Source organism: Microcaecilia unicolor, chromosome 1 (assembly GCF_901765095.1).
Source record: "Microcaecilia unicolor chromosome 1, aMicUni1.1, whole genome shotgun sequence".
Taxonomy (NCBI): Eukaryota; Metazoa; Chordata; class Amphibia; order Gymnophiona; family Siphonopidae; genus Microcaecilia; species Microcaecilia unicolor.
In genome coordinates, this window is record NC_044031.1 from 28,846,569 (window position 1) to 28,908,047 (window position 61,479).

Below are 61,479 nucleotides of genomic sequence, written 5' to 3' on the forward strand. Positions count from 1 at the left end.
CACAAGTGGCATGACATATGGCAGTTTTTTGTTAATGCAGCAGGCAATGTTTAGAGCAGGCACATACGAGAAGTGTGAGTGGCACATAGTTGTGTAGGGCGGGGAAATAGGTGGGGTGGGCGGGATTGGGCAGGATTTAGCAATAGAGGGGGGCTGTTGATAAGATGGGGGATAGGGGAAAAAAATTTTTTCAATAAAAAGTTGAAGTTTCTACAGTTTATATTTAATTGTTGTATTGTGGCAGTAAATTGCACTACCTGCTGTAGGAGGTGGAAGGCCTCCAATTATTTAATATACAGAATAAATTCCTCATATTTGGACAGGGAGAGATGGAGGTTTTTCTCTTTCCAAAAACAGGGGAAAGCTTGCTGGATTAGCAATTCACTCCCCACCCCCTCTCTCTCCTCTTGCATAAGTCAGGTGAATTGTAAACCTGATTTACCCATAGTTTCTCCCACTAAGTGTGAATGGCCTAAGGGAATTCCTGAGACAGAGTTTCTTTCCCAAGTCCTTTGAGGAAAGACCACTTCAAAGACTCTTTTTTGTTGTAACTGAAAGAGGACATAACACATAACACTTGCAGAAGACATCTTTCTGTCTAACACAAAAGATCCATACTGTATCTCACAAAGGAGAGGCAGATCGAACTCCTTTAAGAAAAGGATCTCTGCAGCCAAATGGCAATAGTTTTATGACAGGCAACAATAGTTCTCTCTGAACACAAAGAAAACCCATGTTATGATATCAACACAGGATCTGAGCAGGCAAGAGAGAAATCTAACACCTATCTGTAGGGAAACAGCTTTGGTCTTTAGAACCTCCAAAAAAGGAAAGTAATTAACTCTTGCCTCCTCTTCTTAGAATTAGAATAATAAATAAGAATAAAGGAAAATATACTAAAACAAAAAGATCAAAAGACCTGAAATATATTCTTTTGAAGGTATGACCAGAAGAGAGATATTAATCTAAAAACACCCTGTCACTTCATGACAATAGACCAAAATGTAACTTCTAAAAGAAATGTAAACACATGCCATGCACATCCTTTGTCATAAAGATCCTGACTGTATCCTGACTGTATTTACAAGATGCTAATTAAGGAGGGAAAAGTCCCTCCCTCTCTCTTGTTCTTTTGTACTGTAAGAGAAAGAAAGTTCTATATATTATGTCTTTGCCAGATAAGAAGTTGGTCAGTGTATAGTGCACTCTGCCCCATGCCAGGGGATAGAGAGCCAGACGTGACCACTTTCCATTGTCAATACATGTTTTTCTCCTCTATTCTATACTAGACTATACTTGACTATTTTCTTATTTTTTTATCCTAATCTCTGGATAATTAAATAAACCAGTGTTAACCCCAGGAAGCGCTTCCTTGGTCTCTTTTTGTCATTGTTGCAGTCTAAATAGTGCTACCAGTTGTCTGGTTCTTTTAAGGTACCGGTCGAGGGGATTGTATTGTGTGAGTAATGCCCAGCCGTGATTAGAGACTCTGGAGGCGTGGCACGAAAAGCACAAACACTGGTTTTCATCTTGTCTGGACTACATTGTAAACATGCCAGTGTAGAGTGATAAATATTGTATGTTGTCTAATGAGAATTTTCAATAAAAGACTTCTTACAAATAAAAAAAAATTTGCAAGAGGAGGACGTTGTTCCCAAATGATATTTCATTTTTAAATTTAGATATTAAGGTGAGTAATACCGTTTCTGTGCTGTGGGCTGGTCGAAATCCCGATTGCGACTCATGAAGGATGGAGAATTTTTATATGAATCCGTTGAGTTGGGAGGTGACTCTATTTTCCAACAGTTTGATCAATAGAGGGATAGAAGCCACAGGATGGTAATTGGTGATGTCATCTGCTGGTTTCTTAGTGTTTTTAGGAATAGGTGTAAGTATGCCATCATGCTCGGAGGGGAAGGATTCCTGTTGAAGGAGGAAGTTAAAGTGATTGGTGAGGTTTGAAATAAAGCGTGCAGGTGCGTTTTCCATTAGATAGTTGGGGCATGGGTCAAGGTGGCAATGTGATTTAGAGAGTTTGGATATTGTTGTGGAAAGTTCTTCAGTGGTAAGAAGGGTGAAGGTTGTCCAGGAGTGGTCAGCAGGAATTTTGTCCATGTCTGAGTCCAATTTGTCAAAAAAGCTATCAATGCTGGAATCGTTTTGGGGGTTTATGTTGCACAGGTTGATGATTTTGTCTTTAAAGTATTTGGCTAGTTGATCAACAGATGGGCAGCTTGAGGATGATGTTGTGACTGGGTCGGTGTTGAGGAGATTCTTTATTAGTTGGCATTGTTTTCTAATGTCTGTTCCAGTAGTTGTAATTTTCTTTGTGTAATAAGATCTTTTGGCTTGCTTGATGGCCTTATAGTTTCTTTGTGACTGTTTCCACGTATTGAAGGTGATGTTGTTTCTTGATTTACACCAGATTTTTTCAAGTTTCCTGGTTTGTGACTTGAGGTTTTTAAAAATGCCGTTAAACCGTGGAGAAGGGTTGCTTCTATGTAAAGTTTTCGAATGTAAAGGGGCAATTTCATCCAAAATTATCTTGCACCTATTGTCCCATTCTGTAAGGAAGTGATTTGAATAGAGAGTTGTTGACCAGTCATTGTAATAGATTTGGTGCCAAAAAGTTTCTTTGCCGATCCGTCCTCTGGTGTTGATTGTTGAGGGTTCACACGCTATAGTCTGGTTATTTTTATGCCAGTATAAAGAAAAAGTTGCTTTATAATGGTCAGACCAAGGTGAAGCAGACCAGCAAATAACTGATAGGATGAATTTTTGATCTGAAGTATGTTTGTGGGAGATGATATCAAGTGAGTGACCTTTGATGTGAGTAGTTTGCATTGGAAGTAGATCAAAGTCACATAATTGGAGGAAGTCAATACACTTTCGAGTATGGACAGAATTGGAGTCTTCTAAATGCAGATTCAAATCCCCAACTAATAATATATTGGAACTATTAACACATGCGTTTGAAATAAAGGCCATAAATATAGTTTGGCTATTGTTCCAGTTGTTGGGAGGTCTGTAAAACAATATGCAGGTTAGGTGGTCACATAGTATAGCGTTATGAAGTTTAATTGAAGCAATTTCAATTTGAGGTGAGATGGACTCTGAGATAGGTTCTGCAAGGAAGTTAGATCTATGGATAAGTGCTATGCCTCCACCTCTTTTATCTTTTCTAGGCCAATGAGATATTTTATAGTCTGGGGGGCATAAGTCAAGTATAATGGGATCTTTTGGATCACGGATCCAGGTTTCTGTGATGAAGAGTAGATCGAGGTTGTCAGATGTAATCCAGTCTGTGATGGTTTCAGTTTTATTAACTACTGATCTAGCGTTGATGTATCCTATTCGTATGGGCAGATGTGGTTCAGTAGTTGAGAAAGAGGGGCAGATTTCGATAAGTTGTCTTGTATTAGGTGATTTAGCTTTAGATGAAAAAGTTCCTGATTTTGAGGATGATTGTCTGGATGTTGTTGGGTTTCTGTGGTTGTTGTTGGTCCGTGGGGATAATAATGATTTGGGAGTTCTTATGTGATGCTGAAGAACTGGTATAATGTTGAATTTTGATGGGGGAATACTACTACTACTATTTAGCATTTCTATAGCGCTACAAGGCGTATGCAGCGCTGCACAAACATAGAAGAAGGACAGTCCCTGCTCAAAGAGCTTACAATCTAATAGACAAGAAATAAAGTAAGCAAATCAAATCAATTAATGTGTACAGGATAGGTGGAGGCGAGTGGTTACAAATGGTTACGAGTCAAAAGCAATGTTAAAGAGGTGGGCTTTCAGTCTAGATTTAAAGGTGGCCAAGGATGGGGCAAGACGTAGGGGCTCAGGAAGTTTATTCCAGGCGTAGGGTACAGCGAGACAAGGCACGAAGTCTAGAGTTGGCAGTAGTGGAGAAGGGAACAGATAAGAAGGATTTATCCATGGAACGGGGTGTAGGGAAGGACGAGTGTGGAGAGATACTGGGGAGCAGCAGAGTGAGTACATTTATAGGTTAGTAGAAGAAGCTTGAACAGGATGCGAAAACGGATAGGGAGCCAGTGAAGCGACTTGAGGAGAGGGGTAGTATGAGTAAAGCGACCCTAGCGGAAGACGAGACGGGCAGCAGAGTTTTGAACCAATTGGAGAAGGAAAGTTGAGTGTTGCATGTATGATAGCAAGAGAGCGAATGATGATGAATATTTTTATGAAGATCATGTTGGCAGATGTATCAGGATTAATGTTAAGTATATTAAGATTAGGTTAGAAGAATGGCTAAAGGTGGGATAGAGAGGGTGGCTAGGTAGGGGAGGATATTTAGGTAAATTGATGGGGGTGGGGATACAGAATAGAAATTACAGGGGACGAAAGACCCTGAGTCCTTTCAAGTGAGATGAGGATGGTATGGTCTTGTTAGTCTGGATGTGATGGAGGTATAAGAGGAACAAAGGACTGGGAGAATGGAATAGCGAATAGACAAAGCTAGTACATAAGTATATAATATATATACAGATCAGTACAGACAGTATCAGTATACAAATGGACAAATCAGTTGTCAACAGCAGGGCAAATCAGTTGTTAGCAGTGCAGGGTAAATCAGTTGTCAGTAGTGCAGGGCAAAACAGTTGTCAATAGTGCAGGGCAAAACAGTCGTCAGCAGTGCAGGTAAATTAGTTAACAGCAGGGCAAATCAGTTGTCAGCTGTGCACGGCTGAACAGTTAGCAGTGGAAGGAAAATCAGTTGACAGCACTGCAGGGCAAAACAGATATCAGCAGTGCAGAACAAATCGATTGTTGGTAGAGCAGGGCAAATCGGTTGTCAGCAATGCAGGGCAATTCAGTTGTCACCAGTGCAGGGCAAATCAAATGTCAGCAGTGCAGGGCAAAATGGTTAGCAACAGTGCAGGCAAATCGGTTGTCAGCTATGCAGGGCAATTCAGTTGGCAGCAGTGCAGAGCAATTCAGTTTTCAGCAATGCAGGGCAAATCAGTTATCACCAGTGCAGGACAAATCAGTTGTCAGCAGTATAGGGCAAATCAGTTGACAGCAGTGCAGGGCAGAACAGATGTCAGCAGTGCAGGGCAAATCGATTGTTGGTAGAGCAGGGCAATTCAGTTGTCAGCAGTGCAGGGCAATTCAGTTGTCAGCAGTGCAGAGCAATTCAGTTTTCAGCAATGCAGGGCAAATCAGTTATCACCAGTGCAGGACAAATCAATTGTCAGCAGTATAGGGCAAATCAGTTGACAGCAGTGCAGGGCAAATCGATTGTTGGTAGAGCAGGGCAATTCAGTTGTCAGCAGTGCAGGGCAATTCAGTTTTCAGCAATGCAGGGCAAATCAAATGTCAGCAGTGCAGGGCAAAATGGTTAGCAACAGTGCAGGCAAATCGTTTGTCAGCAATGCAGGGCAATTCAGTTGTCAGCAGTGCAGGGCAATTCAGTTGTCAGCAGCGCAGAGCAATTCAGTTTTCAGCAATGCAGGGCAAATCAGTTATCACCAGTGCAGGACAAATCAATTGTCAGCAGTATAGGGCAAATCAGTTGTCAACAGTGCAGGGCAAATCAGTTGTCAACAGTGTAGGCAAAATTTGTTGTCAGCAGTGTAGGGTAAATTAGTTGTCCACAGTACAGGGAAGATCAGTTGTCAACAATGCAGAGATAGCCAATTAACATCAGATCATGCAAATCGATGGTCAGCAGTGTAGTACAGGTCGGTGGTCAACAGCTCAGGTAAATCGGATGTCAGTTGCACAATGGAAAATCGGTTGTCAGCAGAAGTGTGCCTAATTAGCTCAATGAGAGCAGGGAAGCACTTGGTTGGTCTCTATTTCCACTGCGCCCATACAGCCGTCATCGGTTGTCAGTAGTGCAGGGCAAGATGATGGTTAGTAGTGCAGGACAGATTGTTGTAAGTAATAAAGGGCCAAATGGTGGCTATAAGATCAGGCCCACTTCTATAAAAGTACTTAGCCACCACGTAGTGACCTTCAGAGGCCGTTATCCACCACTTCTTCTGGTCTCGTCACGATCCCAGCTTCCCGTCAGTTCACCACAATTGCTGCTCCTGACTGTCACCCTGATCTTTTTCCCTTGCCTCACAATTGTGGTGTCCGGCTGCCAGGTCCCTCGAACTGATGCGTCCACCATTTGTAGGTATGGGCCCGCTCAAGGTTGCGTTCGGGATCCGCCGATCCGATACTACAGTATGGGGAAATATTTTTGGTGGGAGTAACGCTGTATCCCGGACATCGGGGCTATTGCCTAGAGGCGAGGTCAGGAATTTGTTATAGCCCATAAGCTGGATCCAACTAATGAATAACAATTGGATCAGGTGAGATACATCAATAGTTAAAATTGGCGAAAGAGTAGGCACTAGAGAATCTTGGCAATGTCAGAGGCAGTGGAGTCGGGTAACCGTCGGGTGGCTGCTAAACAGCGTGGTTGAGATCAAAGCACTCACGTGTTAAAGGCCCGAGAAGGATTCCACAACGATCTTTTACAAGACAATCAGATGAGAGCAAAGTAGAGTGTATAATCAGTCGCTTCTGAAGAAGAACTTCTCGATGAGATCAGAATAAAATCTGGTTGAATTATTACTAATTAGGGTCGATTTTAGTCGATTTTTGTAGTAGGCCCGTGGAGCTAGCTAAGCCGTGGATCTCCCTACGTTGGCCATCTTATATGGAAATACTTTAAAAACAAATAGGAGGAAATATATTTTCACTCAACGAATAGTTAAGCTTTGGAACTCTTTGCCAGAGGATGTGGTAACAGCGGTTAGCATATCTGGGTTTAAAAAAGGTTTGGACAAATTCCTGGAGGAAAAGTCCATAGTCTGCTATTGAGACAGACATGAGAAGCAACTGCTTGCCCTGGGATTTGTAGTATGGAGTGTTGCCATGACTTGGGTTTCTGCCAGGTACTTGTGACCTGGCTTGACCACTGTTCCGAAAAGAGGATACTGGGCTAGGTGGACCATTGGTCTAACTCAATGTGGCTACTCTTATGTTCTTATTTGCTCAACTTAAAACTGAATACAACCATCCAGATGCAGAATTCCTCCGCTTTCTACAATTGGAACATTCTATAAACCATCTCCTCAATTCCCACAAATCTTTCCTTAAAGAACGTACAATGCTCTCTTATTGCGCTTCGATCTACTACAAGACATTCCAATTATATAAAATAAACTATTGTCTAGCCACTCAACAAGTATGGGAGAAGGATTTGAGCACCCAAATACCAGAGGAATTATGGAACTCATTTTGGATCCATGGCCCTAGAGTGTCTGTCCGCTTCAATCACACAATCCTTCTATTTCATTTATCATCGTTCACTTTGGATTCCGTCAGATCAATGTTGGTCGTGTTCCAAAGCAATTGATACACTTTCACATATGTTATTTGAAAGTAACAATCTCCAAATTTTTTGGTCTGAAGTTTGGAGTAAAATATCTGATATCCTTCATTTGTCAACTACTATCTCCTTGAAATGTATTATCTGGAAATCAGTTATCCTACCTGAAATATCTGCTGAATCAGACAAATTTCTATTTGAATTTCTAATATCTGTTGCCTTTAAACTCATTAATCATTGGAAGGATAACTCACCTCTTTCTTTCCAAATGTGGTGGAATTGGGTTATGTATAAGAACTATGAAAATAATTTAAGATGTACTTTCCAGAAATCCAGTAAGTTGTTAAAATGGAAAACTCAGCGCCTGAGAACTCCAGGAGTTGTAGCAGGTGGGTCAGTGGCCCGTGGTTGTCTGGGACTGACATGGACAGCGCTTGGGAGCTCCAGGGGTGCTCAGACTAGTCTGGGGATGTTTCTTGTCATGAGCTCTTCCGTTTGCTCCCCCTCCATCCTTTGAAACTGGCTCTTTTGGAGGGGGTGGAGGTTAAGCAGCTATTTGTGATGACAGTACACATGGCTTTCATACACACAGCTGATATGCATGTACGACAAACATGCATAGTGGGACTGTCTGAGCATGCACATAGCAGCCACACTTTCTGTACCCAAGCTGCACGATAAAAGTCCATGCAGCTCATTTGCATGCAGTTTCTTTTGTGAATCGCTCACTATTTCCACCTCAGTAATTTTTACTGCGCTGGAAATAGGAAGCGTCTCTTTCCAGGGACTTTTGTGCATCAGGCCCTAAATCATTTCCCTGATCTGTTCTCCCTGTGTAGGACCCACTGCCTGTTATCTACTTTCTACACAGATCCACTTTACGGAGGTGGGAAATCTCAGAATTTCCTCACCCAAAGCGATTTGATGGAGTGTGCATGACCCATTATCTGACATTGTTTTGGGTGTACCAAGATGGCAGTGGCTGCATTTGGGAGGATGAATACCTCCTTGGGTGAAGTGGCTTCAGCCTTGTGACATCATGCCATCTCCTGTTAATCAAACCAAAAGAAGTTTAATAGGAGATGGTGACCTCAGAACGCTGAAACCAACTAGGTCAGTCTAAGTTTCCCCTTCCCAGCGCAGCTGTCATCCCCATTCACTCAAAACCAAGCAAGCAAATCTATGAGCTGCTGCATTCACCTTGTCGTTTTTATTGTTTGTAGCATTTTTATTTAATCTCACTTATATTTTCAAGCATGCCAGCTTGTGCAGCATACGGATGTACACAGAGGAAGTATAATAACGGAATAACTTTTCATAGGTAGAGTAGTAATTTGTTATAAATCTTAATCAGTGGTCAGTTGGAGGGGCTTTTTACAGGGGCACCCTAGCACACAGTGGCGTAGCCATAGGTGGGCCAGGGCCCACCCATTTAGTGCTCAGGCCCACCCAACAGTAGCAGACATTTAGCGGTAGCCGATGGGGATCTGAAGCTCAGCCAGCTGAAGACCTCCCCCTCATGGTAACAAAAATGCTACTGTCCACAATACTGACACCTGCACACGCTCAGTTTTCTGCGCTTGCTTGCTGCATACTGCCAAGGTGGAAAGAAGCACTTTCCCGCCAGTTGAAATATTTTTTTTGGTGGTGGTTAGGAGGGGGGAGAACACTTGGTGCCCACCCACTTCTTGCCTAGGCCCACCCAAAATTTGTTGTCTGGCTACACCCCTGCTAGCACGTACAGTGGTGGAAATAAGTATTTGATCCCTTGCTGATTTTGTAAGTTTGCCCACTGACAAAGACATGAGCAGCCCATAATTGAAGGGTAGGTTATTGGTAACAGTGAGAGATAGCACATCACAAATTAAATCCGGAAAATCACATTGTGGAAAGTATATGAATTTATTTGCATTCTGCAGAGGGAAATAAGTATTTAATCCCTCTGGCAAACAAGACCTAATACTTGGTGGCAAAACCCTTGTTGGCAAGCACAGCGGTCAGACGTCTTCTGTAGTTGATGATGAGGTTTGCACACATGTCAGGAGGAATTTTGGTCCACTCCTCTTTGCAGATCATCTCTAAATCATTAAGAGTTCTGGGCTGTCGCTTGGCAACTCGCAGCTTCAGCTCCCTCCATAAGTTTTCAATGGGATTAAGGTCTGGTGACTGGCTAGGCCACTCCATGACCCTAATGTGCTTCTTCCTGAGCCACTCCTTTGTTGCCTTGGCTGTATGTTTTGGGTCATTGTCGTGCTGGAAGACCCAGCCACGACCCATTTTTAAGGCCCTGGCGGAGGGAAGGAGGTTGTCACTCAGAATTGTACGGTACATGGCCCCATCCATTCTCCCATTGATGCGGTGAAGTAGTCCTGTGCCCTTAGCAGAGAAACACCCCCAAAACATAACATTTCCACCTCCATGCTTGACAGTGGGGACGGTGTTCTTTGGGTCATAGGCAGCATTTCTCTTCCTCCAAACACGGCGAGTTGAGTTCATGCCAAAGAGCTCAATTTTTGTCTCATCTGACCACAGCACCTTCTCCCAATCACTCTCGGCATCATCCAGGTGTTCACTGGCAAACTTCAGACGGGCCGTCACATGTGCCTTCCGGAGCAGGGGGACCTTGTGGGCACTGCAGGATTGCAATCCGTTATGTCGTAATGTGTTACCAATGGTTTTCGTGGTGACAGTGGTCCCAGCTGCCTTGAGATCATTGACAAGTTCCCCCCTTGTAGTTGTAGGCTGATTTCTAACCTTCCTCATGATCAAGGATACCCCACGAGGTGAGATTTTGCGTGGAGCCCCAGATCTTTGTCGATTGACAGTCATTTTGTACTTCTTCCATTTTCTTACTATGGCACCAACAGTTGTCTCCTTCTCGCCCAGCGTCTTACTGATGGTTTTGTAGCCCATTCCAGCCTTGTGCAGGTGTATGATCTTGTCCCTGACATCCTTAGACAGCTCCTTGCTCTTGGCCATTTTGTAGAGGTTAGAGTCTGACTGATTCACTGAGTCTGTGGACAGGTGTCTTTCATACAGGTGACCATTGCCGACAGCTGTCTGTCATGCAGGTAACGAGTTGATTTGGAGCATCTACCTGGTCTGTAGGGGCCAGATCTCTTACTGGTTGGTGGGGGATCAAATACTTATTTCCCTCTGCAGAATGCAAATAAATTCATATACTTTCCACAATGTGATTTTCCGGATTTAATTTGTGATGTGCTATCTCTCACTGTTACCAATAACCTACCCTTCAATTATGGGCTGCTCATGTCTTTGTCAGTGGACAAACTTACAAAATCAGCAAGGGATCAAATACTTATTTCCACCACTGTATTATATTCGTGCAGTCATTTTTTTCTCCTGGTAATGGGCCACTAAAACAGACATCATGTTATGAGAATTAGGTGCTCAAAATTCAGAGTTTGTATTTATTTATTTATGACATTCATATCCCACATTTAACATGTATTAGGTTGAAACCAGGGAGCATTTGAAAGCTTTTTTTTCCCTCTGTGCCTAGATCAAAAGAGAAAGATGGTTTGTGGGAACTTGCTCCTTCTGTTTTGAAGAATGCAGTGGTACCTTATAAAAATGCACTTAATATTGTTTATTACTATTATTTACTACTATACAGCAGAAGTTAACCAAGTCACCTTCATGCTTCGTAATATAATTTTTAATAGCAGAGAGTGGTGGTAAATGGAATCCGCTCAGAAGAAAGGAAGGTGAGCAGTGGAGTTCCTCAGGGGTCGGTGCTGGGGTCTATTCTGTTTAATATATTTGTGGGAGATATTGCTGAAGGGTTAGAAGGAAAGGTGTGCATTTTTGTGGATGACACGAAAATGGCCAATAGTGTGGATACCCTGGAGGGAGTAGAAATGATGAGAAGGGATCTCCGAACCTTAGAAGAATGGTCGAGGGTCTGACACTCAGTTATTAGCCAAATACAAATAAAATTGTAATGTTAATTATATGACCCTGTCTGCCTCTTATGGTAGATAGGATAACCTGGTGGTTCCCGAACCTGATCCTGGAGTTACCCGAAGTCAGGTTTGTCAGGATATTGACAATGAGTATTCTTGAGAGAGATTTGCATACAGTGGAGGCAGTGCTTGTTATGAAATGCTTTGAGTCCTACTGATCTGTACATTTGTTGTATTAATTTGGCGGGTGGAAACAATCAGGTGGGCTTATAGGGAGGGAGGGGAGAACAGGAGGGGAAGGGTTCTTGGAGTATGTTCTCTGTAAAAGTTTTTATTGTGCCATGTTGGATGGTTTACTGTTTTTTCTTGTTCTGTATGAAGCTTATCAACAAACATGTTTTGATTTTAATAAAGATGATTAACACATTAAAAAAATACGTTTTGAATGTTACTGAATTCTATTTTGTCTCACTGTATTTCCAGTTTTGGCACAGTATGAGCTATCACAAGAAAAAAAATATAAGAAAACAAATGGGCTGCATTAGGGGCTTATAGCCCATTTAGTTATGTTTTCAACAAATGAGAGATCTGTTTGACAGAAAATATATTATTTTGACTTATAAACTACTTGTCCCTGAAACATGCTCAAACAACAGAATAATCCATTTGTGTATCTAAAAGGTAAAGTTCTACAAAACAGATGAAGGTGTGATTCCATGTGCCGCAATGAGAGGAGAGTTTAATTCTACTTCCATTTAATTTCAATATATATTCCATCATCTTTATAACACCAGGCTTCCCAAGAAAGATTACAACAACATTTAAGATGAACCCATCAGGAAACAAGATATCCTCACTAAAATGTGACCATCTGTATTGTATACAGTGTATTTATTTAGTTTGTAGTGTAGAAAAAATACAGAGTTTAAAATTGCTGTTTCTACCAGCTATAATAATTTTGTAAGCTGTTTTAGTGATATTCAGTTACTATTTCATGATATTCATATCTACAGATGGGCAGCTTTCAAATAAATTAAAAAGCTGTCCAATAAGAAACAAAAAAACAAAAACCTTTTGTCATCCACCTTTTAAGGCACTGCCTATCCAATTGTTACAGATGGACCAACAATAAAAAACGACAATGTGGATATAGCAGCTCCTAGGTTTGCTTGCTTTGTTTTGAGTGAATGGGGATGACGGGTGCGCTGGGGAGGAGAAACTTAAATAATCCTAACTGGCTTCCGTGGGTACAATGGACTAGATAGGCTCACTTCCACTGCTGTTTATTAAACCTCCTTGTTCTACACAGATGCACTTTAAGGAGGTAGGAAATCCCAGAAACACCTCACCCAAGGAGTATGCATGGGACATTATGTGACCTGAAATCAATAGGTAGAGCTTATCATCCTGTCAAGTACATTGTTTTGGGTGTACCAAGATGGCAGTGGCTGCATTTGGGAGAATGAAAACCTCCTTGGGTGAAGTGGCTTCAGCCTTGTGACATCATATCTCCTGTTAATCAAACTTCCTTGACCACACCAGGGGGAGGAGCTCTGAACATGATATGCTCTTTCTTCAGAGCTGTAAAGAGGGAACAGGAAAAAAAGACACAAGAGCAGAAACTTTCTGCCTTTGGGGTCCTGGAAATCCCTGCAAGACCCAGTCTCAGATCTGCAGAGGGAATTTATCTGAGTCCTGGAATCAGCTCAACCTCCTCCTGTTTTATTCATCTGTCCAGGAAAAGGGAAATCTCCAGCCTGAATCCATCCCAGTAGCTGCAGAATTCAGAGGGGAAACAGCAGGGAAATGTCTGCCCTGGTTTCTGATCAGGTAAGAAATTATTTGCTCTCCTTTTGTACCCAGGGTTCCAGCACTAAAAGGAAAATATTTCTGTACAGTTTTTCCAGCCTTTCTCTTCTCTCTCCTTATTTGTCTGTGTTGAGTGAAGCAGCAGGTCTAGTTTATGTTTATTAAAACAATATACTGCAAAGGTAAACAAAACATCAAAGCTGTTTACAGCCAGCCCCAGGGTCCTTCCCTCTGTTGCCGTGTGGGAAGGAGCAGAAGCAGCAGAGGGAAAGCTTCAGGCCAGCTGGAGAGAGCAAGACTGCCCACCCTACCTGCCAGTGCTGCAAATCGAGAGAAGAGGGGGGCAGTGGGTGGGTAGGAAGGCATGTGGGACCCCTAGGGGGGTAACAGGGGAGGACGAGAAACTGCACATGGATGGAAGGGAAGTGGGGGGGGGGGGATCAGGGGGAAATTCACTACTACTACTACTACCACTACTTATTTCTATAGCGCTACAAGGCATACGCACTACTACTATTTAACATTTCTAAAGTGCTACCAGGGTTGCACAGCGCTGTACAATTAACAAAGAAGGACAGTCCCTGCTCAGAGGAGCTTACAATCTAAAGGACAAAAAGTGCAGTCAATCAAGATTGAGGCAGTCTAGATTTCCTGGATAGAGGTACAACGGTTAGGTGCCGAAAGCGACATTGAAGAGGTGAGCTTTGAGCAAGGATTTGAAGATGGGTAGGGAGGGGGCTTGGCGTATGGGCTCAGGGAGTTTATTCCACGCATAGGGTGAGGCGAGGCAGAAAGGGCGGAGTCTGGAGTTGGCGGTGGTGGAGAAGGGTACTGAGAGGAGGGATTTGTCCTGTGAGTGGAGGTTACGGGTAGGAGCGTAAGGGGAGATGAGGGTAGAGAGGTAGTGAGGGGCTGCAGATTGAGTGCATTTGTAGGTTAGTAGGAGAAGCTTGAACTGTATGCGGTACCTGATCGGAAGCCAGTGAAGTGACTTGAGGAGAGGGGTGATATGAGCATATTGGTCTAGGCGGAAGATAAGACGTGCAGCAGAGTTCTGAACGGATTGAAGGGGGGATAGATGGTTAAGTGGGAGGCCAGTGAGGAGTAGGTTGCAGTAGTCAAGGCAAGAAGTAATGAGAGAGTAGACGAGAGTTCGGGTGGTGTGCTCAGAGAGGAAAGGGCGAATTTTGCTGATGTTATAGAGAAAGAAGCGACAGGTCTTCGCTGTCTGCTGGATATGGGCAGAGAAGGAGAGGGAGGAGTCGAAGATGACTCCGAGGTTGCGGGCAAATGAGACGGGGAGGATGAGGGTGTTATCGACTGAAATAGAGAGGAGAGGAAGAGGAGAAGTGAGTTTGGGTGGAAAGACAATAAGCTCTGTCTTGGCCATGTTCAGTTTCAGGTGGCGGTTGGACATCCAGGCAGCAATGTCGGATAAGCAGGCCGATACTTTGACCTGGGTTTCCGCTGTGATGTCTGGTGTGGAGAGATAAAGCTGGGTGTCGTCAGCATAAAGATGATATTGGAAACCATGAGATGAGATCAGCGAGCCCAGGGAAGAGGTGTAGATTGAAAAAAAAAGGGGTCCAAGGACAGATCCCTGAGGAACTCCAACAGAGAGCGGGATGGGGGTGGAGGAAGATCCATGAGAATGTACTCTGAAGGTACGGTGGGAGAGATAAGAGAAGAACCAGGAGAGGACAGAGCCCTGGAACCCAAATGAGGATAGTGTAGCAAGAAGTAAATTATGATTGACAGTGTCAAAAGCGGCGGATAGGTCGAGAAGGATGAGGATTTATTTTATTTATTAATTTTATTTTTATTGATTTGTATCCTACATTTTCCCACCTATTTGCAGGCTCAATGTAGCTTACATAGTTTTGTTATGACATTGACATTCCAGGATATCAGATACAATAAGTGATGTGCAGAGATTAAGTAAGGGAAGAAAGAAGGAAGTGATTAGGGGTGGAGTATAGAAGGTGGACTTTCAATGCTGGGTGGGTTGATGAAGTGGATTTATGAGGTTATAGGTTCTCTTTGTAGGCCTTGTTGAAGAAATATGTCTTCAGAGATTTGCGAAAATTAGTTATTTCGTCGATTGTTTTCAGGTCTGTAGGTAGTGTGTTCCATAGCTGCGTGCTCATGTATGAGAAGGTAGTGGCATGCATCAGCTTGTATTTTAGTCCTTTACAGCTGGGGAAGTGCAGATTGAGAAATTTGCGAGATGATCTTGTGGCATTTCTGGGAGGTAGGTCCACGAGGTTTAGCATGTAGATTGGGGCGTCTGCGTGAATGATTTTGTGTACGATTGTGCAGATCTTGAACACAATGCGTTCCTTAAGTGGGAGCCAGTGAAGTTTTGCTCTTAGTGGTTTTGCATTTTCATATTTAGTTGTTCCAAATATGAGTCTGGCAGCAGTATTCTGGGCTGTTTGGAGTTTTTTGATAGTCTGTTCTTTGCAGCCAGCGTACAGTGTGTTGCAGTAATCCAGATGGCTTATTACTAATGACTGTACCAGGGTGCGGAAGATGTATCTCGGGAAGAAGGGTTTTACTCATTTGAGTTTCTACATGGCATGGAACATCTTTTTCGTCGTATTCTTCACGTGGGCGTCAAGAGTGAGGTCGTCGTATTCTTCACGTGGGTGTCGATCAATGGTAACTCCAAGAATTTTCAGTTTTGTGAGACAGGGAGAGAGCAATATGGTGTGATTATTGTGGAGAAGTTTTTTGTGTTGTGTTGTGAGATGAGTACAAGACATTGTGTTTTTTCTGCGTTAAGTTTTAGTTGGAATGCATCCGCCCAGTTGTGCATGATTTGCAGGCTTTGGTTGATTTCGTTGGTGATTTCATTTAGATCATGTTTGAACGGGATGTAAATTGTGACATCGTCTGCATATATGTAGGGGTTGAGGTTTTGATTGGCTAGAAGTTTGGCTAATGATATCATCATTAGGTTAAATAAGGATGGCAAGAGGGGGGGATCCTTGGGGAACTCCACATTCAGGTATCCATGGGGGTGATCTGTCCGCGTTCGTAGTTACTTGGTAAAATCTTGTGGTCAGGAATCCTTTGAACCATTTGAGAACTGTGCCTCCTACTCCGAAGTATTCTAGTATATGTAATAGTATTCCATGATTAACCATGTCAAAGGCACTGGACATGTCGAATTGTAGGAGGAGTATGTTGTTACCGGTTGCAATTGCTTGTTTAAATGAGTTCATTGCGGACACTAGGACCGTTTCAGTGTTGTGGTTTGACCAAAATCCTGATTGAGACTCGTGTAGAATTGAGTGTTATTTAGGTATTCAGTAAGTTGTTTCGTCACTATGCCTTCCATAAGTTTGGTTATGAGTGGAATAGATGCTACTGGGCATCTTTTGGTAGCGGAGTAAGTAGGATGTTTCCTTTCTCCGTGGGAAAGAGTCCATTTTGAAGCCTGTGGTTTACGTGATTTGTGAGGTCTGTTTTGAATTGTTTGGGTGCAGATCTTATTAGACTAGTAGGGCAAATGTCTAATTTGCATTGCGATTTGACGTATTTTCCGATCCATTGTGAGATTTCGTTTGATGAGAGCATGTCGAAGTTGGTCCATGATCGATCTGCTGGGCATTTCCCGGGTTTTGGGTCTAAACATTCGAGGATGTTTGTGTAATCTGTTGTATCAGTAGGTATCATGAGTCGGAGCTTTGTGATTTTTTCGTTGAAGTATTTTGCAAGGTTGGTTGCTGACGGGTGTCTGTGTTGCTGGTTGTAACCGTTGTGGTATTTAGGAGATTATTTACTAGTGAAAAGAGTTTGTGTGTATCCTTGTAGTTTGGTCCTATTTTGGTTTTATAATACGTTCTTTTAGTTTGTCTGATAGTGTATTTGTATTTTCTTTGTAGTTGTTTCAAGTCTTTGAGTGTGTGTTCGTCTTTTTTTCTTGCTCCATGCTCTTTCTAGTCTTCTGACTTGTGTTTTTAGTTCTTTCAATTCTTCGTTAAACCACAGTATTGAGTTTTTTCTATGTGAGGTTCTGGTTTGAAGTGGTGCTATATTGTCTAGTACTGTTCTGCACCTATTTTCCCATTCTTGGAGATATTGAGGTGAGTCTGTAGGTGTTGTCCATTCGTTGGTGTAAAATTGTTGCCAGAATGTTATTGGGTCTATTTTGCCTCTCGTAGTATAGGTTTGCTTTTCTTGTTTTTGTTGTGTCTTTTTTGTTCTCCAGTGGAGGGAAAGGTTTGCACTGTAGTGATCGGACCATGGCGTGGCTGTCCATTTTATGTCTATTAGTGTGAAATTTGATTCTGATGAGAATTTGTGGGAAATGATATCTAGTGTATGTCCTTTGTTATGGGTGGGTTGTGTATTTGGCCAGTGGAGCTCCCATAGTTGGAGGAAGTCCTTGCATTCGCGTACATTGCTTGAGTTAGTATCTTCAAGATGAAGATTGATGTCTCCTGCTATGAGAAGGTGCTGGGTGGAAACACAAATATTCGATATGAAATCTAGAAAGTGCGATTGTGAGTCTTGTCAGTGCAAGGAGTAGTGACCTTTGGATTTGGCAAGGAACAGGTCATTACAGACTTTAGTGAGTGCCGTTTCTGTCGAGTGTGGAGGGCGAAAACCGGATTGAAGCGGATCGAGGATGGCATGAGAGGAGAGAAAATCAAGGCAGTGGCTGTGAACGGCGCGTTCAAGTATCTTGGAGAGGAAGGGTAGGAGGGAGATGGGGCAGTAGTTGGAAGGGCAGGTAGGGTCTAGTGATGGTTTTTTGAGGAGTGGTGTGACTACAGCATGCTTGAAGGAGTCAGGGACAGTTGCAGTGGAGAGAGAGAGGTTGAGGATATGACAGATGGGGGGGTGACAGTAGGAGAGATGGTGTTTAGTAAGTTAGTGGGGATGGGATCAGAGGGACAGGTGGTGCATTTCGAGGAGGAAAGAAGGTGGGCGGTTTCCTCCTCGGTGATATCAGGAAAAGAGGAGAAGGAGGCCTGGGTTGGTTGGTTGAGGGAGTGGGTTAAAGGGTGAAGAGGAAGAGGTGGCTTGGTAGTGAATTCTAGGTTGATCTTCTGCACATTGTCGCAGAAGTAGTCAGCCAGTGATTGAGGAGAGATTGAGGAGAGAGTGAGTGGGGTGGGTGGGAGCAGAGGGCACTTTGAGGAGGGAGTTAAGGGTGGCGAAGAGACGACGAGGGTTGGAGCCAAGAGAATTGGTCAATTGGATGTAATAGTCCTGTTTGGCAAGGAATAGGGAGGACTGGAAGGAGGATAGCATGCATTTGTAATGAATGAAGTCGCTATGGGTGCAAGATTTCCTCCAGAGGCGTTCAGCAGATCGGGCGCAGGAGCGAAGGTATCGGATGCAAGGGGTCAGCCAGGGCTGGGGTTTAGTACACCTTGTGGGACGGGAGATGGATGGTGCAAGGGTGTCCAGAGCAGAGGAGAGAGTGGCATTGTAAGTAGAGACAGCCTTGTCGACAGACTCGGAGGACATGATGGACGGCAGGAGATTAGAGATACTACAGGATAAGGTGGGAGGGTCAACAGCCTGGAGATACCTGAAAGTAGTGGTTAGTGTTGGGCGGGACTGAGGGGGAGGGTGATGAAGTGTGAAGGTGATCAGGTGAAGATCTGAGAGAGGGAAGAGCGGAGGCGCAGAAATTGGAGGGTGAGCAGGTAGAGGAGAGGACGAGGTCAAGACAATGGCCAGTTTGGTGAGTAAGGGTGGTGGAGCTCAGCTGGAGGTTGAAGGAGGATGTCAGAGTGAGGAACTTGAGAAGCGTAAGAGTCGGATGGGTCGTCAGCGTGTATGTTAAAGTCTCCAAGAATGAGGGAAGGAGATGAGGGTTCAAGAAAAACGGAGAGCTAGGCATCGAAGTCAGTAAGGAAGGAAGAGGGGGACTTATCAGGGGGGGCGGTAAATGACTGCAACTCTGAGTGGCAGCGGGTAGAATAGACGGATGGAGTGAACTTCAAAGGATGAGAAGCAGTGAGACTGCGGTAGGAGGAGGGGTTGAAAACTACAGGAGGGTGAAAGTAGAAACCCAGCGCCTCCTCCGCAGCCAACTGGGCGGGGAGCGTGGTAGAAAAGATAACCTCCATGGCATAGGGCCGCGACTGAGGCAGAGTCGTCGGGGGCGAGCCAAGTTTCAGTTAGGGCGAGCAGTTGAAGGGAACTGGAGATGAAGAGATCATGGGTGAAGGGAAGTTTGTTGCAGACCGAGCGGGCATTCCACAGGGCACACGAGAAGGGGAGGGAAGAGGGGGGGAGGAGGGGAATAGAGATGAGATTGGAGATATCCCGGAATCGTTTGCATGGATAGAATGAGGAAAGGTGTTTGCATGGATAGGACGAGAGCTGATGTAGAGGATTGGGATTAATGTCCCCAGCGGAGAGCAGGAGAAGGAGTAAGAGAGTACGGAGAAGAGTAGGAGAGGTACGACGACGGTGAGATGTACTCAGATAGAAAGGAGATGGATGAATAGAAGGAAGGAAATGTTTAAGGTTGAGAGCTGAGAAAAAGGAAGAGGAAAAAAGAGATGGTGAGATGAGGAATACAGATGGTGGACAATGTGCTTCTGCAGTGTACAGTGGTTTAAGATGGAGAAACAAATTAGGAAGGGACAGTGCCAAGAAGAAAAAGTGTACTGGAGCCATAAGTAGTAACTGAGAGAAAAGTTGATGTAAAGAGAAAAATGCCCCGCGCGCCATTAGGCGCTCGGCACCTAGAGCGGAGGCCCTGAGTGGATCGGAGTGGACCTGGGAGTCACCCCGGAGAAGGCTGTAAATGATATGCAGATGAGCTGCAAGTCCTCCACAGCACCTGAAAGGCAGCCGGTGGTAGAGCTGGGCACCGCTTAGCTGAGGAAAGGCTTACCAGGGGGTAGGCCGAAGCCAACATTCCTCCCCCTGATGGTCGCCTGATCCTAGCCAAAAAGCACCTGGAAACCCTGGCACTTGGAGCGAGGGCCCTGGGAAGATCGGGGTGGACCTGGGAGTCACCCCGGATACAGCTGTAAGGACATGCAGAAGGGCTGCAAGTCCTCCACAGGGAAGGGAGAGGAGACAATTTTGAGGATAGAAGGAAAGTGTGTGTAGCAGAGAAGGTAGAGGGAAAAATACATATGGATGGAAGGGAGCGGGGGAAATGCACATGTTGTATATTTTTCTCCCTTCTGCTGCTGCTTGTGTATAGAGGGCATAAGCTTTGTGTTCCAGAAACTAAGCATTAGTTTCGTTTTCCTTTAAATAAGAAGTGTTGTTATTTATTTTCAGTAAGTCACATGATAAGCAGTAACTTATGAGGAAATGAAACTATATGACCCATATATGGTATGCAGATGTGGTATAACATGATTGGTGAGTGAGGCTGAGGACCCTCCTCCCCGAAATAAGGAGATTTTTAGGTGTTAAGGGAAGGAGACAGGAGGTTCATGCTGTGTGCACGCTGTAAGAAAGATGTGCTGCAGGAGGGTAACAAGTGTAGCAGACATAATGTGGCCGCAGCCTAGGGTACACGCTAACAACTAGCTCCGGCGACCTAGGCTGGAAATCGGCTGAAACTCGCCCAGAACCTGAGCTGGAAATCGGCCCCTGCGCTGGCAGACCTACCCGGAAGTGATTCAGAGCCAGGGTGAGCTGGACCCTCCCGCGGGTCTCCTGCGGGCAGCCGGCTGTATAACCACAGCCAAGCATCATGCCTGACCTCCACTCTGCTCAGGGCCGCAGACATCCGTGGGTGCCTGATCGTGGTGTGGCTGCCGCCGCCGCTGAGCATCGTGCGCAGCATTCATCCTGCCTGGGGCTGCTGCTGTGGCTGAGCCGGAGATGCAGTGCTGGAGACAACTTTGCTGCTGTCGAGCGTCGCCGCCGCCAAGGCTTCCACCTGTGGATTGGGGCTCCCACCGCTACCCTACCGGGCGGCCCCTTTGCAACGGACCAGACCAACCCCAGAGGAGGCTGCCACCTGGTCGAACGCTTGTTGAGGTAGTGGAGCGAGAGGAGGCACAGGGGAGCGGCACTGTGGAATCCGGGAGCACAGCCATTGAGCCAGCAAGTGCAGACAAGCAAGTCCAACGGTTGCTGGTGTTCGCGAGGCTGGCCCACGTGGCGCTAACCGCCAACACCTGCATCATCCACTCCAGCCTGCATCACCAACTCCAGCCTTCATCTGCCCCAGCCTTCATTCTCTGCTCCAGCCTACATTATCCACTCCAGCCTGCATCATCCACTCCAGCCTTCATCTGCCCCAGCCTGCTTCATCTGTCCCAGCCTTCATTCTCTGCTCCAGCCTACATTATCCGCTCCAGCCTGCATCACCTACTCCAGCCTTCATCTGCTCCAGCCTGCATCATCCACTCCAGCCTGCATCACCTACTCCAGCCTGCATCATCCACTCCAGCCTGCATCACCTGCTCCAGCCTTCATCTGCTCCAGCCTGCATCATCCACTCCAGCCTGCATCACCTACTCCAGCCTGCATCATCCACTCCAGCCTGCATCACCTACTCCAGCCTGCATCATCTGCTCCAGCCTGCATCACCTACTCCAGCCTGCTTCATCTGCCCCAGCCTGCTTCATCTGCTCCAGCCTACATCATCTGCACCAGCCTGCATCACCAACTCCAGCCTTGATCTGCCACAGCCTGCATCACCTACTCCAGCCTTCATCTGGCCCAGCCTGAATCACCTACTCCAGCCTGCATCATCTGCCCCAGCCTGCTTCATCTGCCCCAGCCTTCATTCTCTGCTCCAGCCTACATTATCTGCTCCAGCTTGCATCACCTACTCCAGCCTGCTTCATCTGCTCCAGCCTACATCATCTGCTCTAGCCTGCATCATCTGCCCCAGCCTGCTTCATCTGCTCCAGCCTGCATCACCTACTCCAGCTTTCATCTGCCCCAGCCTGCATCACCTATTCCAGCCTGCATTCTCTGCTCCAGCCTGCATCATCTGCCCCAGCCTGCATCACCTACTCCAGCCTTCATCAGCCCCAGCCTGCATCACCTACTCCAGCCTGCTTCATCTGCTCCAGCCTGCATTCTCTGCTCCAGCCTGCATCACCTGCTCCAGCCTACATCATCTGCCCCAGCCTGCATTCTCTGCTCCAGCCTACATCATCTGCCCCAGCCTGCATTCTCTACCCCAGCCTGCATTCTCCACTCCAGCCTGCAGCTTCAACTCCAGTCCTGCAACCTCTACTCCTCTGTTCCAGCCTGCATCATCTACCCCAGCCTGCATTCTCTGCTGCAGCCTGCAGCTTCAACTCCAGTCCTGCAACCTCTACTCCTCTGCTCCAGCCTGCATCCTCTACTCCAGCCTGCTCCATCTGCCCTGGCCTGCTTCATCTGCCCCAGCCTGCATTCTCTGCTCCAGCCTACATCATCTGCTCCAGCATACATCATCTGCACCAGCCTGCATTCTCTGCTCCTGCCTGTATCATCTGCTCCAGCCTGCAGCTTCAACTCCAGTCCTGCAACCTCTACTCCTCTGCTCCAGCCTGCTTCATCTGCTCCAGCCTGCATCATCTGCCCCAACCTGCATCATCTTCTCCAGCCTGCATTCTCTGCCCTAGCTTGCATCATCTGCTCCAGTCTACGTCATCTGCTCTAGCCTGCATCATCTGCCCCAGCCTGCATCACCTACTCTAGCCTTCATCTGCCCCAGCCTGCATCATCTGCCCCAGCCTGCTTCATCTGCTCCAGCCTGCATTCTCTGCTCCAGCCTGCATCATCCATTCCAGCCTGCATCACCTACTCCAGCCTTCATCTGCCCTAGCCTGCATCACCTACTCCAGCCTGCTTCATCTGCTCCAGCCTACATCATCTGCTCTAGACTGCATCATCTGACCCAGCCTGCTTCATCTGCTCCAGCCTACATCATCTGCTCTAGACTGCATCATCTGCCCCAGCCTGCTTCATCTGCTCCAGCCTACATCATCTGCTCTAGACTGCATCATCTGCCCCAGCCTACTTCATCTGCTCCAGCCTACATCATCTGCTCTAGACTGCATCATCTGCCCCAGCCTGCTTCATCTGCTCCAGCCTACATCATCTGCTCTAGACTGCATCATCTGCCCCAGCCTACTTCATCTGCTCCAGCCTACATCATCTGCTCTAGACTGCATCATCTGCCCCAGCCTGCTTCATCTGCTCCAGCCTACATCATCTGCTCTAGACTGCATCATCTGCCCCAGCCTACATCATCTGCTCTAGACTGCATCATCTGCCCCAGCCTGCTTCATCTGCTCCAGCCTACATCATCTGCTCTAGACTGCATCATCTGCCCCAGCCTGCTTCATCTGCTCCAGCCTACATCATCTGCTCTAGACTGCATCATCTGCCCCAGCCTGCTTCATCTGCTCCAGCCTACATCATCTACTCAAGCCTGTATCATCCACTCCAGCCTGCATCACCTACTCCAGCCTTCATCTGCCCCAGCCTGCATCACCTACTCCAGCCTGCTTCATCTGCCCCAGCCTGCATTCTCTGCTCCAGCCTACATCATCTGCTCCAGTCTGCATCATCTGCCCCAGCCTGCATTCTCTACTCCAGCCTGCAACTTCAACTGCAGTCCTGCAACCTCTACTCCTCTGTTACAGCCTGCATCATCTACCCCAGCCTGCATTCTCTGCTCCAGCCTGCAGCTTCAACTCCAGTCCTGCAACCTCTACTCCTCTACTCCAGCCTGCATCCTCTGCTCCAGCCTGCTTCATCCACCCCGGCTTGCATCACCTACTCCAGCCTGCATTCTCTGCTCCAGCCTTAATCATCTGCTCCAGCCTACATCATCTGCCCCAGCCTGCATTCTCTGCTCCTGCCTGTATCATCTGGTCCAGCCTGCATCATCTGCTGCAGCCTGCGGCTTCAACTCCAGTCCTGCAACCTTTACTCCTCTGCTCCAGCCTGCATCATCTGCCCCAACCTGCATCATCTACCTCAGCCCGCATTCTCTGCTCCAGCCTGCATCATCTGCCCCAGCCTACATCATCTGCTCCGGCCTGCGTTCTCTGCTCCCGCCTGCATCATCTGCTCCAGCCTCCATCATCTGCTCCAGCCTTCATTCTCTGATCCAGCCTGCATCCTCTGCTCCAGCTTGCAGCTTAAACCCCAGTCCGGCAACCTCTACTCCTCTGTTCCAGCCTTCAGCCTCAGTTCCAGCCCACTCCCTCACCTTTGCTCGTGACTGTTACTTAGCGCTTGGGACTGCCTGAGTCACTACATATGGCTCCATTTCTCATTCTCCTCCTAGTTCTGTCCCTTCCCAATCTACTCCTCCACCCGAAGCCACTGTGCACCACAGTTATACATTGCCCTTTCGTTGATTTTACTACTTCACCATCTCTCTTGTTCTCTTCCTCCCTCCTTGCTTTCTGCTTTCATCCCTTCCATTGTGCCTTCCCCATTCTATCTGAGTTTATCTCGCCTTCATCGCCATTCCTCACCTACTCTCCTCCGCACTCTTTTACTCCTTCTTCTTTCTGCTGGAGACATCAATCCCAATCCTGGCCCCCCTCACCAACCCTGATCCTATTTGTGCAGGTTGCACCGTGACCTCTCCAATCTCATCTCTATTCCTTTCCTCCCCCCCCCCCCCCCTCTTCTCTGCCCTTCTCATGCGCCCTATGGAATGCCCACTCAATCTGTAACAAACTTTCTTATATCCATGACCTTTTTATCTCTCGTAGCCTCCATCTGCTCGCCATAACAGAGACTTGGCTCTGCCCTGAAGGCTCAGTTGCAGCCCTCTGCCATGGTGGTTATCTCTTCTCCCATACTCCTCACCCTACTGGTCGCGGTGGTGGTGTTGGACTACTACTCTCACCCTCTTCCAAATTTCAACCTCTTCTGTCACCTCAGTCTCTCTGTTTTTCTTCCTTTGAAGTCCACTCCGTCCGCCTATTCACTCCTTTGCCTCTTCGAATAGCAGTTATTTATCGTCCCCCTGATAAGTCCCTTTCATCCTTTCTTAGCGACTTTGATGCTTGGCTTTCCTTCTTTCATGATCCTTCTTCCCCTTCCCTCATCCTTTTCGACTTTAACATTCATGTTAATGATCCCTCCAACTCTTACGTCTCCCATTTCCTCGCCTTAACTTCCTCCTTTAATCTCCAGTTATGCTCCACTTCCCCTACTCACCAAAATGGTCACTGTCTTGACCTTATCTTCTATAACTGCTCTCCCTCCAATCCCTTTGCCTCAGATCTTCCTCTCTCTGACCATCATCTAATAACTTTCACACTTAACTTCCTCCTGCCCAATCCCGTCCAATCTTAACCAATTTATCTAGGAATCTCCAGGCCATTGACCCTACTACCCTCCAATGTCTCGAACCTCTTCTCTACCACTGCACCATCCAAATCTGTCAATGAAGCCATCTCTTCCTACAATACTATTCTATCCTCTGCTTTAGACACTCTTGCACCTCTCATGCCCCATCCTATAAGGCGTACCAAACCCCAGCCTTGGCTGACCTCTAAAATCCGCTACTTACGTTCCTGTACCCACTCCGCTGAATGCCTTTGGCTGAAATCTCATGCCCTTGCTGACTTCATACACTTCAAGTTCATGCTAACCTCCTTCCAATCTGCTCTTTTTTTTTGCCAAACAGGACTATTACATCCAGCTGACTAATTCTCTCGGCTCTAACCCCGGACTTCTCTTCGCCACACTGAACTCTCTCCTCAAAGTGCCTCAATCTCCAACTCCCCCCTCACTATCTCCTCAGACCCTAGCTGAGTTCTTCCACGACAAGGTTCAGAAGATAAACCTCGAATCCTCAACCAAGCCCCCCCACCTCTCCCTCCCCTGGTCCCTCCCTTGTCTGTTCTCCTAGCTCCCCAACCACTCCGTCCTTTTCCTCCTTTCCTGAAGTCACTGATGAAGAAACAACACATCCTCTCTCCGCCTCAAAACAAACTACCTGTTTCTCTGATCCCATTCCTACCCACCTTCTTAACACCATCTCTCCTACTCTCATCCCTTTTATCTGTCGTATCCTCAATCTTTCACTTTCCACTGCGACCGTTCCTGATGCCTTCAAACATGCTGTGGTCACACCACTCCTTAAGAAACCTTCACGACCCTACCTGTCCGTCCAACTATCGACCCATCTCCCTCCTCCCTTTCCTCTCCAAGATACTTGAACGCGCCGTTCGCCGCTGTCTTGACTTTCTTTCATCTCATGCTGTTCTTGACCCACTCCAATCTGGCTTTCCTTCATTCAACTGAAACTGCACTCACAAAAGTTTCCAACGACCTGTTTCTGGCCAAATCCAAAGGTCTCTATTCTATCCTCATCCTTCTCGATCTATCTGCCGCTTTTGACACTGTTGATCACATCCTACTCCTTGATACACTGTCTTCACTTGGATTCAAGGGCTCTGTTCTTTCCTGGTTCTCTTCCTACCTCTCGCTTCGCACCTTTAGTGTACACTCTGGTGGATCCTCTTCCACTTCTATCCCACTACCAATTGGTGTACCTCAGGGTTCGGTACTCGGTCCTCTCCTGTTCTCCATCTACACTTCTTCCCTTGACTCTCTGATATCATTCCATGGATTTCAATACCATCTCTACGCCAATGACTCCCAGATCTACCTCTCTACCCCCGAACTCTCAACCAGCATCCAGACCAATGTCTCAGCCTGCTTATCTGATATCGCTGCCTGGATGTCTTAATATCATCTGAAACTTAACATGGCCAAAACCGAGCTTCTCACCTTTCCCCCTAAACCCACCTCTCCTCTCCCCCTTTCTCTATTTCTGTGGCTAGCACTCTAATTCTCCCTGTCTCATCCGCTCGTAACCTTGGGGTCATCTTCGACTCCTACTTACATAGTAACATAGTAACATAGTAGATGACGGCAGAAAAGGACCTGCACGGTCCATCCAGTCTGCCCAACAAGATAACTCATATTTGCTGCTTTTTGTGTATACCCTACTTTGATTTGTACCTATGCTCTTCAGGGCACAGACCGTATAAGTCTGCCCCGCACTATCCCCGCCTCCCAACCACCAGCCCCACCTCCCAACCACTGGCTCTGGCACAGGCACAGACCGTATAAGTCTGCCCAGCACTATCCTCACCTCCCCAGCCCTGCCTCCCAACCCCGGCTCTGGCACAGACCATACAAGTCTGTCCAGCACTATCCCCGCCTCCCAACCACCAGTCCCGCTTCCCACCACCGGCTCTGGCACAGACCGTATAAGTCTGCCCAGCCCTATCCCCGCCTCCCAACCTCCAGCCCCGCCTCCCGATCTTGACTAAGCTCCTGAGGATCCATTCCTTCGGCACAGGATTCCTTTATGCTTATCCCACGCATGTTTGAATTCCGTTACCGTTTTCATTTCCACCACCTCCCGCGGGAGGGCATTCCAAGCATCCACTACTCTCTCCGTGAAAAAAATACTTCCTGACATTTTTCTTGAGTCTGCCCCCCTTCAATCTCATTTCATGTCCTCTCGTTCTACCACCTTCCCATCTCCGGAAAAGATTCGTTTGCGGATTAATACCTTTCAAATATTTGAACGTCTGTATCATATCATCCCTGTTTCTCCTTTCCTCCAGAGTATACATGTTTAGTTCAGCAAGTCTCTCCTCATACGTCTTGTAACGCAAATCCCATACCATTCTCATAGCTTTTCTTTGCACCGCTTCAATTCTTTTTACATCCTTAACAAGATACGGCCTCCAAAACTGAACACAATACTCCAGGTGGGGTCTCACCAACGACTTATACAGGGGCATCAACACCCCCTTTCTTCTGCTGGTCACACCTCTCTTTATACAGCCTAACAACCTTCTAGCTACTGCCACCGCCTTGTCACACTGTTTCGTCGCCTTCAAATCCTCTCTCTCCTTCTCTGCTCACATTCAGCAGATCGCCAAAACCTGTCATTTCTTTCTCTATAACATCAACAAAATCCGTCCCTTCCTCTCTGAACACTCAACCAGAACCCTTATCCACACTCTTATCACCTCTCATCTAGATTATTGCAACCTGCTTCTCACCGGCCTCCCACTTAGCCATCTCTCTCCTCTTCAATCAGTCCAAAACTGTGCTGCGCGACTCATTTTCCGCCAAAGTCGCTATGCTCACACTAGCCCTCTCCTCAAGTCACTTCACTGGCTCCCTATCTGTTTCCGCATTCAATTCAAACTTCTCTTACTGACCTATAAGTGCATTCACTCTACCGCTCCCCAGTACCTCTCCACTCTTGTCTCTTCTTAGGCCCCCCCCCCCCCCCCCCCCAGGTACTCTGTTCTGTAGATAAATCTCTCTTGTCTGTCCCCTTCTCCTGTATTGCTAATTCCAGACTCCGTTCCTTTTATCTCGCTGCACCTCACGCCTGGAATAGACTTCCCGAGCCTGTACGTCTAGCCCCGTCTTTGGCTGTTTTCAAGTCCAGGCTAAAGGCCCACTTCTTTGATGCTGCTTTTCACTCCTAACCACTACTCACTTGCCCTGTATGCTTTTATCCCCACCTCTTTAATTTCCCTTACCTCTTAGTTGTTCTGTTTCCTATCTAATTTAGATTGTGAACTCCTTGAGCAAGGACTGTCTTTTCGTGTATGATGTACAGCGCTGCGTATGCCTTGTAGCGCTATAGAAATGATAAGTAGTAGTAGTAGCAGAAAAGGGAATGGCCAATGAGCACCAAGGGTGCACATGTATTGGAACTGGAGAACCAGTGTGCTGCGAAGTCTGTGGGGATCCTGTGGGCATAGGTGTCACTATAGGATGGCAAGCACCAGGCCAAGAAAATACCTTGCCACCCCAAAATACCCCCTGTCTCTCCAGCCAGCCCCAAGGTCCTTCCCTCTGTCACAACTTTCTGTTGCCATGTGGAAAGGAGGCAGCAGAGGGAAAGCTTCAGGCCAGCTGGAGAGAGCAAGACTGCTGACCCTACCTGCCAATGCTGCTGAGGAGGGGGACAGTGGGAGGTAGGAAGGCATGTGGGACCCCTAGGGGGGAACAGGGTGGGGGCCAGAACTTGCACATGGATGGAAGCCAGAGGGGAAGATTCTGCATATGGATGGAAGTGAATTGAAGTGGGGGATCCACATGAAGGAAAAGAAAGAGGTGAGAGGAAATGCACATGGAAGGAAGGGAATGGGGTAGGAGACAATTCTGCACATGGATAGAAGGAAAGTGTGTGTAGAAGAGAAGGCAGAGGGGAAAATGCATATGGATGGAAGGGAAGGGAGAGGGGGAAATGCACATGATCATTTCCATAGTAGGAAAGTGTTGCCAGACTGGAGCAGACTGAAGGTCCATCATGCCCAGTATCTTATTTTCCAACAGTGGCCAAACCAGTTTACAAGTACCTGGCAAGATCCCAAAACAGTAAAATAGATTTTATGTGCTTATCCTAGAAATAAGCAGTGAATTTTCCCCAAGTCCATCTTAATAATGGCTTATGGACTTTTTTCTTTTAGGAAGTTAGCCAAGCCTTTTTTAAAACCTTGCTAAGCTAACTGCTTTTACCACATTTTCTTTCAATGAATACTAGAGTTTAATTACACATTTAGGAAGAAATATTTTCTCCAATTTGTTTTAAATTTACTACTGTTATAGCATTTCTCATGCAACTATGCTTCTTTGTCCTTTGTGTTTGTTCTGAGGCCTGTTATTGCAGACCTCAGCACATCCTGTTCACTGTAGCCAGAGGCCTGATAACGGTTTTATCTGCAAACTAGTACAAACCAGTTTTAGCTGGACATATAAGAACAACGGTTGGTAAAACATGAAGTAATGACCAGACACATGGGCAGAACCCTGTGTATGTGTAGGATTCCTCATTGGGTAATTTATAAGGTGGTGCTCTGTGATGGAAGGTGTATATAAGTGACTGCAGATCTAGGGAACGCTGGGATATATTCTTCTGGTAGGTAGGGCATATTCCCCGGCGGGGGGGGGGGGGGGGGGGGGATGTATGTGCTTTCCTCTCTCCCCCGTGACTATGGGTGGGGACTTTGGTCTTTGCAGCTACGGTAAGAATCTTTCCTTCTTTCTTTTGTTTGTTTCTCTCTCGTTTCAGCTTTGTGACCTTCATATGATATGTCCTGATGAGGAACAAACTTTCCTTCCTGTTCTCTGAGTTCATACTAATTATTTTGCATCTACCAAGGTTACTGATATTAGGTTTTATGAGATTACTAATGTTTGCTACAGATACCAGCTACTTTTGTAGTGGGTAATAAAACCTACCTCTTTTCCTGTCTTTTCGTCTTTGTCTTGTCTTTCTGAGAAAATAGCATAAGCCACGCAGCTATTACACTACTTGATAGTGTACAATGTAGAACAATAGCTTCCTTGTGTGTCCCCTAGTCGTAGTATTTCTAGAAAGAGTAAACAAGCGATTCACATCCTCCCATTCCATTCCACTCATTTTATTGACCTCTGTCATATCTCCCCTCAGCTTCCTATTCTGCAAGCTGAAGAGCCTTAGCCGCTGTAGCCTTTCCTCATAGGGGAATCGTCCCATCCCTGTTATCTTTTTCATCGCCTTTCTCGGTAGCTTTTCTAATTCCACTGTATCTCTTTTGAGATGCAGTGGCAAGAATTGCACATAGCATTCGAGGTGCAGTCGCACTGTGGAGTGACACAGAGGCATTATAACATTCTCATTTTCCATTCTTTTCCTAATAAATACCTAACATTCTATTTGCTTCTGAACATTAGATACGCTCTTATCTAAACATTGCGTATAGAATCTACATTCTCCAATTTATTTACCACCACTTGAGAAAAACTGCAATCTGTGAAACAGTGGACTTGAACATACTCTCCATACGTTGAATTGAATCCCACAAATCTCTTAACGTCATTTCCTGCTGGTCCTCAATAGCTGAAGGCTGCTGAATTGGGGTAGGTGCCTGAATAAAAGGCAACTTGACAAAAGTTAATGATGAAACTGCTTCTTCCAACTGAACCTCCAGCCTGAGGAATGGGCACCACCTGGGAAGGTGGTGTCTGCTCCGGTGAGCTCAAAGATGCTCCAAGGGGAGAGAATACCTGATTAATTGATGGTCCAGAAGAAATCAGGTGTTTGTCCATAGGACCTGGGACACTTGGAGTTGATGTCTTTAGCTTCACTTTACGCTTCCCCTTTAAGAATTATAGTATAGAGTCAAAACTCCCAAGGGGCAGGGTGTGCACCTTACAGCACGCCCCTTTTGCCGTGCCCTGCGACCTCACACCTGTGGCGCAACTCTTTTAAAGGCAACAGGACCGTCAGTATCTGCGGGTGTCCAATAGGGTGCCTGTTGGAGTCAGCACCGACTCTCCCTCACAGAAAGGCTCCTCCCTCTGCAAGTTGACAACAGCAGAGGGCAGCTCCACCTCACACTATTGCCTCAGTGATAGCAATTGAGGACAAATTACTACTCTAACCGATGAAAGCTTATTCTATTGTGACAGATCCTCTGTGTACATATGCGGCACACACCGGCATGTTCCTAATATAACTGAGATAAAATAACAATTTACAATGACAACGTGGATACAGTAGCTGATAGTTTGTTAGGTTTTTTTTGTGTGTACCTATATGGCGGCTGTTGGGCTAAACTGGCTTCAGCTTTGTGACGTCATGCCGTCTCCTGTTCTTTCTCCAACCTTAGCTACAGTAACCCACCAGCCTCTTTATCTCCCAGCTGTTCAGTTGTTGCTGCCTCCTACTTCCAACTGCTACATCAGTCAACATGAGAGATTTCCAGTGTAAGGACCAGGAAGTCTGTTCAAAATACTGGAGATTTAAGGGGACAGAACTCGTACTATATACTTCATACCATAATGTACTGGAGCTCTGATCTTACTGACAGAGGTCATATAACAAAGTCTGTTACAGAAACATAGTAACATAGTAGATGATGGCAGATAAAGACCTGCACGGTCCATCCAGTCTACCCAACAAGATAAACATTATAATGAAACTGTGACTGATGGTGTCTTGTCTGTTGTTCCAGGACTTGTTCAAAGGCATTTCTGCTTATTTCCTGGAAGCGGACTGGGACATTCTGGAAGAATGGCAGAAGGAGCTGTACAAGAAGGTCATCAAGGAGGTTCATGACATCCTCATCTCACGAGGTAAATATGTCTTTTTTATCATCTACCATACAGGCACATTAATGGAATGGGTTCTGTTATTTTATCAGAGCTGGAAATATCCCAGGTACCAGGTCCCATGGGCACCTGAAATTCAGACCTGGCTTCTGTTGCAAAAGATAAAATATTTACCTTAAACTGGAGGCTTCATACAAGACCAGCTGCAGTCTGTCTCCCTTTTCCGTACAACAAATTCTGACCCTTCTTGCTTAGAATTACAACTTCTGTGTAAAGGGCCTGTCTGTCAGCTGCTTACTAGTCAATTACACTGTACAATGTGTAACCCCTTCAGATGGTAACCAGATATCACAGAGAAGCTTGACACCTGCAGTGTGTGTAATCCTGTCCCTTGCCCCTGGGGAGGGGAAAACACTTCATCCCTAGAGGCTGGAATAAGAGAGACAATCAGACTTAGATATAGGCGCATCCAGTAAAGCGAAGATTCTCCGAGGACAGCAGGCTGATTATTCTCACATGTGGGTTGACGTCTGCATCGGCCCAGGAATCGGCATTTTGCAAGCAAAATATTTAAAAAGTTTTGACAGAGTCGTCTGGCGCACGTGCAGCGTCACGTGAGCACATTCCCTCAGTTAAATCAAAAAGCATAAAAAGAAGCAAATAACTCCAAAGGGGAGGTGGGCGGGTTTGTGAGAACAATCAGCCTGCTGTCCTCGTAGAATACCTGCTACAGGTAAGTATCTTTGCTTTCTCCGAGGACAAGCAGGTTGCTTGTTCTCACATGTGGGGTATCCCTAGCTAAAAGGCTCACTCAAAACAACGAACATTGGTCAATTGGACCTCACAACGGCGAGGACATAACTTAGATTGACCTGAAACCAAAATCAACTAACTGAGAGTGCAGACTGGAACAGAACAAAAATGGGTCTAGGGAGGTGGAGTTGGATTCTAAACCCTGAACAGATTCTGCAGCACTGACTGCCCAAACCGACTGTCGCGTCAGGTATCCTTTTTTTTAGATTGTAAGCTCTTCGAGCAGGGACCATCCTTCCATGTTAAACTGTACACGCTGCGTAACCCTAGTAGCGCTTTAGAAATGTTAAGTAGTAGTAGTAGTATCCTGCTGAAGGCAGTAGTGAGATAAGACTAGGGGGCATGGGATGAAACTACAGTGTAGTAAATTTAAAACAAATAGGAGAAAATATTTCTTCACCCAATGCGTAATTAAACTCTGGAATTCGTTGCCGGAGAACGTAGTGAAGGCGGTTAGCTCGGCAGAGTTTAAAAAGGGGTTGGACGGTTTCCTAAAGGACAAGTCCATAGACCGCTACTAAATGGACTTGGGAAAAATCCACAATTATGGGAATAGCATGTATAAAATATTTGTAAGTTTGGGTAGCTTGCCATGTGCCCTTGACCTGGATTGGCCGCTGGGGACAGGATGCTGGGCTTGATGGACCATTGGTCTTTTCCCAGTATGGCATTACTTATGTACTAAAAATTGAAACTTACATGCAAAATATCACAGATGCACATTTCCAAAAGCTGACGTATTCCAATTACTAAATTCTGAATAAAATACTTTTTTCTACCTTTGTTGTCTGATCATTTAGTTTTTCTATTCGCTTTGGTCCCAGTGTCTTCTGTTTTATGAAGTGTCTTCTTTCCATTTGATATTTTTTCTCTCACCATGTCCACCATCCTCCTGTGTCCTTATGTGTCCTGTCTACCATCTGTAGCCCTGTCCCTATCCTTTCTCCAGTTTCAGTATCTGCCTTCAAAGTGTTCCGATCCAGCCCTTAAATTCAGCCATTTCCCCTCCATCCATATCCAGCATTTCTCCTTACTCCCCTCCATCCATGTGCATCTACTTTCCTCCCCTCCCCTCCACCCATGTCCAGCATTTCTCCTCTCTCCCTTCCCCTCCATCCATGTGCATCTCCTTCCTTTGTCTTTCCTTCCCTCCATTCCTGCCCCAAATTTCTCCTCTCTTCCCTGCCGTCCACTCCATCTATGTCCAGATTTCTCCTCTCTTCCCTCCCCTCCATCCATGTGCATCTCTTTCCAGTCTTCCCTCCCCTCCATCCACCCATGTCCAGCAACCCTCCTCTCCCCCCTGCCCTCCCCACCGTCCATCCATATCCAGCGACTCTCCTCTCCCCTGCCCCCCTCCAGCCATCCATACCCAGCTCTTGGGCAGCTTTCTCCCCCTCCCCCTCCGGGTCCTGTCTCTTCCGCCCGCTCTCGCCCATCCGCATGGTTGTTCATTTTTAAAGCCCTGAGGCGTTCTCCCTCTGACACCGGCGATTCACATAGCCAACCTTCTGCCAGCATCGGAGCCTCTCCTCAGACGCTTCCCGCCTCCTCTAATGCAACTTCCTGTCTTGCGCAGAGGTGGGACGCGTCTGAGGGAGAAGCTCCGATGCTGGCATAAAGCTGGCTATGTGAATTGCCGGTGTCGGAGGGAGAACGCCTCAGGGCTTTAAAAACGAGCGACCATGCAGATGGGCGAGAGCAGGGGAAGGTGCAAGACTCGCATAGGAGGGGAGGAGGCAGAGAAAGGTATTATCACTGCAGGCATTGAGGCAGAGTTGAGGCGCGCCACGCGGGGCCCCCTTTAAGCGCAAGGCCCTTTGCGGTCGCCTCGGCCTAAGACCGGCCCTGACAATACACACAGCCCAAGATATACAGTGTCACCCTTATTCTCTATATGGTGCTCAAAATTGTGTGCACTGTTCAGAAAAGGAAATCTCCCCAGGGCTTCTACATATAAATTTAAATGCCATTTTCCTACTTACTTACAGGTTATTCAATTGTTAATCCTGATGTTGTGTTCAAGATACAAAAGGAAGACGAGAAATATTTCACTCCACATTTTGAGTGGGAGGGAAAAGAAAACCCAGATGATCCCATGAAGAGTAAGTAAATGTTTTGGATTTGAAAGACTCTGAATTTTCAGATGAAAGTCTCCTGACATTTTCTAATTTAGTATTATCGTATCCTTGGTGAATCCTTTTAGATGTGTTTTCCCTTAACAGACCTTCCAATTATAACGTCTGTGATCTCACTCGGTGTTAAACAAGAGGAAGATCTCCCCTCGATGGATCCTCCTAAATCAGAGACGTCTGAACAGACTCACCCTCCTGTAACAAGTAAGTATAAAATTTCTCTTGCAAATCTTAATAAAGTCAGCCGGGATTATTTAGGAATTGAGATCTGGTGGAATAAGAACCTGTTATCCTCTCTGTAAAACAGATACTGTTTGTTTGTTTGTTTTTGTTACATTTGTACCCCGCGCTTTCCCACTCATGGCAGGCTCAATGCGGCTTACATGGGGCAATGGAGGGTTAAGTGACTTGCCCAGAGTCACAAGGAGCTGCCTGTGCCTGAAGTGGGAATCGAACTCAGTTCCCCAGGACCAAAGTCCACCACACTAACCACTAGGCCACTCGTCCACTGTTACCACCCTAACCACTAGGCCACTCCTCCACTGTTGCTACTATTTGAGATTCTACATGGAATGTTGCTATTCCACTAGAAGTTGGCCCTTGCAGATCACCAATGTGGCCGCGCAGGCTTCTGCTTCTGTGAGTCTGACGTCCTGCACAGGACGTCAGACTCACAGAAACAGAAGCCTGCGCAGCCTTCTACATGGAATGTTGCTAGTGGAATAGCAACATTCCATGTAGAATCTCCAATAGTAGCAACATTCCATGTAGAATCTCCAATAGTAGCAACATTCCATGTAGAAGTCGGCCCTTGCAGATCACCAATGTGGCCGCGCAGGCTTCTGCTTCTGTGAGTCTGACAGACTCACAGAAACAGAAGCCTGTGCAGCCTTCTAAATGGAATGTTGCTAGTGGAATCGCAACATTCCATGTAGAATCTCCAATAGTATCTACTTTATTTTTCTTACATTTGTACCCCGCGATTTCCCACTCATGGCAGGCTCAATGCGGCTTACATGGGGCAATGGAGGGTTAAGTGACTTGCCCAGAGTCACAAGGAGCTGCCAGGGTGTATGGTTGAGCAGCAGCGTTAATACTACTAATAGTACTACTTATCATTTCTATAACGCTACTAGACGTACACAGCACTGTACACAGGCATGTAAGAGACAAAGCTTAGAATCTATTCAAAACAGACCAATAAGAGATTAAGGACTTAACATTTATTGTGGGAAGGGGCTAATTGTAGAACAGAGGAGACTGGAAGTTATACGATGTCTTCTGCAAGATCAGTTTTCTTCTGTGCTGGCTGTCTACCATTTTGGGTAGGTGATCAGGTAAAATGCAGACCAGTGCAGACTCCCCCAGTGTCCTTCATCCAACCTCTCAGATTTCTATCACTTCTCTCTCTGTCCCAGGTATGTTTATATTCCTTTCCTTTCTGTCACCATATCTGGCAGGTTATTCCAAATCGTGTTGTCTTCCTCTTTGGTTCTGGTTTATTTATTAATAACTGGGGTTAACAGTAAAATAACTAGGGCTTTGGAGGAAGTGACGATACGAGACTAAATGGACGCTTGAGTCCTTAGCTCCGCGCTTCCCTGCTTTAAATTCGCTTCATTTGCTGACACCCGATCCCGTTTTTATATTGGGGTAGCATCTCGGGACTTGTGCTGTGTCTGGGTCTATCATGAGCAAAACTTCAGCGTCCCAGCTGCGAGAGGGCGAGCGCTGTTCGGCGCAGAAGCTGACGAAGGGCCGCTCGAGACACGTGTCGCCAGCTCCGGGGTGTTCGTCGGGGTCCGATTCTGCCTTTTCAAACGTGGAATTGCGGCGATCTCCCCCCAAAACAGGGTTTTCTAAAGAGCTGGCCAAATGCTTGGAGGAGATTCGCGTGGAGATTAAGTCGTCAAAACTTGAAATCCTTGAACATATGGACGCCATTAGCCTTGATCTCTGAGAGCTGGGGGGCAGGGTCGAGGCACTGGAGGAGAGTGCGGACGAGCAGGCTGAGAGAGCTGAGGCAGTGGACGCTCATTTTTTTGCAGCTGACTGAACAGACTGAAGAATTACAATATAAAATTGATGACCTTGAGAACCGGGGTAGGAGGCATAACCTCAGGTTCCGTGGGGTCCCGGAAAATCAGTGCTTTTGTTGTGCCGGTACGCAACGGTACGGCATACCAGCATCTTTTTCTCCTCCTGTCCTCCCCTCCCATGATATCCAGCGATTCTCCGCCTCTTCCCTGCCCTCCCATCGACGTGCAGCGATTCTCCGTCTCTCCCCTGCCCTCACCTCTCCCATATCCAGCGATTCTTCGTCCCCCAGCCGTCCTCCTTCACTGCCTGCCAGCCAGTCGGACTCGGAAGCGAACGGTGCAGGCAGCGTCGTAGCTTCCCTCTGCAAGTCCCGCCTATGCATAAACAGGAAGTTGTTTCAGCGTTAAGTTTTAATTGAAAAGCATTTGCCCAAGAATACATAATTTGGAAGCTTTGGTTGATATCGTCCATAATTTCCATTAAGTTGTCTTTGAACGGAATGTAGATTGTCACATCATCTGCATATATATATGGGTTGAGGCCTTGATTGGATAATATCTTTGCAAGTGGTGTCATCATTAGGTTGAAGAGGGTCGGGGAGAGTGGAGATCCTTGGGGCACTCCGCATTCTGGTATCCATGAAGCTGAAATGTTTGAGTTGGATTTCACTTGGTATGATCTTGAAGTTAAAAAACCTCTAAACCAATTGAGAACATTACCTCCTACTCTGAAGTATTCCAGAATGTTTTATAGTATATTATGGCTTACCATATCAAATGCACTGGACATATCAAATTGAAGAAGAAGTATGTTGTTGCCAGTTGCAATTGCTCTTTTGAATTTAGTAAGAAGAGTAGTTAATACAGTTTCAGTGCTATGGTTAGATCTAAATCCAGATTGAGAGTAATGAAGAATAGAAAATTTATCTAAGTAGTTAGTGAGTTGTTTGGTCACCAGACCTTCCATTAATTTGGTTATCAGGCGAATGGACGCTACTAGTTGATAGTTCGTTAAGTGATTTGCTTTTTTTCTTTGAGTCCTTGGGAATTGGGGTGAGTAAAATATTTCCTTTGTAGCATACAATTCAAATGTGTCATGATATCAGATATACATTGTTGAGGAGCTGATTTTATAAGGTAATTAGGGCAAAGGTCTAGTCCGCAAAGGGACTTGGCAAACGTTTTAAGGGTTAGGGAGATAGAATTGTCCAATAGTATATCAAAGTTAGTCCAGGTTCTGTCTGCAGGGTATTCACCAGGGAGTGGATCAAGGCAGTCAAGAAATGTTATGTAGTCTGTGGAATAAATAGGTATTGTGAGCCGTATCTTTATAATTTTCTCTTTGAAATATTTAGCAAGATTATCTGCTGAAGGAAAGTCTATGCTGTTAGAGGTAACCGGCGTGGTATTTAGTAGTTTCCTCACAAGCTGGAAGAGTTTATGTGTGTCTTTATAGTCTGGCCCAATTTTAGTTTTGTAGAATGCCCTTTTAGTTCGTCTGATGGCATATTTGTATTTTCTTTGTAAATGTTTCCAAGCGTTGACTGTGGAGTCATCCTTCTTTTTATTCCATGCTCGTTCGCTCCTTCTAACTTGGGTTTTTAATTTTTTCAGTTCTTCATTAAACCAAGGTATTGAGTTTTTTCCGCATGAGATTCTAGTTTGTATTGGTGCTATGTTGTCTAGAATGCTTCTGCATCTATTGTCCCATTCTTGAAGAAAGTGAATTGATTCCGTTTGTGCTGACCAGTCATCATGATAAAATTGTTGCCAAAATATAACCAGATTAATTTGTCCTCTAGTGGTATAGGATTGGCGTTCTTTAATGTGGTGTATGTCCTTTATTCACCATTGAAGAAGAAGATTTAATTTATAGTGATCTGACCATGGTACTGCTGTCCATATTGTAGATGTTAGTAAATGATTTAAGTCTGATATGCGTAGGGATCATGAAAAATTTTTATTCCATCCTCAATACCCTTATGTTTTCTGCTCATCAGCAATAGATGGATCCAAGAAATGGGGGGGGGGGGGGGGGTGGCCATACTGCTTCACTCCTCAGTACAGCATCAGGTGGTGAAAACGAAGAGGGACAGGGATGGGCGTTTTTTTTATTTTGATTTTTTGTTTGATTTTGAGCGTATTGTTGGGTGATATGGCAGTAACACTGGCTTCGATATATGCTCCTAACGAGGCGCAGAGCGGGTTTTTGACCCAATTGGTGGGACATTTTACATCCTGTCCTTCGGGGAAAGTTGTTGTAGGGGGGGACTTTAATGCCATTCAACACCCGGCATTGGATAGGTCAGGGGTTCCCTCGGGAGTTGACGTCACAATTTCTCAGGCCTTGAATAAGTTTGCTAGAGACTTGGGGGTTTCTGATGTCTGACGTGTTTCTCATCCGGGGGTTCGGGATTACTCGTTCTATTCCCACTCACATGATACCTATTTCCGAATTGATTATATTTTTGTAGACGTCACATTGACTCACGCTGGTTGGACTTCAGATATTGGAACAGCTACTTTGTCGGATCATGCACCAGTTTGGGTTTGTCTCCCATCGCTTTGTCGGGTGGAGAGGGAGAGGAGATGGTTCCTGAATACTACTTTGTTAAAGGAGGAGGAAATTCTAGCAGGCTACCGAAAGATCCTAAAAGATTACTTAGAGCTTAATGTGGACTCAGGACCATCTTTGGGGGTTGTCTGGGATGCGCTAAAGGCAGTTTCTAGGGGTTATTTCCTCCAAAAGGCCAGCTTTAGGGCAAGACAACAAAGGGCTGAGGTTGCCAGGTGTTTAACACAATTAAATCTTCTTTCTGAAAGGCATAAGTCTTCCCACTCTGTTAAATCTTGAGGGAAATTCAAGCGCTACGTCTGAAAGTGGACCAAATATACTCCGACCATCTACAATTTTTCAACGATCAGCAGAAGCACACAAACTTTGTCTCTAGTAATAAACCAAGTAGGGCCCTGGTGGTTAAATTAAGACAATCTAGGGTTGATAGGACTATCCTCAAGGTGCGAGATAGGGCGGGCAAGATGTTGACTAACTCAAAGCAGATCAGAGATAAGTTTCAGTCCTTTTATCAATTGCTTTATACATCTGACTTAGCGCCAAATCCTGAAACGACCAATACATTTTGGGGGGGCATGCTCGTTTCCTAAACTATCATTAGCTCAGAGGGACGCACTAGATAGGCGGGTCACAGTTGAGGAGGTTTCCAAGGTGATTAAAGCTCTTCCAACTGGTAAATCACCGGGGCTCGATGGGCTGCCACCCAATGATTTTTATAAGGTATTTTGGGGGGAATTGGCTCCAATTTTGACAGAGATTATTAATGAGATTTTAATAGGCAAAGAATTCCCTCTCTCCATGATGGACGCTTGGATAGCGATTATTCCAAAGCCTGGTAATGATACGACGGAATGCGCCTCTTACTGCCCTATTTCTATATTAAATTCTGATATAAAAATTTTAGCTAAGGTTCTTGCAGATTGCCTTGCTTAATCCATCCAGATCAGACGGGGTTTATCCCAAACAGACAGGCAATGGATAATATTCGTCAAATGGTCAATTTGATTCGTGTCTCTAAGAAACAGAACCTGCCTGTTTGCTTATTGGGCTTAGATGCTGAAAAGGCCTTTGACAGAGTCCATTGGCCTTTCATGTTCCAAGTGCTGGATCGTTTTGGATTAGGTGGGGGGTTTTGTAGATGGATACAGCCTCTATATAATTCACCTCGGGCATGTGTTTGGGTTAATGGTGGTAACTTTCAGATGTTTTCTTTGTCTCGGGGGACTTGACAGGGGTGTCCCCTCTCGCCACTGCTATTTGCCTTGGTCATGGAACCCCTTGCAATGTACATTAGGGCGGACCCTAACATATCTGGCATTCAGGTTGGTACAGGGGTCTACAAATTGGCGTTGTTTGCGGACGATGTGCTTCTTTCTTTGACAAAACCATTAATTTCCTTACCAAATCTGATGAACGTATTGTCATTATATTCTGAAATTTCTGGTTTCAGACTAAATGTGAGTAAATCAGAGGCCCTAGCGATAGGTATAACTCGTCAGGTCTTGGAATCACTCCAGCAATCCTTCTCTTTTAAATGGGTAAAGGAGGGTATAGTTTTTCTGGGGGTCACTATTACTTCTAATTTTTTGGATCTGTTCTTATCTAACTATCCGCCTCTTTTGAAGGTTATCTACAGAGATCTAGAGAGATGGGACACAACGGGCTTGTCTTGGTTGGGTAGAATAGCGGTGCTGAAGATGAATATACTGCCACGATTGGTGTACCTTTTCCAAGTTCTCCCTGTTAGGGTTTCCAGGGGCTTTCTGGCAGGGGTGCAGGATAAATTGGTTCACTTTGTATGGGCTAATAAGCGACCTTGCTTGCCTAGGGCCTTATTGTATAAGGATTGGAGGAGGGGAGGGTTGGGTGTTTCTAATGTTCTGTGGTACTACCAGGCTGCCCAAGCGAGAGCGGCTTTTGAGTGGTTTCAGGATCATCCTTATAAGTTATGGGTGAAATTAGAGCAGGCCGAGGTGGGATGTTGTCTGCTCCGTGCCATGATGTGGCTTCCTCGTAAATATAGAAACATGCATTGGGATTTGTGTCCCTCGATTGGGTCTACCTTCTTTTATTGGGATGGGCTGTTCGTTAGGCAGGGGGTGGGGTTTTATCTAAACTTTCGCTGATAACTAATAATCCACTCTTTCCTCCAGGTATCTCCCCAGGGCCCTTCTTTCGATGGCAATCTCTAGGTTTGGTATCATGGGGTCAGCTGTTTGATGAGGGCTGTTTGCTTTCTTTTGATTCTCTTCAGGAGCAGTATCCTATTTTGCCTAATGAGTTGTTTGCTTATTATCAGTTGAGGCATTTTCTTAGCTCAAGAGAGATCCAGGCCATCATGGTGCGAGAGAATACGTCTATTGAGGACCTCTGTGAAGACTCCAAAACTACCAGAGGTCTCATTACTTGTTTGTATTCTTTTCTGCGCGAGTGGCTAGGCTGTAATCAAAAACACAGGGAGTGGTGGCATCAGGAACTGGGGGTGATTATTGAGGAGGGGGATTGGCAATTATTTGAGAACAATTGGTCTAAGATTTCCATTTCAGTTCCATTTCAGGAGAACATACTTAAAGTGCTTTATTGGTGGTATTTGACTCCGGTTCGGTTGCATCATATGTTTCCTGGAGTTTCACCACTGTGTTGGCGTGGCTGTGGTCAAAAGGGTACGATGGGCCACCTTTGGTGGACTTGCTTTAAAATACGGGCATATTGGAAAGCAATTCAACACAGATTGCAGACATGGCTTGCAGGCCTATTAAGTGGTCTCCAGAGTTTTTTGTATTCATTAAAAAGCCACCGGGCTTGACTCAGTCGCAGGCCTTACTGACCAGGCAGGCCATGGTGGCAGCGAGAGTTGTGCTTGTTGCCTATTGGAAATCTCTGTGTGTTCCTCCATTGACGCGATGTTAAACAAACTATGGTTCATTTGTGAAATGGAGAGACTTCGAGCTATGTGAGGCCTTACGGAGGCGAAGTGGGAAGCCATATGGGAGCTTTTCTTGAACCACTGTCAATGCTAAGGAGGGAGGGGGGAGGGCAGGGTGGGTAGGGAAGGGAGTGTTCTCATTTTGGTTTGGAAATGGAGGGGTTGAGAGGGTGGTTATGTTTATATCGTAAACTATTTCAAAAACTTGGAGTCACTGTTTGAGATATTGATAGAGTTGGAATTTAATCCTTTATTACATTGCTGACAAGTAACTTTAAGAGTGGGAGGTCGGAGTCATTGTGTTTATATTTCTTTGTATAAATTTGTACTACTATCGATTTCTGTATTATTCATTGTCTATTGCATATTCAACTCTCAATAAAGACTTCATATAAATTAAAAAAAAAAATAACCAGGGCTTTTTTGTGCCGATAGGCATCGGTACAGTGTACCAGAACCTTTTTTACTGCTTCCCTGTTGGCGTCTCTGTGAGGCTGATCCCGTTTCCCTCCACTGCCTGCCTCTGACAGTCTGGGCCGCTGATAGTAATCAGACAGTACTAGGCCCAGCACCAGCGCTAACTTCAGCAGTGAAGAGCCTTCAAGCCTTTCTGCTCCCTATTGGTACCACTCCTCTGACGCATAAGTGTCCGGGAGGGTGGAACGAACAGGATCTTCCCAAGCGCATGGGTGCGGAGGCTCCTCACTGTGAAGTTAGCGCTGGTGCCGGGCAGCCCAGATTGTCTAAGGTAGGCAGAGGGAGAGGCAGGAAGAGAAATACTAGATAGGGGGGGGGGGGGAGGGTTGGACCGAAGGAGGTGAGGAAATAGAAAGTGGGGAGGTTGAAGAGTAGGTGGGAGAGTAGAAATGCTGGACATGGTTGGAGAGGAGGGAAGAGGAAGGAGGAGAAGTGCTGCATATGGATGAAGAGCAGGGGGAGGAGAGAGGAGAAATGCTGGACATGGAGGGGAGGGGGAGAGGAAAAATTCTGAACATGGATGGAGGGGAAGGAAGAGAGGAAAAAAGCTAGACATGGATGGAGAGTAAGAAAAAGAGATGCATATGGAGGGGAGGGAAGAGAGGAGAATGTTGGACAGATGAGGGAAAGAGGAGAGAGGAGAAATGCTGGACATGAATGGAGGGGAATAAAGACAGCAGAAATGCTGGACATGGATGGAGGGGTGGAAGGAGATGCATAGGGATAGAGAGGAAATAAAGAGAAGGAAAAAAACCTGGGATCTAAAGACCTCTCCCACTCTGTCTTATAGAATCTTAGGGTGCAATATTAAAAAGGGTTTATTAACTGGGCAGGAGAGGGTCCTGCCCATTTAAACCACACTGGGTCATTCCCAGATATTCAGTGGCCCTTAACTGGATAGTATCGCTGAATATCCCCTCTGCTGTCCTGACTGCCTCAAGCTGAATATCTATCTCTAAATGATTTAGCAGTTTTCAAATTTTCGGTGTGCAGCAGAATCTGATTTATACAGAAACTAGGTGGAAAACTGTGTCAAAAAAACCAAAACTCCTGATGACAGACATTTCCATTATATTTACGCAGTAGCAGTGTGTATAACAGAGCTGTTGAGAAAGGAGTTGCTCACCACAGTATGAAAATATCGGGGTATTTCTAGAATACATTTCTGATGATGATCAGTACAGCAGTACCCTTCTTTTTTTTTTTGGTTCTGTACCAGTGAAGGTCCCTGTGAATAATTTTGGGCACTTACAGACTCTGTGGTAACTTTTGTTTTAAAACATATTTTGCTGTCTTTTTCCTATAATAGGCTCCCACAATGTCAAGCCCCACATTTTAATCCGATTTGAGCAAGGGGAATTCAAGACTGAACCTCGGGGATCTGAGGAAACCGGAAATCTGACCACCACAGGCAGATGTGAGGCACAGTCTGACGCATGTGATGAAGCTTCGATTAAAGCTAGTAATGAGGTGATACAAACTTTTCCTATAAGAAAGATTCCCTCCTGTGGACCAGGGATAGTGAGAATGAGGTGTTATAATCACAGCCTCTGACTTCTAACTCTTGTTGTGTAGATAATGTGTTTGTTCTTTTTTTCTTATTTTTCATTTCTTCTTTCTCTTATTCTCCCCCATCCTTATCCCATGTCACTCTTTCCTCTTCATCTTCTTTAGTATCTATTGTCTCTCATCCTTTGTTAATTTTTATAATCTTCCCTATATCTCTCACTCTTTCTGACCTCTCTGTATCCACTTTGCAATCTGTTTCCTGCTGAATTTTTATTCTGTTTCACTCAATTTCCTCGTTAACATATAGCGCTACCACCCTCCAGTTTAATCCATGGTGATATAATTTGGACCCTGATTTCAGAGTGTTCCATTGGTTATCTTCCTTCCACAGATCAGGGGCCCTGTGGTGATATCAGCGCACAGGTTTGCCAAGTGCCGAGGCCCTTTTTCCCCACTGCCCTTGCCGCTTCACCCCAAAAATTAATCCGGCGTGGAAATGGTGTGCCTGACGATAGAGCCAGATTGCCGTTTTCCATTGCCCCAGTAGCCTAATCGCGGCATAGTAAAAGGGCCCCTAATTGCAATATACTCTAAGTCTCCCATCTTATTTTTCAGGCTTCTAGGATTTGTATACAGACATTTCAAAGTGTGTGTTTTTTGTTTGTATTTACAGCTTGCTTAGTAGTTGACAGGGAGAGTTAGCAGTCTTCACTCTCCATCTGCTCTTCCCTTGAAGGCATCTGGCCTACCTCTGCCTTTGTTTCAGTTTCCCTATCGGGATGCCCTTACTTTCCTGTTCTGACAGTATCCTTTAAAGATACCTAATCCCAGTCCATCTACTCCTGAGTGATTGTCAATAGTCCTAACTGTTTGAAAGAGTCTGAAGTTAATTTCGAGCATGTTGTTAGGTTGTTCGGTGCTAGTTGCAGTGCTTCCCACCTTTTTTGAGCATTATCATAGTAAATAAGACTAGAAATACCTGAAACCAGGAAGTGACACCGATAGACTCAGCCACTTAACACAAGAAGACTCTTGAGGTAGGCCATTGGGCTGAAACACGGCCGTCTTGAGTCGCTGCCATTGTGTAATAAACTTTCAAGACTACACAGGATCGTTGGTTTTTTTGAGTCACCTTCGCTGTCTTCTGAGTGCCATTATCTGTGCAAGGTTTTTTGTTCTTTTGTATCTTTTTTTTTTTTTTTTTTTTTTAATCTTTTGGGTTCTGCACGTGGAACAAGTAGTATTTCTGAGAATGTTACTCTGGAGCTTCTGGATTTTAGCCCAAATTTGGCTTCCAGGACTTCCCTTTCACACTTTCCTAAGTTTTTGGTACCCACATGTATCAGGACAACTGGCTCCTCCCCATCACTGTTTAAAATCCTATGTAGGTAATGTGTGAGATCTGCCTCCTTCACGCCATCCTTACCCTTCCCTCTCTAGCAGAAGCTCCTGAAGACAGTGCGAGAGGATGATACTTCTTTGGAGGCTAGATCCTGGCTATTGGATAATTTCTGCCTCACCAAAGTGATGCTTTCCTTTTTTAGATGATCTCTAGATAGTACAGACTAGAGATGGGACTTCTCTACTATGTCCGTGTTTGGTCTCCTCTGTATTCCTCTCTGTCTCTGCTTCCAAATCTGGTACAAATCAGACTCATTCTTTGAGAACCAGGAGCTCTTTGCACTGAGTACACACGTGTGATCTCTCACCAGCTAGGAGATAAGCATACATGGGTGCTATCCAGTGAATTAAGCGCCACATCTTACTGTTAGATTGCTGTCTGCATCTCAGTATTGGTGAATTGTTTAGTTATTCAAACTTGCTAAGAGAGTAAGGTTACCTAAAGTAATATAAAGGGCCTTAAGATTATTTGGTATATTTTATGCTTTTATTTTGTGTTTTTCTCACTGAACTTCAAATTAATTGTTGTATAGGGTGAATGATTTGCCTATGAACATAGCCTGTGGTGACAAATCTCCCCCTTTTCTGCCATCTCTGTCCTTCTGAAGCATGTGAATAGCTTGAATATCTTTGAAAGGTTTCAACTAAACTGGTCAGCACTGAATATCGGCCAGTTAAGTTGAAACCAGCCAAAAATAAACTGGATATTCAATGCCAGTCACAGTGGTTTAGTATTGGCGGGGGGGGGGGGGGGATCTTAGGGTTCTGTGTTTTCTGCTGTATTATTTGACATCTATATGTGATCTTTTGTGGCAGAGTGTTGTCAGTTTTTATTCTGATGCTATATTATCGATTTGCACATTTTTCTTCGTCTCTCAGTTCTCATCAGTCACAGATAGTGAGATTTCAGCAGTGAGCTCAAAATGGCCCACAGGGCCGGTCTTAAGCCGAGGCGGCCGCATAGGGCTTCGCGCTTAAGGGGGTCCAGCGCGGCGCGCCTCAGTCAGCCTCCTCCGCTCCATCCTGGCGCTCCGGTATTTAAATTTACCTCACTCCAACATCGCAGCAGGGCCCAGGGAGAGAGGAGAAATTTTTCTAGTATTGCTGCATGCTGAGTCTGACTTCTTGAGGTAACTTTCCAGTTCAGTATTTTGCCTTCTTATCTGTTGTGTCATGTGTGATCAAGGTGTAGTATTTGCAGCCCTTTTTGTTTTGTTTTTTTCACGAGGTAGTGTATTGGTGTTTTAGAGCCTGGTGTAATTACAGTTCTGCCTTTCCACGCATAAGGTTTTAGCTCGTCCTGTCCTTGGAATTAGTGCTGTTATGGTTTGGTAAGGTTATGAGTGTTTTTGCACAGTTTTATGTATAATGTTTTGCAGTAGAGAGATTGTGTGTCCGCACCTCTGACCCCCCGGGGTTATGAGAATTGGAACTACTAATTGTAGTGGACTTGAACTGAATAATTTCTGGGGAGGGGGGGTTCATGATAGCATTGTGCTTATTATTTCAATCAGTTTTTCTGTACAAGTTTAGCTTCATTTGTCTTTATTTGAAATTTCATAAATAAAAAATTTTCTAAAAATTGAATAATCTTATCAATGGGGTGGAGCGGGGGGCGGGGTGGGGCTAGGATGGGGCCCCACCAAATTGGTCTGCACAGGGCCCCGCACTTGCTAAGACCGGCCCTGATGGCCCAACAATGAATATGGAAAAGACTGAGATGATGGTGGTACCTACTGATCAGCTGTGCTCTTCTCTGCATTTTTATCTTTACCCTCCTTTCTTGAACCTATTCCAATTCAGAATCAAATCTGTTATCTAGGATTAGTTCATGACTCTGCTGACATTTCGTTCATAGGTTTTATAGTTTTTGTTTTGTTTTTTACTTTATTTGCTGCTTTATCTTCACGTCAGATGGTTTTTGTATGCTGACAGAATTGTTGATTTTATCTTCACTTGATTACCTTAATATTCTATCTTTAGGTTTCCATGATACAGTGCTTAGGCCTTTTGCAACTTGACTAGAACACTGCAGCACATCTGATTTCTGGATGTGGACAATTTGGAGACAATTCTACAACTGGGAGCCTCCATGTAGGTGCCCCAAGAACTTGCAGTAGGTTCCTTTTCCACAACAGATTCTAAGTGACTGGGATCCATTATAGAATACTGGCTTAACCTGAGATCGGCATGACTCACATTTAGATGCCCAGTGTTTCCAGCCATGGAGCTGGCGTAAGTGCAGACACCTACATGAGATTTTCTATAAGTCACGTGCTTAGTCCTGTCTGTTGCTGTGTAAGTGGGTATTTGCAGAAAAGTGCTTAGGCACCCTGCTAGCAGTAATGTAGGTACCAGGACACATACACGCTGAAATGCTGGTATTCTAGACATTTATGTATGCGACACCTAGATTATAGAATTGCCCATTTAATGCCTAGTTCTTCCATTCTGTGGGAGTTGCGTTGGATACCTGTAAAATATCGCACACTACTTAAATGTCTTCCTTCTAGAAACCTTCGTTCTTCTTAACAGTGCTGTGGTTTATAAAACTTCCATGAGACAGTGTGTGTTTTCAGTATGATGTATACACCTGGAACACTTTACCCTTGAAGTTGCGATATGTGTAGCGTTCTTTGATTTTTTGAAGAAAGATAAAGGCTTGACTGTTTTCTTCTACTTACCCATTTTATTTTGAATGATTTTCTGTTTCTATTATTGTTTCTTCTTATGTGAACTATTTCATGGGTTTGTTGTAAACCATCTAGAAGTATGTTGATAGGAGGGTGTATATTTAATAAAATCGAATGAAAAAATGATGACACTGTCCTGTTTACTGTTCTAGGCATTGGTCACATTCAAGGATGTTGCTGCTTATTTCTTGGAAGCGAACTGGGACATTCAGGGAGAATGGCAGAAGGAGCTGTACAAGAAGGTCATCAGTGAGATTCATGACATCCTCATCTCACGAGGTATACGGGTTTCTCTGTCATCTACCAAACAAGCACATAAAAATCACAGGAACTAGATACCATGGGCACCTGAAATTTAGATCCTGGCTTCTGATGCCATCCCATATGCAATACGAGCCTGTGAAAGACTCTACTGCTACAGGATCTGCAAAAGATGCTGCTCTCTGTTGTAAGATAAAATGTACAACTTAAACTAGAGGCTTCACACAGCACCAGCAGGAATCTCTCTCCCATTCCTATACAAAATATTTTGGCACAGAAGACCAGAGAAAGGATTTACCTATCAGATTTCCTCTGAGACTTCTGCATAACGTCATGACATATCAGTTGCACATAAGTCAACTATACTGTACAACATGTAACCCCTCTAACTGGTAACCAGAAGATTGACTCCTGCAATGCATCCACTCTATACCAGAAAACCTCTATGATATAATCTTAATCAAGTGTCGGACCACTGCTGCCTCTTCTCTCCAAGCTTTGTCAGACAAATACACACGTCTCAAGATAGCTATACACAGACCTCCATGCACAAATCACGCACTGCTCCATCAAAACATGAAGCAGAGGGAACCTCCCGAGGGATTGTACAAATAAAATTTCAATGTAATTTTCCTACTTCTTATCAACAGGTCATTCAATTATTAATCCTGATGTTATATTCAAGATTAAAAAGGAAGATGAGAAATATTTAATTCAACAATCTGAGTGGGAGTGGAAAACCCCCCCAAATGACTCCACCAACAGTAAGTAAATGGCTTAGATTTAATGGGCTTTGCATTTTTAGATCACAGGAGATGGGTCATTCACATCAAACATTTGGACACTTAATACTAAATTAGTAAACTGATTTTATCAGATATCGTGAATCCTTGTGAATGTGTTTTCTCATCACAGGCCTCCCAATTGTAACATCTGTGTTCTCACTGAGTGTTAAACAAGAGGAAGATCTCCCCTTCATGGAAAATCCTGAATCACAGATGTCCGAACAGATTCCCCCTTCTGTAACAAGTAAGTAGAAAACTCTTTCTGCACATCTTTGCTAAGGTGAGCTGGGACCATTTAGGAATTCAGAAATGGTGGGATGAAAGGCTGTTGTGTTTTATTGTATCTTATTTTGTATCACATTTTTTAAAAATTTGCTATTTATACATTTTTCAAAAATTTCCCAACAAATTCTGAAATTGTAAAAAGGAAACAATACAGCAATGTCGATTAGCTCATGAACACTTGTCGACACCTCTTTTGTAAGGGGCTCACGTGTTGCAATGTAGCCGCGTTAACTGATTAGCGTCAGACAAGCCTACTCTCTGCAAATACATTTTTACATATTTTAGCGTGTGGTTTCATGCACGCATTCAAAGATTACCGTTGGATGCTTCGGCATATCCTCCTGCACATCTTTACTGAAGTCAGCTGGGACAATTCAGGAATTCAGCGCTGATGGGATAAAAGGTTGTCATCTCCTCTTCTCCTCCCTCTGACTGTTTCCCTACTTTGGACAGATTAAACTCTCTGTGGAGATGGAGGAGGCACGGATAGAGGTGGGTATCCCAGGGGTGGGATCTGGTCTGCAAAACCCTTCATCGTAGAGTGACTTGAGATTGAGAGAGGGCTTCCGGAGGTGGAGGGCTGCACTGTTGTGGAGGAGCTTGACTGATGTACATGGTACAGTTTGACTTAGTCATGGACATTTTGTATTGCTGATAGGTTAATGCAAATCACAGTACATAATGCAGTTTATCGTAATGATGCCATTCCCAATTCCAAAATGGCAGCCTCCTGCTCATGCCATTCCCAATTCCAAAATGGCAACCTGCTCATGCCATCCCCAGTTCCAAAATGGCAGCCTCCTCATGCCATTCCCAATTCCAAAATGGCAGCCACAACCTCCTGCAGGCTGTCACAGGAAGTTGCAACTGCCATTTTTAACTTTATGTTTATTCATTTTCTAGCAAAATAACTGACAGCATCTCTTAACAGAAAAAATTAAGAACAAGTGTACATTTTCTTACACAACAAACTGCCACCTTCAATAATGAAAAACTAAAAGTAGACCCTCCCCATCCCTTATCTCTCTCCCTCCCCTCACTCCCCTCCCCAAAACTCAGATTGTCCTTCCAACTGGAGGAATCGCCCCACATTTCTTGATATTTGCATTTATTAGATTTTAAGATAGTCAATCTATATCGTTTGCATATAATATACAGCCTGGTTTGGCATGGCCCGTGTATGCCAATGTGAGGCAATCAGCGGTCGAGCTGCTGTAAAAACCAATAGCATTAATTTCTGGACCTTAGGACATTCCCACCAGATGTGAGTATATGTTCCCCTCCGACTACACCCTCTCCAACATAAACCATCCCCTTTCCTAATAATGGCTTGCAGTCTAGATGGAGAGCAATGCCATCTCACCAGTACCTTTAAGGACCGCTCTCAATAATCTGAGGTGCATTTGACAATTTATGAGATCACATTGAGATATTTGTCCATTCCTCCTCAGATACCTCTCTAGATCCCTCTCCCATGCCCCCCTGTAGGTAGCCTTCCATTTATCTAAGGTGCTGAGGAGCCCATAAACAAAAGATATATAACCCCTACCAACTTGTCCACCCACATCTGGGGCATGATTGGACCAATTAATGGACTCAATCTCGACCCTATCCACCTTGCCCCCTTCCCCTCTCTTCACTAACAGGTAATCTATTTGGGAATATGAATTGTGTACAGCTGAAAAATTTGTTTAGTTTCTCTTTCCCTCATGACGGACGCTCCAGATATCCACTAAGCCTGAAGTGGTCAAATATTTCTGCAAAATTCTCCAATCCTTTTTGTGACCATCTCCCTTACCTCCTGATCTATCCCAGGTTGGTTCTTTTAAGTAACATAGTAGATGATGGCAGATAAAGATCTGTATGGTCCATCCAGTCTGCCCAACAAGATAAATTCGTTACATATGGTATGTGATACTTCATAAGTATATCTGATCTTGATTTATCTTTGCCATTTTTAGGGTATAGACTGTAGAAGTCTGCCCGGCACTGTCTTTGTTGTCTCGGGCCCCTGAAAAGCTCCACTCCAGCCCCTCCAAATGTATTCAGCCTTGATCAGGGCACAGACCATAGAAGTCTGCCCAGCACTGGCTTTCCAGCTTAATCTCTGCTAAGCTTCTGTGGATCCATTCCTTCTAAACAGGATTCCTTTGTGTTTGTCCCACACATTTTTGAATTCCGTTACCACTTGCATCTGTACCACCTCCCGTGGAAGGGTATTTCAGGCATCCACCACCCTCTCGGTGAAAAAATACTTCCTTAACATTACTCCTGAGTCGCCCCCCCCCCCCCCCCCCCCCACTTCAACCTCAATTCATGTCCTCTAGTTCTACCGCCTTCCCGTCTATGGAAAATGTTTGTTTACAGGTTAATACCTTTCAAATATTTGAATGTCTGTATCGTATCATCCCTGTTTCTCCTTTCCTCCAGGGTATACATGTTTAGGTCAATAACCTGCTTATAATCGAACGAGAATAACGCCCAAGTTCCGACCTAAATCGGGAGATGGGCGTTCTTCTCACAAAAACAAATAAAGCGGCATAATCGAAAGCCGAACTTTGGACGCTTTCAACTGCACTCCGTCGCGGATGCGGACAAAGTTGACGGGGGAGTGTCGGAGGCGTGGTGAAGGCGGAACTGGGGCGTGGTTATCACCCGAACAGAGATGGGCGCCCTTCGCCGATAATGGATGCGTTTGTAGCTAGAATTTAGGGCACTTTTCCTGGACCCTGTTTTTTGACGAATAAGGCCCCAAAAAGTGCCCTAAATGACCAGATGACCCCCAGAGGGAGTCGGGGATGACCTCCCCTGACTCCCCCAGTGGTCACTAACCCCCTCCCACCACAACAAATGATGTTTCACAACTTTTTACTTTCACCCTCAAATGTCATACCCTCCTCCCAAGCAGCAGTATGCAGGTCCCTGGAACAGTTGTTAGGGGGTGCAGTGGACGTCAGGCAGGTGGACCCAGGCCCATCCCCCCCCTACCTGTTACAATTGTGCTGCTTAATGCTACTAGTCGTCCAACCCCCCCCCAAACCCCCTGTACCCACATGTAGGTGCCCCCCTTCACCGCTTAGGGCTATAGTACTGGTGTAGACTTGTGGGCAGTGGGTTTTGAGGGGGATTTGGGGGGCTCAACACCCAAGGGAAGGGTGCTATGCACCTGGGAGCTCTTTTACCTTTTTTTTTGTTTTTGTAAAAGTGCCCCCTAGGGTGCCCGGTTGGTGTCCTGGCATGTGAGGGGGACCAGTGCACTATGAATCCTGGCCCCTCCCACGAACAAATGCCTTGCATTTATTCGTTTTTGAGCTGGGCGATTTCATTTTCCATTATCGGTGAAAAGCAAAAACGCCCAGCTCACACCTTGGCGAATAAAGCATGGGCGTCTATTTTTTTTAAAAAATACGGTTCACTCCGCCCCTTCACGGACCCGTTCTCGGAGATTAACGCCCATGGAGATAGGCGTTTCTGGTCGATTATGCCCCTCTAAGTCTCTCCGTGTACGTCTTGCCTCGTAAACCCCATACCATTTTTGTTGCTTTTCTTTGAACCGCTTCAAGTCTTTTTATATTCACAAGGCCGGGGCACGTGACAAGGCTGCCCTCTTTCACCCCTATTGTTTATTCTGTCCCTAGAGCCCCTACTAAGGGATTTGAAATGTGAAGATCAGATACAGGGAGTAACCATGGGCGATCACACAGTAAAGACATTGGCCTTTGCCGATGATCTATTAATTGTACTCCAAGATCCGGCTTGCTCAGTCCCAGTGCTGTTGAGAGCCATTATGAGATATGGGGACCACTTGGGATTTACTTTGAACTTTCACAAATCTACAGGATTACCAGTATTAAAGGAAGTTAAGGAAAGGTGGAAGGGTAGCCTAAACATAGTTTGGGAAACTGAGAAGTTTAAGTATCTAGGAGTAACAATCACAAATGATCTTACAAAGTTGTACATGAGGAATGTATCCACCCTATTGGGGATTACAAAGGCAAAACTACAGATGTGGCAAGGGTACCCGCTCTCACTCCTAGGTAGAATTGCTGTGATTAACATGATGATTGTACCAAAATGGCTATACTTGTTTCAGGTGCTGCCACTGTATCTGACCCGCAAAGATGAAGCGAAGATAAATAAAGCTCTACAGAGATTTCTGTGGAATGGAAAACGGGCTCGGATACCGTTGACAGTGCTACAGACACCCAGAGAATATGGCGGTTTGGGCCTCCTTAGCATTAGACATATAACAGTGGCTAGTGGTGTGCGCCGTGTTAACGATTGGTATAGAGGGACATCTGACTTCTCAGCTACAATAGTGGAACGCCACATGACACAGGGATTACACCTTGGATATGTGGTGCATATGCCGAGGGCGGAAATTGCACAGGAACTGAAAGACACTGGAATTTACAGTTCAGCCCAAGCTGTATGGAAATGGATTTGTCGTATTTACCACTTCAAACCCAAAGTGACACCATACCTGCCGGTGCAGGGCACCCGGAGTTTGCTCCAGGCATGTTACATAAGACATTTCAAGACTGGAAGACACAAGGCATCAATTATTTGCTGCACGTGGTCACGGAGGAAGGCCACATAAAGACGTTTAATGAACTGAGGCGGGAATATAATTTGAAACCAGCAGACCGGTTCTACTATGCTGTCACGTCTGTGGCCGTGACCACCCTCAGCCTTACCTTCTTTCTGGGGGTCAGCAGCTCTGCTGGCTTCTGTCTGTGTTTGTGTTAGTCTTGTCTCTAGTCTCTGCGCTGATTATCTCACTAAACCTCACCTGTGTGGGCTATGCCTCCCTGCCTGGCCAGTTTCCAAGATGGCTTCCATCTGTTCTGTGCCAGCTTCCAAGATGGCTCCTGCTTGTCTTTCCTGTGGGCTCACTTCCTATGTGTGTCAAGCCTCTCTTTGGGGTCAGTGTACTTCCTGCTTCTGCTGCTGGTGACTCATCAGTGAGAGCCTTCATAAGGAAGTGCTGTGCTTGCAGTCAGGGCCTTTGCATAAGTGTTATGCTCTTAGGCCAGGTCAGGTTAGTAAGTGTCTGCTGCACTACTGCTTAGCCTCTCTCTGGGTTCCAGCCCAGTTTCTTTCTGTGTCTGTGTCTCTGTTGTCCTTCCGTGGGGGGTCTTTCCTGCCACTGTCTGTCTGTGGACTGCGGGTCCTTCCTGGCTTACCCTGTGTTTGGGGTGAAGCCTCTGCTCCAGGCTTACCCTGTGTTGGGGTGAAGCCTCTGTTCCTGGCTTACCCTGGGTCGGGGTGAAGCCTTTGTCCGGGTTTGTTCTCTGTCTGTATGCGAAGCCTCAGCCTTTGTGGGTTCCCCAGTCAGTGTGTGGAACGGCTGTGGCTTCAGACCCTTGGCCTGTTCTTCCTGGTTACTCTGTTTGCTGTGCTGCCTGCCCAAGACCCTTGGCATGTTATTCCTGGTTTGCACTCTTTACCCTGAACCCTGCCTTGCCTAGCCTGTGTGCCTTCCCTGCTTGTATATCCTGAGGGTATATCCTGTATCTGTCTGGCTAGTGTGTTTTCCTGGGTGATTTCCTGTCTCCACCTAGCTAGAGGGTGTTCCCTGTAGGTATTCCCAGATCCCCGTTCTGCCTAGTGTGTTGCTGCCCTAGTCCTTGCTCCTGCTAGCTTCTGTACGCCTTGTGTTCCTTGGTCTGTCTTCTGGGTCTTGCTAGTGGCTGTGCAGCAGCACACTGTCTGAGTCTAGTTCTGTGCCCTGTCGCCCTCGTGTATCCCAGACCCAGGGTGGGTCCTCTGGATCTTCAGTTCCTGCCTTATCCTGCAAGTCCTGCCGGCCGCCTGCACTTCGGAGCTCAACTCCGGAGGAACGGTGGCTAGGTGCAGGTGAAGCTGTTCCTGTCTCATCTTTTCTAGTTGCCTGCCTTGTACTACTCCAGTCCAGAGTTCCAGTACTGCTCTTCTGTGTTTCCAGTCCCAAGGTGGTCTTGCCTGCCGCTCCTCGGCAGTGGCCCAAGGGCTCACGAACTCCAGTCCTGCCTCGAGGACCTGACAGAATGCCAAGGCCCTCGAGAACGCAACATATGCCCAACTACAACACTATGTTAAAAGTCTACCGTGGGAGTCCTTGGCAGAGGACATGCAGGAAGAGCTAGCAGAGGCTTATTCCTTCCGAGCGCAACAGAAAGTCCCACTAGCATATCATCATCGATACATTAGGGACAACTGTTTAGAGCTGGACTGTGTACGTTTAGCAACAGCTTGGAGTGAGGACTTGGGAGTCACAATAAAACAGGAAACGATCAAGGAACACGTTCTGGGGATGAGACAATACACAGCAATTGTGGGGCACTGGGATCTGCAGTATAAAGTAGTGCTGAGAGCACACGTACCGCCAAGGCGTGCTTTCCATATGGGTCTCTCCCCGGATGGTGCCTGCCCCAAGTGCGGGTTGGAGGGAGCAGAGTTGGGGCACATGTTCTGGACATGCCCAAAAATTCGGTACTTTTGGAGAACTTTATTGCAGGAAGTTTCTAAGATCTGGAAAGTGACGTGGCGACCGCAACCGGGAATACTGTTTGGCAATTTGAAGCTCCCGCACCCTACCCCAAAAGGAATGCGACAATTTGCACTGTGAGCCACCATATTTGGAAAAAGAGCAATCCTAAAAGATTGGTTGGCTCCGAAGGGACCTTCAGTTCAGCACTGGCGGGGAGGTATGATAGAGCTCATGCGGTTTGAACGACTGGAAATGAACAGACAACCACAAGGGTACAAAAAGGCATTCACACGGCGCTGGAGCCCACTGTGGAACACATTAACGCCAGCAGCACGGAGTTATCTGTTAAACATATGAACACAGGGCCTAGAAAATAAAGCTTGGCGTGAGAGCGGCCTCTGGGAGGGATGGGGGGTAAGGGGGGGAGGGGGGAAAGGGGGAAGGTAGGGTAGGATGTTCTCAAACCAAAAGTTTGCAAGTGTAATGATAAACACGATGTACATGCAATTAATAGATGTAATAGGTGACTTGAGCTAATGCAACTGAAACATGTACATTGTTAATATATTTGTTGAATAAAAAACAAATTGAAAGATATTCACAAGGCCACCGCATTGTCACACTGTTTTGTCACCTTGGGATCCTCGGACACCATCACTCTCAAGCCAAGCTTACAAATCTCTTCCCTCCTCTCTGGTAATCTCTTTTGGTTTTCTGTACCCCAAGTGCATCACTCTGCACTTCTTGGCATTACATTTTAACTGCTAGACCCTTGATCATTCTTCCAACGTTTGAAGATCCCTTCTCATGGTTTTCTACTCCATCCAGGGTATCCACTCCATTGGCTATCTTGATGTCCTCTTCAAAAAGGCAAACGTTTCCTTCTAACCCTTCTGCAGTGTCTCTCACAAATATATCAAATAGAATTGTCCCCAGCATCGATCCCTGAGGCACTCCACTACTCACCTTCCTTTCTTCTGAACTGATTCCATTTGCTGCCTGTCGATCAACCAGTTTCCTATCCAGTTCACCAGTTTGGGTCCTAAGTTCAGCCCTCTCAACTTATTCACAAGTCTTCTGTGGGGGACCATATCGAAGGCTTTGCTGAAATCCAAGTAGCCTCTTCACTCACTCCCTCTCTCTCTCTCTGCTCCCTGCAGTAAAGCTGCTTCTTTTTTTTTCTCTCTCTCTCTCTATGCCCCTTGCCATCCAGCCTCTTCTGTCTCTTTCTCTCTCTGTACCCCATGCAGTGTAGCCTCTTCTCTCCCTCATTCTCTCTCTGTTCCCCCTGCTCTGCAGCCTCTTTCTTTCTGTCTTTGTGCCCCCTGCCATCACTCTGTCTCCCTTGCCATGCAGCCCCCCTCTCTCTCCATGCAGTGTCTTCTTATTCTCTGCCCCCTGCCATGTAGAGAGACCCCTGCCCACTTAAATCCTGTTTGGGTCTCAGTTGGAACCAGAATCAGAACCCGGATTCCCCCAAACAAATTACCCCAACTGTCTTTCTTGGAAATTTCTTATCACATTAGTAATGTTTTGTTCTTACTGAAGTTAGAAAAAATAAGAAAGTATTTTGCAGCAAAAATAACGCAGGGTAATTGGGCTACACAGGCAAAAGGGAGAAGCCGGCAGGAGCAACACCTATATCTCATTGTTAGGTGAGACTAACAAGTGAGAGATGGTCAGTGGTCTTCTTGCCCCTTCCTTACAAGAGACAATTTCTCTTAGCTTAGAATTCAAAGAAGTTGGTTCTGTAAAATGTCATTTAATTTTTGATTGAGAAGGCACATAAAAGATGCATTTCCTGGGACCCATCTTTTCTCTCTCGCTTTAAGGCACCCAGGTCTCTTCACCTGCCCTGTTCCCTCCATAATCCTGCAGGCATAATATAACGCTGATGGAAACACTGGCCACCTGCTTCCTTCTCTCCAGCTGTTTCCCTCTTTGATCAAAGTCATGGACCTAATTATACTGTAGCAGAGTTCCTCTCAGGGAAAGGGGAAGGTTTCTTCTGAGGTAATTTAATTGCTTTGGCCTGAGTAGTGCAAGGGAATGTTTTTGTGTTTTGTTTAATCCACAGTAAGAGAAATGTATTTAATATTTTCACGCCTGTAAATCTGTACCCTTCAGATTAACTAGGCCATATTCTCAACAGTCTGCTGGGGCTGCCTAACCCCCAGTGTTTAGTGGCATTAAAGCAGGTAAGTACCCTGAATATTATCTTTGATTTCTCATAAAATAAGGGGCGGTACAAGGGAATGAATAATCGTACTCATATCTTTTATCCAACAGATGATGGATTTGAGAATGACAGTGAAAGAGTGAGAATGTGCGATGAGCAGCAGAAAGAGAAATGGAAACGTGAAGACTCCTCCAGGGACAGCACAGATCCTTCAACAGACTGTGAAGGAGGTATCAGTAGCATAATATCAACCAATGAGAAAGCAGCAGCCCAGACAGGAGACAGATTAGAGAGACAAAAGAGAAACTGTAGCAGTTTCCCAAGACTTTTACAACCTGGAAGACTCAAAGGTGAGAGAGAATTTAAAAGTGCTGATGTTTGGGAAACCTTTACCACGGATTCCAAATGTCACAAAAGGACGCATTCAGGAGAGAAACAATTTCAATGTTCAGAATGTGATAAATATTTCAAAACGAAGGCTGAGGTCAAACGTCATGAAATGATTCATACAGGAGAGAAACCATTTAAATGTTCAGAATGTGATAAATGCTTCATAGATAAACCCCACCTGACTAATCACACACGGACTCATACGGGAGAGAAACGATTTAAATGTTCAGAATGTGATAAATGCTTTAGTGCTAAAGCACATCTAAAACGGCACGAATGGATTCATACTGGAGAGAGGCCATTTAACTGTTCAGAATGTGATAAATGTTTCAGAAGCAAGGTGAATCTGGAAAGGCACAAAAGGACTCATACAGGAGAGAAACTATTTAAATGCTTTCAATGTCATAAATATTTTAATTCCAAGGTTGATATAGAACGCCATGAAAGGACTCATACAGGAGAGAAACCGTTTAAATGTACAGAATGTGAGAAATGGTTCAAATCCAAGGCTGAGGTGAAATATCACAAAATGACTCATACTGGTGAGAAACCGTTTAAATGTTCAGAATGTGATAAATCTTTTAGCTCCAAAGGGGATCGCAATCGGCATGAAAGGATTCATACTGGAGAGAAACCATTTAAATGTTCAGAATGTGATCAATGTTTCAGAACCAACAGGACCCTGAAAAGGCACAGTCATGTAGGAGAGAAACTGTTTAAGTGTTCAGAATGTGATAAAAGTTTCAAGACCAAGGCTGGGATGAAACGTCATGAAATCATTCATACAGGAGAGAAACCATAAAAATGTTCCAAATGTGATAAATGTTTCAGAAGGAAGGTCGAGGTGAAAGTTCACAAAAACTCATATGGAAGAATAAAACATTTAAATATTTAGTATATTATAAATATTTGAATAAGAAGACCCAATAGAAATAGCACAAAAGGAGAGAGAAACCATTTAAACGTTTAGAATGTGATGTTTCAGAGGGTAGAGCGATCTGACTCGGCCTGCAACAAATCACAGTAGACAAGCCATTTAAATGTCAAGCCATTTAAATATTCAAGATGTTATAAATGTTTCAAAAACAAGGTGTTACTGTCAGAGAGGAAGGTCAGAGCAGGCCAATGGCCTGGGCAAACAACTAGGAAGAACCTCTCACATAGTTTAAGGAAAGGGAACAGGACTTCATATACCGTCTTTCTGTGGTTTTTGCAACTACATTCAAAGAGGTTTGCATACTATATACAGGTACTTATTTGTATCTGGGGCAATGGAGGTTAAGCGACTTGTCCGGAATCACAAGGAACTGCAATGGGTTACATAGTAGGAACAAATTGTCTCTGCAATGTTAGGAATTTAGAGAAAAAACTGTAGCTGGACATGACACGGAAACAAGTTAGAAGATGGTTGTGGAATATATGGGAGGGATGGAAACTAAGTGAGAGGATAGGTGAAAAAGACAGGCAAATGAGGAGAGGACAGATAGAAGACCTAGAAAAGGGGGATCCACCCTTAGCTCGAGGGGAGTCTTATCTTCCCTAGCTCAGCTCCCCTCCTGATCTTTCTCTTTTAGGTTTCAGTAGCTGCTTGCACTTTGCCCTTGCTTATGTTTTTTGTCTTCTGCTTGAAGTATGAAAAATAAAGAGAATCTTGCTGAATTTGACAGCTGGGTGTGTGAGAATTTTTTGGGTAAGACTTCCCCATCACAGATGTGGTGTGAAGAGGTTAAACCTCACAGTGAGTTTACAGTGAGTTCACAGTGGGCTAGTCCCTGCTGGTTACAAAGGCCAAGATGCAAATGGTATATAATGAGTCATACAAGAGAGAAACCAGTTAAATGTTCCGGAATTCCATATCAAGCTGCAACAATATGAAATGACTCATACAATAAACCAGTTAAAATTGCAAATGTTTTAGAAATGAAGCCCAGCTGCAATGGCCTATAGGGTCTGACCGGGGAGAAAAATGGTTTAAATAGTCTAAAAGACCCATTTGTAAATGTATAAAGGGACCATTTTACTGAAGTGCAGAAAGCCTATTGCAGGCTCGCTGCGTGGCAATTCGGAAGTACCACTGGTCTGTAAGGTGTGTTAAGCCACTGATCTTCAGAGCTTCTACCGCTCTCGAGGTCATTTTCTTCCCTTACCATAGATGTGGAGGGGCATAATAAAACGGGGCGCTCAAGTTTTCCTGGAGCCGTCCTCGCAGGATGGCTCCGTGAAGTTGCGGGGAAACCCGTATTATCGAAACAAGATGGGCGTCCATCTTTCGTTTTGATAATACGGTCGCGGATGCCCAAATCTCAACATTTAGGTCGACCTTAGAGATGGTCGTCCTTAGAGATGGTCTTCCCCGGTTTTCGGCGATAATGGAAACCGAGGACGCCCATCTCAGAAATGACC

The 61,479-nt window shown here is 45.3% G+C and overlaps 1 protein-coding gene across 1 annotated transcript; it reads left to right on the forward strand.

Moving 5' to 3' along the window:
• The first annotated feature begins 12,821 nt into the window (after positions 1–12,821).
• On the forward strand, positions 12,822–60,740 carry LOC115462410 (zinc finger protein 25-like). Its single transcript, XM_030192452.1, is given in 10 exon segments — positions 12,822–13,104; positions 32,040–32,160; positions 34,941–35,054; positions 35,175–35,288; positions 44,411–44,571; positions 48,857–48,924; positions 48,955–48,983; positions 49,616–49,729; positions 49,881–49,994; positions 58,797–60,740. Coding segments are annotated over 10 exon segments (2,034 nt in total). The 5' UTR covers positions 12,822–13,080; the 3' UTR covers positions 59,972–60,740.
• Positions 60,741–61,479: the final 739 nt, after the last annotated feature.